Here is a 60,293-nt window from a genome sequence, read left to right as displayed (position 1 = left end):
TAAAAGCAAATGTTTCACTATATCAACATGTCATGCAAAAATTCATTCATGACTTTTTAATATTTGTTAACGCGTATTAACAAAAAATACCTGAACTTGGTCTTTTTGAAATTCATCCCAAATTTTTCATTCCAGTGTGTGTTCTACTTTCAGTATTTATATGGGACTTGAAATATAACTACTAAGTCCCAGGTATAAATAGAAACCTTTTTTTTTAGTTGACTTGAAAAATCCATGTAATATTACTATATTCGTCCCTTTTGTTGCTATTTTTATATACTGTTTGTATATTTGTTACATTTATAATAATAAAACACAGACTTTGTTCATTTTGACTACTGTTTTGTTTATTCCAAATAAAATACATGTAATATTCTAATCTCTAGCAAGCCTACCAAAGTTCATGATGAACAATGTCTTTCGTCCGCCCATTCATCCTGTTTTCAATCTAAATCTTTCTAACACATTTCTATTGTTTTGTTTTTATCAATTGAAAATTTATGGAAAATGCCTATTGTAGACCTATCCACAACATTTTTCCTGAACTGTCAGACATCTATATCAATCAAATGAGTTTTAACTTACAAAGGAATTATATTTAAAAAAAAATTAAACCCGTTCCAGCTTTTAAACTTTTATGAAATGCATTTAGATATCGAGGAAAAGTTATTCTGTGCTATTTATGTGATTCTTTCACTATCTAATATAGATTCAATGTACGTGAATATATGGAAATTCTATTCATGAAATGTTCTCTTTTTTCTATAAGTTTGTTATTGTATGTTTGTGTGTAAACCGTACTGTTACCAATGATTATGTACAGCTTTCACACAGTGATAAAAATATATATATTATAATGCGTATATTGAGGTCATTAGGCTGAATTATAAATTTTGGAAATGGCGAACATAAAAGATAAATCGGTTATTCTTTATTATTTTCCTGGATCTTATTATTCCCTAAAGGTAAGAACATGCAATTTGTTTCTTAAATATTCAATATAAGCAATGCTCTCATGGTAACTGGCATATTCAAACTTTTGACATTGAGATGTCTCGTTTATACTCAGGACTACACTAGTGTAACTGGAACTGTGATAACCAAACAGTACAGCCTATTACTAGTATCCGGCGGCACAGATGCACTGGTCATATGGGTAGAATGAGTTACGTTCCCTGTTGTCACAATTTTAAACCCCGGGAAAAAGTAACCAATGATCGAGCATCTGAATATGATATTTCTGCCGCTTTCCTTTTCTCTGCCGTCACAATATGAAAACCCCAGCAAAAATGAGCCAATCAACGGGCATGATCTTGAGTGCGGGTAACTGATACCTGCACTCCAGTAACCGCACTGAGCATGTATATGTATACGACTTAACTCTGACACTTTTTCAACAGAAAGGTCCCGAAACTATGATACAATAATTATAATTGTTGGTATTTACCAATTAAGAAGATTGATTAACATTTAGGAAATTACTATGTTCTTGAATGAATAACATAACTAAGCACCCTAAATACTTTGGTGTTACAGTGAAAAATTATATTTCTGCATGTGTGATAGAACATGTCATATCCTGTAAATCTAGTATTAAGTTGTACAAATTCAAGAAATCGTAGCCTTCACACATTATGATTTGCTTGTACATTATAAGTTTTAATTGGTGTTATACTTCAAAATCCTCCTTACTAACCGCATGTAACAAGTTCGCATAGTATAACAAATTATACATGTAGTACATTTTTAAATCGTGTTACGCTAGATATTGTTACAAGGTGTGCTGGTCTTAATTTATAGTGCTTTGCTCTCACCAATTAGGGAGAAGGATGATATCTATGAATTTTTTTTTAATTTAACCTAGATTTTTTAATTCTTCAATGAGCTAAGTGCATGAAATACATGTACGAGTATATTGCACCTTTAATTTTCTAGTCAAGCAGTCCCAGGTAATATGAAGGTACGGAAGCTTCTTGGTGCCACTATTAAAATTCTATAAAAAGAAGATAAGTCCTATGTAGGAGTAAAGGGAAATAACTACTAAACTGTAGTTTATTGCGCTTCTAGATGCCAAGAAGCACAGGCCAGAAGAACGGACGATGACTATCACAATATTTCGGCGCGAGATATAACGAATGTTTTTACGTTTAAATTGCAACCGTCCGCTGATATAGATTTCAAGCCGAATGTTGTTCTTAACACACATGTTATTTTTAAATATAGGTTCTACATGCACTTTATGAAAAGAACATATCGTTCAAGAAGATGCTCATCGTAATTGTAACTGGCGAGCAAAATGAAGACTGGTATTTGAAAAAGAATAATATGGGGGAAGTTCCGTGCCTCGAAATAGATGGAAAATGTACAGCCGAGTCAGAAGATATCATAAACGTCATAGATCAAACATTCCATACGGGTATGTATAGCTGTATTCATAAATTAATCACCAGTTTCGTGTATTAAAATCTAATGATAAATGTAAGAATCTGGAAAAAGGATGCATGTACATATGATACTGTATAAAACTACATTTTTATTTCAGGGCGTACTATTCTATGTCACAACACCACGAATGTGCGAAAAATTCACGCATTGTATAAAAAGATATACATCCAAGAAAATTCATATTAAATAAACCATTAATATCTCAAAATGTTCTCGCAATTTCACATCAGACAATGTTGCTTTGAATGTCAGTTGTTTGTTCTAGAACTGGTACATCATAGTAATTTGTACGCCGTGCTTAAATAATTATTTTGAGTCGATTATTTAAATTGCCATTTTAGAAGTGAGGAATGAAGTAAAATGATGTACATATTCTTTTTTTTTATTTTACAGGTCCAAAACTTGTACTTTGAACTTTTATTTTCAAATTCTAGGCCTCTGAGAGGCATCAGAACACAACATATTAAACATGAACAAATGACGTAATACAAATTTGCTATATAACATGAACAAATGACATGATTCAAATTTGCTATGACTAGATAAACAGAAAATTATCATATCAGACTAAATTTGAGAAATATCAGACAAAATTTGAGCAATATCAGACACTGAGCCATTTCTAACACATAGGAAAATTTGCTATATAACATGAACAAATGACCTGATACAAATTTGCTATGACTAGATAAACAGAAAATTATCATATCAGACTAAATTTGAGCAATATCAGACAAAATTTGAGCAATATCAGACACTGAGCCATTTCTAACACATAGGTGATAAAAATACATGTTAGCCTTAAGAAACATAATATTATACTACACAATACTATTTACTATCAAAATGTATACATATATTACACAACCTCGTTTATCATTTGAAAACATGCATTACTTTCCTGCAATAAACAGCAAGTTTAACAAGCTCGTTTTTGTCTGTACTATTCATTAGCAATGAATATTTCAAAGTATTAGGATTACTAGTATATCTTACTGAAATATATTTACGACGCTCCTGCTTAAAAAAGTCACACACAAACAGGTAATGAAATTCATCCCTAAAGAGTTTGTATTACATAAATGACATGTTCTTTCATCTCTCGGGATACCAAAGAATCTCCCCTTTTCTATAGGTAATCTATGGTTCGTACATCTGAACTTTAAAATAGCATTAGACAAATGGTAAGGCAAAGTATCTAGATAATTTTCAAAAACAAAGGAATCTTTGTACATTCTGTAATTAAGGCTTTTACTGGACTCAGCCACAAAACTATGCCATTGTTGTAAATATTGATCTCTCAATCTAGTTTTTAACAATGTTCTTGAACAATTGCTGTGAAGAAGGTATATTATACATCCAGTAATTTGACATGCCCAGAGAGTCCAATAAATTGTGTACATAATTGATCCAAGGTAGTTTTACATTGTTATCATCACTATACAACTTATAAGAAACATTATACAATATATGACATATTTTCTCAGGTTTAGCATTTAAAATTCTATTCCAGTAACATAAAATATGAGCCTTAACATGAATAGACAAAGGTAGCACCCTAGTTCACCATATAGCATACAATTAGGAGTGCTTTGTTTTAACGAAGAATAAGTTTATAGAATTTTTAACTGAAATTGATCTATCAAGTCTAAAATTTTCAATTCCCCACACTTCACTTCCATATAACAAAATGGGTGCTACCATTGTATCAAACAAATGTATTTGCATACTAATAGGCAGGTTCAGCCTTCTAGACTTTACTATTACAGAGAACATTGCTTTTCTAGCTTGTTGTAACAAATATTCTTTTGTTTTAGTAAATTTACCATTATACGAAAACTTTACGCCAAGATATGAAAAAGAGTCGACTACTTCTAACATATTACCTTCAAAAATGAAATTAGGAGCATTACGAATACCACGTACATTTTTACAAAATACAACAATTTTAGTTTTTGCAGGATTAACTTGGAGACTCCACATATTACAGTAACTACTCATTGCATCAAGTGCCTTTTTGCAATTCATCTGCAGTTTCAGCAAAAATTACAGTGTCATCAGCATAAAGTAGTATGTACAATTTAAAATAAACCTCAACATCGAAGTTACTCAGAGTATCATTTACTACTGAAGATAATGAAACTAGACCATTATAATGTTGTGACAAAAAACTGGCTTAAATCATTCAAAAACAAAGAAAATAGGACAGGCGAAAGATTTTCACCTTGCCTAACACCTGTATGGCTTGTGAAAAAAATCTGACATTTTACTAAAGGAGTTCACCTGAACACAAGATTTAGCTTTTTTATACATATCATATATTATTTTTATACATTTACCATCAACATTATTACTTAACAATTTTTGCCAGAGTGCAGTTCTATTAATGCTATCAAAGGCTTTCCTGTAGTCAATAAATGAACAATACAGTTTTTTACCTTTAGACAAATACAGATCAATTAACATTTTTAAGGAAAAGATGTGATCTGTTGTACTATAATTCTTTCTGAATCCAGCTTGCTCTTCACACAATATATTATTATTCTCTAAAAAATTATTGAGTCTAGTATTAAGAACATTCGTAAAAAGTTTACCAAAACAGCTCAAAATTGTAATACCACGATAATTGTCTGGATCAGAAACATCACCTTTATTCTTATATATTGGCAAAATAATACCCTTACTCCATACTTCAGGAAATATTCCCGAGTCTAAAAATGATGTTAAACAAATAGCAAAAAATTTCATACATATTATCTGGTGCATATTTCAAATACTCGTTTAACACATCATCAAATGAAGATGAAGCTTTGTTGTTTTTAAGTAAACGAATGGTTCTTCTAATTTCCTCTACTGTAAAAGGTTTGTCTAAATCTATATTATTCGCAGATACATTTGAAACATTGAAATCATCTGGTGCGTCATTCGCTATATTTTCATTCAACTTACTAAAATGTTCATGGAACACTTCAGTGGCAATATTATTAACAATTTCTTTTTTATTGTTACTGTATTTGTTTAACATGCTCCAATACGCCTTTGGGTCTTTGTTTTTCAGCCCTTTAATTTTGTCAACAATTGCCCTCTGAAAATTCCTTAACTTTTTATTAAGTTTTTTCTTAAATTTTCTGCTAGTATTAACTAATATTTCTCTATTTCTTTTGGAAGGGTTTTTACGAAAAATATTTTTACACTTGTGATAATCAGACCGTGCATCTATACACTCACTATCAAACCAAGTATTTGATGGCTTTCTAGGTTTACTAATAACATGCCTTTTCTTAAACAAATTACAATCTTTAGCAGCATCTGTTAAAATAGATGTTACCTTCTCAGTTAACTGATTAACAGAGTCATCTGTATACTGTTGATTACCAAAAACATCCTTAAGTACATCTAACAAGTTAGAAACAACATCCGGGTCAAATTTATCTCTATAATCAGTATTTGCCTCGGTTATCCATATAGGTTTACAGTAGAACTCATCGCTATTACTGTTAATATCAATACCTGCATCATCAGTAATATCATTATTTGGTTGGATACCCAAATTAAGACAAAACTCTATAGCACAATGTACATCAGATAATATTGGATCAAATTGTAATATGTCAAACCTAGTGATACAAGAAAACAATTTCCCTGACAACAGTAAGTAATCAATTAAACTGCCATCGCCTTTAATACAAGTATGTTTACCAATATACGCATCAGCTCCACACCTTCAATTGGCGATAAAAATATTCAGCGCCTTACATAGGTGAGTAAGTCTATAACCAAAATTATTGCATTTTCTATCCATGGAAAAACGTTCTATAGGAAAACCTAGATCGCTTAAATTATTTAACACCATTTGTTGCACAGTAATATCATCAAAATTATCATCCGAGATATATTTATCATAGACAGTGGAATCGGTAAGAACTCCCGATCTCGCATTGAGGTCACCAACTATACAAAACTGACAATTAGCATATTTAACACTTAAATCAAGAATGGTATTTTCTAAACTATCAAACAAGTCAATAGATGATCCATACCTAGATCCTTCAGGTGGTATATAGGTATTGATAAATATTATATTAGATACATTGCATTTCAGGAATAAAAAATTTTCTGTGCTACAATCTAACAGAGTAAAATTATTTGCTACATTTTTCTTAATAAAAATTCCAACACCACCGGACCTATTTCTACATTTCTCTCTGGCTATTTGTAGAAAGTCAAAATCCTTGAAAACAATTTGATCATATGCATCAAGCTTAGTTTCACTTAAAAACAATACATCATATCTTGATACAAAAGAAACAAAATCTGGGTTTTTCAGCTTTGAGATTAACCCACAAACATTAATAGAGCAAAATTTTAAACTGTTACTATGATCATTAGTACAATAAAAGTGATCATGGTTTATAACATGATTTACATCTGACGATGTTAAACTATCAACTGAAAAAACTTTAGAACTGTTAACAAGATTAACATTTAAACTATTATTGTCAATTTCACTGATGACAGAGTCATTGTTAATGTTCTGTGCCTCTCCGTGATCCTATTCAAAGGCCTGCAGACCTAACCTCGCGTAGTCTACCTCCATATCAAGCTTGAATAGATCTTCTGGTGAAGAAATTGTATAGTGATTATTGTTAAAAGTACAATGGATATTTCCATCCCTAGTATGCACCTTGGAGACCGCTTTGTTCTCTTTGATGTAGTTTAAGAGTTTCATAAGCAAGGGAGACATATCCTCAGTAATAAACACCCCAGAATACGTGGCGCTGAGAGAAACACGACTCTTCAATGAAAACAGCAACCGAATAGGAACCCTGGAGACAAATCTAACCAGAAATTGAGATTTGGAGCTGTTAGCAGCATGACACGTGCTAATATCGGATACATCAAATGGTGAGATATCGCTATCCAGGTTTTCCTCTAGAACACTAAGTAATGATTCGTCAATGGACCCGTCCGTTTTGAGATGCTTTTTGTACCTGATGTTGATACGGCGGTCGGAAATGAAGTTAGGGCTTTCCGGCAGTTACTTCATGACATTCATATTGACGTCATCACCTATGGCGTATTTGCGAATCGAGAGTTCCTTCTCGACAGCAGCTTCGTGGATAAGTAACCCGCAAAAGTAACCGCTAGGGAAGAAATAAGTAGGTATTCTTTCAGTCTGTGAGGTTTGAATCTTATAATGTTAGACATAGACATTATGTAAGTATGTATTTCATGTTAGTGTTCATCCGTGCTGTTCTACAGAAATTAGAAACTTCGAACGGAGAATGTTTCTAATTTCTGTACAACAGCTACGGATGAATACTAGCTAACATACTTTGTGCCAAGCTGGCTTCATGAATATTCACTTTGTACGTCACTACCTGTCTATTTTACGAACGCGGTTCAATGTCAAAGTACTATGAAAAATAGTTCTAAGGCGACTATGACCGGGAGTTGATATAGTATTGAGTACTATCGACTGAAGGTTGCAGGTTCAAATCTTAATGTAATGAAATATTATTTTTAGCTCGACTTTTTTGGGGAAAAAAAATAAATAAATAAAAACACATACGGTTGCTTAATAAAAAAAAAGCCGCGTTATAAAGGTGGAAGCAAGAACAAATCCGACTGTATTCGTATTGTTACAGTCATGCCGGACGTTTCCGTTGCCGTCCGCAAACTTAACGTTGAGCATTACTTTTTAAGTTCTTGGTGTATTGTCTTCATTCTTGGCCACAACAACCATTGGGACAAGACCTTCAAGTATACTAGACATACCTTGACCTTCATTCATAAATGACCTTGACCTTAAATGTCAAATGTCTAAATTTTTATGTTTTCCTGATTTTTGTTTTTAGCGACTATTTATGGGTTTTTTTTAATGGATTGTTTTCAAACTTGAACATAATAATCTTTTAGGATATAGATCTAAATCTAAATCTGTTAACAGGACAAACCTTGACCTTCACTCTTAAATGACCTTGACATTGAAGGTCAGATTATTGAAATTTTCATTTCTTTGCTGTAATTGGCTATAACTGATTATTAATGAATGGATTGACTTCATATTATAACAGACAACATTGAAGATAAGGTCTTCATGTATATTTGGCTCAATTTGACCTTGATTTTTTATGACCTTGATGGTTAAATTATTAAATTTTCGCTGATTTTTATTTGTTTGGGTCGTCAGATTTGATGCTGTTAATCGCAAATGCCGAAAGTAGTCCACTTTTTTGAAGCGGTTACTTCCCTTTCTATGTACACTAACGCCTAAAATTTCAGAGGAGATCACTACGTAAAGATGGTCAAATGACAGGTGCATTAATTTTAAAGCAAATAAGTTCCCGAATGGTCGAAGATTTCTAATATTGTTTCATTCTTTATAGATATACATGCTTATAGTAAGCTCCATAATTATTTACATGTGCATTAAACAACAGTTAGCGTCGTTACAACCCCTAATTTAGAATAATATGGTTTTTCTTCAGGCCGTAAACATATAATTTTACCGTGGCCGAGGGGTTTGCGCGCTCTAGGCAGCAAGAGATCCGGAGTTCAAATCCCAGTTAAGGCAACTCATTTTTTCAAATTGTTTAAGTCAAATACACATTGAATTCAATATCAGTGTTTCAATTAGTCTTATAGCCAATTTACTACAATTAAAACGCTGGAAAGCATTGGTGGCACAATACAAAAACAAATTGGTTTATAATCTCACAACCATCACCTTTCTGACATTCTGAGACCCAAACAAATTCAGCGCCTTCTGTGCTTTGATTTCTATAATTGACTGTTACTTGGTATGTAATAAAATTAATGGATTATCTTCATCTCTGACCAAAAAAACATAATTTTGTTATTTATGAACGGATTTTATTTATACTTGGACAAAACAAGACTTGCTACCAGACAAACAAATTGAACAATTTAGACGTGACCTTGACCTAAAATTGACCTTGACTGTCAATGTAAAATTGATGAAATGCTCTTGTTTTTTTCTGTAACTGGCTATAACTTTGTAATTTATAAATGAGTTAACTTCCTATTTAGACACGATATGTTTAGGTCATGACCTTCATTTATATCAAACTCAAATTGACCTTGACTAATGTAGGCTTTGAAGGTCAAATTATTTAATTTTCACTGATTATCGTTATAATTTGTTGTAACTTGGTAATTATTCAATGGATTATTTTAATACTTGGACAAAACAACCTTTTGGACAAAACCTTCTTAAAGGTTGAACTGACCTTGACCTTAAGCTTTAAATGACATTTAACATCAAGGTCGAAATATTGAATGTTTGTTAAGTTGTCATAATTTTGTTATTTTTATACGGATTTGATCCATACGTGGACAAAACAACATATGTGACGAAACAGACACGTGGAATAATTTAGTTATGATATTGGCCTTTAAATGATTGAATTTGAATGATTATATTTTCTTACCTTTTCATTTATTAGCTCGACTTTTTTTAACAAAAATAGAGGTATTGTTACAGTCCTGTCGGCGTTGACGTCCGCAAACATGTACCTTGATCATAACTTTTTTAAGTTCTTGGTGTATTGTCTTTATATTTTCCAAAACAACCCTTACGACAAAACCTTTTAGTACACTAGATTAACCTTGACTTCATCTGCAACTTTGTTATTTGTAAATGGATTATCTTAAATCATGACATTCTAAAAGATTGAACTGACCTTGACCTCGAGCTTTAAATGATCCTTACGGTCAAGGTAAAAGTATTGAGTTTTTGTTAAGTTGTCACAATTTTTTTTATTTATAATATATAATCCAATCACGATTTAAATAGAAATTTCTTAAAATGTAAACAGGTACAGTTTGGGCATTCAGAGAAAGCGTTGCGAAACTGACGACATTATTAGAAATGTAAAGAATATATAATGAAATAAAAATGTGTTATATGTTGATCCATATATTTTAGCCACATATTCAAATTTTGAATATTTCATAATCATAGTGTGTTTAAAATAGTTTGATTTTTATATGCCCGAAAGAATGTCGGGCATATTATGTTATACCCCCTGGCGTCCGTCACTATTACCTTAAAACTGAAAACAGTTTCCGGAGCATTACTTAAGTTCCATGTGGCCCACAGTGTTCAAACTTCATAGGATGAATGTCTATATTGGGTAAAATACCCCTATTGATTTTGGGGCCACAAGGTCAAAGGTCAAGGTCACTATTACTTTAAAACTGAAAACAGTTTCCGGAGCCTAACTTATTTCTATTTTGCCCACAATATTCAAACTTTATAGGAGGATTGCTATTGGATGGAGGTAATACTTTATTTAAGCTATGTAATGTCTTAAAAATGCTTCATCCTTAATAAAAAAAAAAACACTTTCGGGCATATAATGCTCCGCCTAACGGTGCTCTTGTTTAAAATATAAGATAAAATAAAATAGAAAGGTTATTTGCACATGCCCGACTATCTTCTGTGCCAAACGTGCCGATGTGAAGTTGGTAGCGTATGCACATGTCATAGTGTGAAGTCACGTGCTTCTCTAATAATTTTTGCAGGCAAAAGATTTTCAGGAGAGGTAACTCATTTGATTAAGTTCAGTGAAAAATGTCCGCCGGAAATGAAAGAAACGATCAATGCAAAGATCGTCAAGGTTTCGAGGAAGCTTGCAAAAGTGTTAGATAGGGAAGAAGTCGCCAAACATCTGAATGACCTTGAGGTTATTTTTGACAGAATTGAAGAAAGATTGAACAAGACAAAACGAGGTAGGTTGTATTTCAAGCGTTTTATTTTATAATATAAAAGTGTCTGTTCATCTAGGATCTATTAATGTGTTAACGCTATCATGTATACACTGACACTTCATTCAGTTTTAGATTATTTCTAGTTATATAGGCTACAGAGTATAACAAATTAAACAATAGAGTGATAAATTGCAAACACATTTATAGCTAAATTATTAAAATGATTATACAGTATTAAGCTCTTCCTTTCTTTTTTATTCATTGCATAATTGAAATGATTAGTGATTGATATAACTTCATTTGTTATTATACCCCCGCACAACGAAGTTGTAAGGGGGTATACTGGAATCAGCTTGTCCGTCCGGCCGTCCAGACGTCCGGCCGTCCGAACGTCTCCCCGTCCGTCCGTCGGTTTTTCCTTGTCCGCCCAATAACTTGAGATTCCTTTGGCCCACAGTCTTCATATTTGGCATGGAGATTAGTCATGATTAGTAGATGACCCCTATTGATTTTGAGGTCACTGGGTCAATGGTCAAGGTCACAGGGGCCTTGACTTAAAAAACCTTGTCCGCCCAATAACTTGAGATTCCTTTGGCCAACAGTCTTCATATTTGGCATGGAGGTTAGTCATGATTAGTAGATGACCCCTATTGATTTTAGGGTCACTGGGTCAAAGGTCAAGGTCACAGGGGCCTTGACTTTAAAAAGCTTGTCCGCCCAATAACTTGAGCCTCCTATTTTGATGCTCTTTCTATTACATAACTTGCTCATGAAGAAAAGTTACTAAACCATTTATGAAAAGTAAAAATTAGCTGAGTTTTAAATTAATTACATATAATACAGAGTCACATATTAACAGTTGACATTGTATTATATTTTAAAGACATCATTTGACCTTGTGCTTTGAAGATATAACTCAACTTTGTTTTATATTTTGTAAACATCTTTCTTTTCAGAGCATGGTGATAGTGAGAGACTTGAAACTTGGTTATTTGGAACAGAATTTACAGCTGCCGACATAACTGCAATAGGCCTGATGATACGACTTTGTTTTATCGGTATTTCACCACGTTATTTCTCCGCCGAGAAACGTCCAATTGTACAAGCGTTCTACTTGCAAGCATTACAACGTCCGGCCGTGCAGACGATATTAGAAGTCATGGATACTTCAGCTGCTGTTATAATGAAGTCTATTTTGACATTCAAAGCATTAAAGTTCCTGAAACTAGCAGCGACTGTAGGAGTTGTTGCTCTCGGATATGTTGGATTTAAACAGTTCATGAAAAACTCAAAAACATCATAGATATATCTTGTTTGAAAAAAAACAACAACAAGACATTCGTGCACCAAAATAAAATACCAGACAATTTTGATCAAAATAAAATATAACAGTAGCCAGACAGGGTAAATTTCCTAATATCACCAAATTTCCAATCACTATGTAATATATACATTCATTTTATTCTTTCAAAACAGTGAGAAAGGTGATATTGTTTATTGTTACTTGTTTTAAACCCGCATATAAGAACGATACAATTACGATTTTTGACATGATTTTTTGAATATTTTTCGGAGGTTTGTGTATCATTTGATGTAGGTCTGAATCAATAACATGATCAATTCCAGATCATTCACTATTTTCCAGAAAAAAATATTTTTATTGCGTTTATGACCCAAAAATGAAAAGCGATGTTCAAAACGCTTTTCGCGCACATACAGTAGCTTTTAAAATCGCACAAAAATTTTAATTCCCAGTACAATGTATATTATATATTTCTTTATCCTTTAAAGATTTTTCCATCTAAAGCTACTATCTACGGTGGCATAAAGGTGACATTTGTGCGTTTTAGTCGTAGCCACGAGATAATTAATTCGTATGCACGAGATACTATGTCGTGACCACGAGTTACTAAGTCGTGTCCACCAGATAATTAACCAATCAGATTACACTTTCTTTACATACATGAATTTTTTAATCTTAGTGAATTCCTATTTAAAGTTTTACACGCGACATTAATCTTCGAAAATACTCAAAAAACTTGAAACTTGATAGATCATAATTATTAGAAAGTCACCTCCCAGGGCCCTCAAATCAAACATTAATTTTGATTAAATTATTACCCTTTGTGGGGACAATTCTTTCATAGAATTGGTCAGTATGTACGTACAGCGGCCTTGTCTATACGATAAGTTGAGAAGGAATAAGTCCTGGTTTATTTTATTTGGTAGGGACATTGTCCATGACCAGTAGATATAATAGCCTAAAAGGATGTTTGAGGTCAAGGTAACCATGACACTTCATGTAAAATCCTTGTCTAATAATTTAGAAGGAATAAACCTAGAAAGATCATTGCACCTTATCAGTAGATGACACCTAATAATTTTGAGGTCATCGGGTCAAAAATCAGGGTCACAATGACGCTAAATGTAAAATCATTGTCCAATTACTTGTATTTATGGCACTTTGACAGGCAGGTTAAGAAGGGGCATCTTTGTCCTATAGTACATTTCTAGTTAACAAGGAATATTCATATACATAGTGTAATCTGATTGGTTGATTATCCCATGTGCACGACTGAGATAGATAGATAGGATAGGATAGGATAGGATAGGATAGGATAGGATAGGATAGGATAGGATAGGATAGGATAGGATAGGATAGGATAGGATAGGATAGGATAGGATAGGATAGGATAGGATAGGATAGGATAGGATAGGATAGGATAGGATAGGATAGGATAGGATAGGATAGGATAGGATAGGATAGGATAGGATAGGATAGGATAGGATAGGATAGGATAGGATAGGATAGGATAGGATAGGATAGGATAGGATAGGATAGGATAGGATAGGATAGGATAGGATAGGATAGGATAGGATAGGATAGGATAGGATAGGATAGGATAGGATAGGATAGGATAGGATAGGATAGGATAGGATAGGAGATAGATAGATAGATAGATAGATAGATAGATAGATAAACAAACACAATATAGATTAAAACAATTACAAATAAATAAATAAATAAATGAATAAATACTATATTATGTAAACCATGACATGTTCCCAAAACCAAGGATAACACAAAAAAGAGCAAGCTCTTATTTCCATTGTGGTCCTTAGCATTTGGTGGCATGACATAGAGAGGTATTTCATAAAAGAAAAAAATATCACAAATTATAAGATAAATCACATTAATGAAGGATATCATTTAAAATCATCACAATTTAAGATGTAAGGTATTGTAAATAAAAAGTCATTATCACATTAAGAAATAAGTATGTGCATAGTAAGAAAGGATTACATTAAAAAAATATCACAGTTGTTATGAGTACAGGGTGATCCAAAATATCTGATACCATTTCAGTGTCTTGTATGTTTTACATACATCACACGATTTTAAATATCAACACACATATTTAAACTAGAGATTTTAAAGTTTTATTTAACATTAAAGTCATTATGTTTAATAAAAAAATAAAAATGAATTTTACCAAACAAAATTTACATCAAATGTTCAATATGACGTCCATTTTGTGCTACTACGACGTCAAGTCTCTTTTTAAAATTTTCAATAGCGTTAACACACATTGCAGGTGTAATTTTTCTTATTTCTCTGCGAATGGCTGACTTTAGCTGCTCAAGGGTGTCTGGCTTTGGATTATAAACATTGTCTTTTAAGTGTCCCCATAGAAAGAAATCTAACGGACTTAGATCAGGTGAGTGTGGAGGCCATACTTTGTCTGATTTAAATGAGATAAATTTTCTGCCAAATGTTTCTTTCAACCATTCCAACACGTGTCCCGCAGTGTGTGGTGCCGCTCCATCTTGCTGAAACCATATTGTATTAATGTTAACACCTTTCCTTCGTAGGGCTGGAAGAAATTTTGTCTTCAAGAGAGAAATATATCGCTCACTATTTATTGTTTTGGTTTCACCTTTCGATTCAAAAAAGAATGGTCCAATCACACCAGTCGAACTCAACGCTGCCCATACCGTCACCTTGTCATCATGAAGTGGCTTTTCTAAGTAGAATCTTGGTTTCTCTTTACTCCAAACTCGACAGTTCTGCTTGTTTACAGCTGCATTTAAATAAAAATGTGATTCGTCTGAAAACCATATTTTATCAATTGTGGTTACATTATCAATCATCCAACGAGCAAACTCTAATCTGCTGTTAATGTCTGTTTCTTTCAAATGTTGCATAATGGATAACGAATAGGGAAACAAATTCAAATCAAAACGCAATGCCCTATGTACACTTCCATAACTAGACTTATTGGTAATGTCTCCAAGAACTTTTCTTACAGATTTTTGTGGTGTCTCCTGAATCACTTGCTGGATTTCTGCCACGTTCTCTAAACTGCGGCTTGATCTTGGTCGTCCACTGTTGTTATGTCGGCTATCCTCAACTGACCCAGTCTGCTTAAATCTATTTACAAGCCTATGCACCTGAAGCTTTGTGAGTTTATCATCATCAGGATATTTTTTCTGCATCATGCGAATAACTGTAACTGGAGACTTAGTCTCAAAATAAAGTTTAACTATTTCTGCAGCTTTCTGTTTTGACGTCGCCATCTTGAAAACAACTATTATTTGATGACGTCATCTATGACGTCATGACGTCAACGTTTTCCCGTAAATTAATTATGACAGAAACGTATGACAATTCTCTTTACAATGGTATATAGCACTTAATAATTGCATCAGGAATGACTTATTTATTCAACTTCAAAACAGTATCAGATATTTTGGATCACCCTGTATGTAAGGAAAGAACATGCCATAGATTACACTATTAAAAAAATAAAGTTTTTAAAGTCTTAATAAAAAATTTAAAACAAATATCAAAAAATGAAACAGTAAACCTGAGCCGAAAAATAATTCAATAAAAAAATGAAAACATAAAATTTTCTTGAAAGACACTTAGATGCTATTTAAAAAGTGACTTTTGATGGCTACCTTAAAACGATGAAATTTGTTAATTTCAGTTATGCAAGTTGGAAGACTGTTCCATAGTTTAGCACCAATAAAACTGAAAGACTTTGACCCGAAACCTTTAACCTTAGGAAGACAATACACTCCTTTAAACTCAGTCTGGTGCAATAAGAATGCATAGATTCCTGAGAAACAAAATAATCACTTAAGTACTCTGGGGCCATTTGGTTTTTAACCTTAAAAACGTGACATAACATGATTTGTTCAACTCTATTACAAACTGGTAACCAATTAAAGGATTTAAAATGGGAAGGGCCAATATGAACTCTGGAATCAAGGTTTAGAACAAATCTCATCATTTTATTTTGTGTTGTCTGTAATTTATTTTTCAAGACCTGAGTTAAACCATTATACCAGACACATCAGGCATAGTCAAAGTGGCACTGAATTAATGAATTGACTAGCAGTTTTTTGGTATGCTGTGTAAGGAAATCTTTCTTACGGTAAAGGAACTTTAACCTGGCGTTGGCCTTCTGAATTACTGAGTCTGCCTTGTAACCAAAGGACAGGTACTGATCAATAGTTACCCCAAGATACTTAATTATCTCGTTCTTATGAGTTAGAAACTCGTGGCCACGACATAGTATCTTGTGCGCAGGGCTTAATTATCTCGTGGCAACGACTAAGTAACTCATGGTCACGACATAGTATCTCGTGAGCACCACTTAATTACCTCGTGGCCACGACTTATTAACTCGTGGCCACGACATAGTATCTCGAGCGCAAGACTTAATTATCTCGTAGCCACGACTTAATTATCTGGTGGTCACGACTTAGTAACTCGTGGCAACGACATAGTATCCCGTGCGCACGAAATAAATAAAAACACACACATGTCACCTCTGTGCCACCGAAACTATCCACTACATTGCAGTTCGGGCGTTTTTGAAATGAAAAAATCAAATGATAAAATTTCACCACAGCCTTGTACATTAAATTTTATATGGAATTAGATGGTAAATACATGTCTTGTCCGACGGATAAACATCTATGCAATGTTTACCATGCTGTATTTGTAAAGCGTTGCAACGTTTTATTTTGTAAATTAAATATTTACTGAAATTATAAACACGTACATTTGTTAACTGTTTGCAGTAGATCGTTTGGTTGCAGGTAGAACAGTTGTGAGCTTGGTAAGTTTTTTTATCCTGTAAACGATTGCTGCACAATATATCAGAAAATTATGTCTATCACGATGTATTTTACAAAACGCGCAAATCCAATAGTTTTCAGTGATATTTTTTTTTGCATTTTAGCAATTACACGATGTAAACAATGATCAAACAGCAGCAGCTCTACTTATGGGCCCTCTCATCACGAGAAATACTGGAGACTGCAAGTTGGACACAACCTGGTCATTTTTGTGCCAGGACAAAACCACCAACTCGGTCCCCTCTCTCTCTCTCCCCCCCCCCCCCCCCGCTTTTCGCGCTCTTTCACAGGGTTTTTGGGAATGGGAGCATGAAAATTAATGACTGTTGTATCAGAACTTTCATTATTTGCGTCGAATTGTACTTTTTAATATCTTTTTTTTTTAATATTGTACACTGCAAGTCATGTGATTAAACATTAAACATTAATTTTTGATATAAAATGTTGATACTATGTAACATGCATATTTAGCGGTACACTGGCCTATACTACATAATTACAGTGTAAAAGAAATAGACTGACTTTGCATGGATTTATGTTACACATCAAACAAATATCTGCTTAACGCTTTACTTCATATACATGTAGACGTGTTTTGACGGCTTTTCGACCTCACCCTCCTTTTGAGGAAAAAATACCATACTAAGGCCCAAAACACTGTCGTTGCTAAAAAAGTGATCACTTTTTCGGCACCGCCCCTATCAAAAAGGTAGATCAGGGGGTTGCCAGAAGGGGGATCGATGTGCCCCCTTCTGTTTTGTGTGTTTTAAAGGGGAGCGGTAGTCACCCTCATCGCCAAGAAAAGTTTGGACTTGTGAGAGGCTAAAATGACCCCAGGTCAATCGTAAGGTAATGTGTAACCAACGCTGAAAAGCCTTTGACACTATCTCAATCCATTGAGAATCTGCAGCGCTTTAATTTGAAATCAATTTTGATGGGAAAAAATCTACGCTAAATAGTGATTTCTGGCAATTTTGAGATGACCCCTCGTTGCCATGGTAACAGGAAATTTAACTACAAAGGCAAAGGTCCAGTCAACATTTGTGCCAATGAAGCATTTTTCATAGTTTCATAGCAGTTTGAACTTGTAAGTTACAAGGGGCGGATATAAAACATGGTTTCCTGGGGGGCTGACATATGGGTGGACGATTTTGACAAAAATAATGCAACTCATGTGGCAAAAAAGGTACTTAATGTGTTTTATAGCTCATCTTATGAGTGGCAATGTACTTTGCTTATACATGTGTTTATATACTAATGTTTTTGTAAATATTTAGATGATATGAGATTAAGAAAAACATTTGTACTTGGGGTGGGCCTGGGAGGGGTGTCCCCTCCCATAGACTGAAAGTTTTTTGAAATATGAGGTTGAAAATGGTGTTATTTCCTTGACTTTCTAGTGCTGTTAATGGTACCTTTTGGGTGGTTTAACATCACAAGGTATTTTGTATAGGCTAGTGTTTGCAGATCTTTCAGCAAAAATAGCATTCCCTGGTGTTTAGTAGTGAGCGAGCATTTACAAAATAACAGCACACCAAAATATGTGCGAACGTTGATAAAAATTATTTCAAACACTCGATCAATTTACTCATCTGAATAAAAGACAATTTTCCTAAATAAATTGTTATTAAAATACTGCATTTTTATTGTACAAAAAATAATAATTTCAAACACTAATATTCAATAAGAATTATTTCCATCAATGAATCCATTTTAGATTATGACTATTTAAAGAGGTCAGTTCGAATTTAAATTTATTAAAAATATATAACTGCCATAAAAATTTATTTAAAGCAAATGATCAGTTTTTTCATCTTAATAAAAATCTTAGTAAAACTAGTTATTTAAACGTGATTCCTTTAATATCATCTTTTTTTTTTTTAACTCGCCACCTTTTTAATTTACAAATCATAATTTTCAATTTCTTAATTATACGGCTAAATAATCCCAAAGAAAATGGAAAAATAAAGATAGTTAAATATGGTGTACTATGTAACACATCTATTTGCCACTGTTTGTGACTATTAATTTCATTAGTCCTTTGGTAAGTAATAAACCAATCAATTATGCACTGAAGTCATTCAAGCATGTTGATAGATAAAGATCTCTGCCAAGCCCCCAGGCAGGAGATTAACAATTGGATGACAGCAATAAATGTTTTGATAAGGGAGTACATAGCTTAAGGTCTTCAGCGTACCCGTTTATATACTATGACATGACGTTAATTAATGCCGCATCAGATAAAAAACAAAAATGTTAAAGAGCGGCTTATAAAGTTTTGGAAGCCAGAACTAGGGAGTACACTGCAGTCAATAAAGTATGAAACTGACAAAAATATATTCCAGCCCAGCTGGTAAACGTATCTTTGGGCTGAGCTGGGGGGCTGCAGCCCTGAAGCCCGGGCCTGAATCCGCCACTGAGTGAGTCTCACTAACAAGGGGCTTTTAAATGAAAACGGCCATTTTTCACAATATGCACATGAGGGAAAGGGTTAATATAGTGTTTGCAATTTGCTCATATTTCATGTATGTATTAAACAAACACATCTTTATAAACGGTTTCCATACTTGACTGTTTGTAGGCCTATTGTACGTAACTGGTGTACCCCATCCCCTTTGGTTGTGAAATCCGCCCCTGAAATACCTTATCAAGTTACGCACTGATTAACATCTGCATAATATTTCCGAAAAGCTAAATATAGAACTAGGCTAATGAGGAAACATTTTATCATCAGATATGTAAGATATTTAATCCAATGTCTACACGTAATTCAAACTGTTTAATAGATATTGTTTTTCAAAAAATGTGCATGTTGTTTGTAAATGAATGTGTACAAAAGATAACATGTGCACACATTAGGTTGCTGTATAGATCTAATATGATAACACGGCAGGAAAGTTGACCAAGTTCGATAATGAATCCGTACAGTATGTATTCAATATAATTATTTATAAGATTTTTACAAGTATCAGAGTAATTATCTTTAAATGTTTTATTTGATGGCTTGCGGTTTTTTTTAATTGTTGGGTTTAAATTTCCGCGTACAGGTGATATATATGCCGTCAAGCTATCTTTCCTTACCTGTAATTTGCGATTTTCAAAACAAGGAAGATTGGGTTTTCAGAAAATTGAAATGCAGCTGACAACACAAGCGGAAACTAAATCAAATTATCGGAAATGATGTAAGTGAATATTAACAATTTCAGTTAATTAAAAACTTCACAGTACCAGAATTTCCAGAAAGTCACGGATATCACCATCAATTCACATAGGAGGCATATAAATATCATAGGAACTCTGGAACAGGACCGCATATTGCGGCGAATAAATCCGAATCCGTACCGGCTTTACATATTGTTTGTCCGACCTTTGAATATCTTTTCATATGATGCGAGCGGGTGGTCTTTAATTATCTTATCTCAATTTAATATAATCTGCTAATTTAAAAATCAGTCAAATTTACGGTATATTGAAAAAAGAAAAGGAGTGACATCCGCCATTTGCCGCAACGTTCGGCGTAAGTTATCCCCCTTGATATGTTTGATTTTTGTTTTAATTTTTTTAGTAATGAATACCAGATGAGTGCCTAAAATATTTATCTATGGATCATGTTTTAATATTCCTTTTTTCAGTTAGGCACAATCAGTTGGACCATATTACTAAAGTGTCTGTTTTCTCCATGTTAACAAATCAAAACACGAATACGCCCGTTATAATGCCGCCTATACATGTCAACACGTGTAAACAATAAACCGTTAACGTTATATCCGGACGATACCTGATAGTTGACAAAAATAACGGGAACAAAATTCTGAAAAAATAGTAATCAATTGTAGCCAAAGGGGAAAAACTCATGCCGAAAACGTTGCGGCAAATGGCGGATGTCACTCCTTGTCTTTTTTATAATACCGTAAAATTTGACCAGTTTTAAAAGAGACAGATTGGGTTCAATTGATAATATATTTTTTGAGTCCATACACTCGTATAATACTAAAAGATATAAAGATGTAGCAGAAACGATTTTAAAAACCGTTACACGATCGGAAATATGCGCCGCAATCTGCGGTCCTGTTTTCGAGTTCCTATGATAAATATTGGTATGTACTTTTTTTCGATAAGTGTAAACAAGTTTTTTGAATGAAATCAATGATTTGATTAATGATGTCAGATAACTGTTTCATTATTTGTGATGTTTAGATGCATTGTTATTTGATAACAACATTTAAAATGTGTATGGACATCACAGGTGTAGCCAGGTCAGTAACCGCCCTAGCTATAACCCCCCAAAATATGTATATGAATAATAATAATTATTATTAAAGGGACTCCAGTGAGGTTTTTCGACATAATGTGACTGAAAATATTTTTTTCCAGGTAAATGGACCATTTGAAGTAGGTTTAGACCACTAATCTTTGTGCAAAATTTCAGATTATTTGGATACGTACCTCAGGTTTTATCGGAATAATTAGATCTATTCATATTGTAAAAAAATGACACAAAATGAAAGACATTTAAACGCTTTTCACTCAAAACGTGCTAAGAAAAGCATAAAAATACGATTTTCAATTTATTTCAAAGTATAGCCTATTTCTTTAACCATATCTTTGCATATATTTCTGTTTAAAATGCCCCAGCTCATGTTAAGAAATTAAAATATTATGTTTTTAGGCTTTTAAACCTCAGTGAAGCCCCTTTAATATATCACAGATCAATAAAAAATCCAACTTGCTGGATATCCTAATAACACAATGTATATATTTTGTCTGTGGTGGGGGTACTTTCCATAGTAACCATTGACTTCAATAGCAACCATTGACTTTCCATAGCAACCATAAATTCCCATATCAACCAGTGACTTAAATTATGTTTTATATATAATCTAATTTTTTCTGCATTTCATTTATAGTTTATTATATTATATTTTCTTTGTCATTAAGAGCATTTATAATCAGGTGAGCCCTATTAGGGCCATCATTGCCCTCTTGTTTTTGCTTTGGTTGGGTTTTACATGGCAACAACACAGTTTTAATGTCATGTAGTGAATTTCAAACTTTACCGGTTGAGGAAGACCTTGGGTGCCCTGTGCATTATATCTGGCAAGAACGAGCACTTAAATAAAACCACAGACTTCTATAAGTTAGCTCGATAGCTTCCTCACTTGAAAGAATCCTAAGTCCCTGTTGGGATTTTGAACCCATGCATGCACAGCAGTGTGGTGCAAGTGCTCGGAAGTCAACGACCTTAACCACGCCATCAGATAGGGAAAACAGGTAATAATGGTATATTTAAGCTTTTAGTGTGAAACCTTATCAAACATGGCCCCTGATTAGAGCTATGATGTGTGGCATTCAAAGCTTAGTGGACCTGATTTGTAAAATTTAAAAAAAGGCTCTTTTGTAAAAAAAGACATTCATTGATAATTGTGTGGTGAATTGACATACATGTACATATGCTTTAATGATTAAGTATGACCTTTCCTTAAAGCAAGTCTTAAAATACTTTGTACTTTTTTAAGTGAATGAACAGTTCTTTCATTATTAGCTGTAGTTTAATCCATTATATATATGAAATGTTAGAATTATACATATTGTATATACTTTTGTATACTCAGTGCTTGTGCTACATGTATTTGAGAATGTCTTTCTATTTTATTAGAGTGTAATTTTTTTACTTCTAAGGATATCAAGTTGTAAAGGTATAGACTAAGTATTGTAACATGCTTTCTTTCATTTTCATATTGAACACATGTAGCTGTGCAAAGGTGCTTTGTATGTATATTGATTTTCTCTACCAGTCTTACTGTCCACATGCATGTAAATAATTTTGAAGTTTAAATACTTATTCATTGTAGACAAATAAAAAGAAATAAGATCTAAATGTGTATGTGCCATGATACATTTGCCAAGGACAATGTCATAGTTCTAGAGTAGAGACAATGTGCCTGTGTCTGTGCTACTAGTATATGGTGACTAACAATGGCTGAGGGAGTAAGTACATTACATTTCTAGAATTCTAATTTATCTATTGTTTGTGCTATATTAAATACTGAGCTGTTAATATACATGTAGATACCAAAAATGCAGTTCATTGTTCTCCTCAAATTTTTCACACTTGAATCTTTTACTTAAATACAATAGAGTGGCTATATCATTGTGACTTAAATTAATATATTACAATAATCATCACAAATTTGTTTATACAAGAAATTAAATCTGTTTAAAATGAATATTTAAGGGCATAGGCTGGAAAGATGAAAATGGGAGGGACCAGGATTTTCCTAAATTGACCAGTACAAGGCAGAATGTTGAAGGTAATCAGTGCTATCTATTCCTGGCTTGATATTTTAAAAGGGACACTTAGGCAAATGAATGACAAAAATATTAAATTGATAGTGACTCACCCAAATCATGCTCAAATGACATTTTATAGAAGTCCTAGCATGAATTTCTGTATAAATACTATATATTTTTGACTTGAAGCGTTACTAATAATATCTTTGTAAGTTGAACAAAATTAAGATGCCGACTGAGTCACCGACTAGATTTTAAACAAGTCATGTAACTATAGAAGACTCTGGAAATTACAATAACAGATAGTGTGGATATTGTTAGATTGAAATAAGTTTTGTCAGATTGAAATAAGTCATTCATTTGACACATACTTTAACGCTTTCATAGTTCTCTTTTACAAGTTTTGTGAAGTCCAAATGCTCTAACCTGACCCATACAGGTCAAGTTGGGAAACCACCGTTTTATTTTTGCTAAGAAGAAGCATTTTGTTTGAGTGACTGCTTAGTGTATTCATTTCCGGGACATTTATAGAATATTGAAAGAAAAGTTCAAATCGAAGAAATGAAAAGTTTGCCACTCACTGTGTCTCCCTTTAAAGGTATTGCTACAGTCAGGTTCTTGTTGCCGATGTCGTTGCCTTTGCCATAATCATCCAGAAACTTTAAATTTGGCTAAATTTTTAATTTCTTAATGGATTGTCTTTTTTCTTGAAGACCTTCAAGTAGACCTTGACTCATAAAATTAATGTCTTTGACCTCTAAGTTCAAATGATTGATTTTTGCTCAATTTTTGCTATAATTGGCCTTAACTTTATTTATGGAATGAATTGTCTTTAAACTTGGACACATCAATCCTTTGGAGTAGCTTTAATTGATTATGACCTTCACCTTGACCTAAATTCACCTTGAAGGTCAAATTAATGAATCTTGCTTGATTTTGTCTATAGTTGGCTGTAACTTTATTATTTATGAATGGATTTTTTAGTACTTCAGCACAACTACTTTAAGGACAATGCCTTAAAAGAGTTAAAACTCAATTTGACATTGACCTATAAATAACCTTGACTTTTAAGGTCAAATTGTTATATGAAATTTCACTGTTTTTTCCTGCTTTAATTAGCAGTAACTTTGATATTAATGTATGTATTGTCTTCATACTTGTAAGATTTAACTGAACTTGACCTTGATTTGACCTTGACAATCAGGTCAGGTAAGTGAATTTTACTACAATTGGCCATGACATTATTATGCCCCCCTTCGAATAAGAGGGGGTATACTGTTTTTGTAATGTCGGTCTGTCTGTTGGTCGGTAGACCACATGGTTTCCGCTGATTATCTTGAAACCATTTATCACAAAGTCTTCATATAATTTCACATAGTGATTGGCCATAACGAGTAGATGACCCCTATTGATTTTGGGGTCACTAGGTCAAAGGTTAAGGTCACAGGGGCCTTAAATGTGAAAATGGTTTCCGCTGATTGTCTTGAAAAGTTTTCATTACAAAGTCTTCATATTTTACATAGTGATTGGTCATAGCAAGTAGATGACCCCTATTGATTTTGGGGTCACTAGGTCAAAGGTCAATGTCACAGGGGCCTTAAATGTGAAAATGGTTTCCACTGATTGTCTTGAAAAGTATTCATCACAAAGTTGTCATATTTCACATAGTGATTGGTCATAACTAGTAGATGACCCCTATTGATTTTGGGTTCACTTGGTCAAAGGTCAAGGTCACAGGGGCCTTAAATGTGAAAATGGTTTCCGCTGATTGTCTTGAAAAGTTTTCATTACAAAGTCTTCATATTTTACATAGTGATTGGTCATAACTAATAGATGACACCTTTTGATTTTGGGGTCAAAGGTCAATGTCACAGGGGCTTTAAATGTCAAAATGGTTTCCACTGATTATCTTGAAAAGTATTCTTTACAAAGTCCTCATATTTCATATATTGATTGTTCATAAGTGGTAGATGACCCCTTTGATCTGGGGTCATTAGGTTAAAAGTCAAGGTCACAGGGTCCTTGAATGGTAATATGATTTCCGCTTATTATCTTGGTTACCATTTATCGCAAAGTCTTCATATTTCACATATTGATTGGTCATAACTAGTAGATGACCCCTATTGATTTTGGGGTCACAAGGTCAAAGGTCAAGGTCATAGGGGCCTCAAATGTCAGAAATTGTGTCTGCTCATTGTCTTGGTCACAATTCATCCCAAAGTCTTCATATTTCAGATATTGATTGGTCAAAACTAATAGATGATCAAAGGTCAAAGGTCAAGGTCAGAGGGTCTTTGAATGGTAGACCCTTAGCCTTTATTGCCAATGATAGTGCATTTATGTTGAATTATTCATATATGATATTGACCTTAATTGACAGTAAAGGTCAAATTATTGAAATTTGCTATAATTGTTAAAACTTTCGTTATTTCTTAAAATTCTCACATTTGATTCATACTTGGACAAAAGAACACATTTAAAAAAAACGATATGTTGAATTTTTCTGATATGACCTTTACATTTAATTGACCATGACCATCAATGTCAGATTATTGAAACTTGCTTAAATTGTCTTACCTTTGTTATTTATTTTTGGATTTAATTCATTCTTGGACAAAATAGACAAAACTGACTAATGATTTATTCAGATGTGACATTGACCTTTGAATGACCTTGACCATCAAGGTCAAATATGAAATTTGAATTTTATTTTATATTTGTAACAAAAAATTATTTTTCATAGTAACACTCTTTTACTATTCTTCCTTTGGCGTGTTTAACTATAGAAATAAGAAAAAGACTAGCATGGCCCCAGCATGGCAGTGGCTCTTAATTGTTCAGTATGTGTATTTGTCAACAATCTATATATTATTGTATGAGATATATCTGATCATTATGTCATATGTATGACTTTAAACTTTATATGGAACTTTCTTTTATTAATAAGGCTGATGAGAAAGGAGGTTTTGATTGGGTGGGGAAGGTCCTAGGCTGCAAATGTCCATATAGAGATTGACAGTTAGTCATCACTGTCATGGATTTTGTTATTTTCTTAAAGCATGTAGCACTCAAAGATGAGCTATTAAAGTCAGGCAGTACAGTGTTCCCTTTGTATTTCAGACCCTTATGCCCGGTCACTAGCCAAAAAGTTATGATTGAAGTTTTCGGAATTTAGAGTGATTAGAACCAGCTAGATTTTCTCGTACAATTTACCTGTTGTCACAAATTATAAGATAGTTTAATAGTCTCAAGTCTTATTATCATGCACACCTTTCTTCTATTTCCCAATTATGGAAGTAAATTTTAAATGATAAAAAGTATCCCAGATTTATTCACAAATAGTCCAGATATTAAGTATGTTTTTTTTAACTAACACTCACTTAATGCCAACACTCACAGTGCCTGGTACCAAGTGTTCAGGACCATTGAAGCTAGGAGAGAAAAACTTAAGCCACTTCTAATTTTGTGAACTTACAAATTCGTAACCAATATTAAAAAACATAGCAGTTGTTTATAATTATTATTATTGTAAAAATGTTGTCATTTAATACCCCCATGATAAAAATTTATTCCAGCAAAAAAGAAAGGAAAGTTGTCAAAGAAAGAGATAGAATCAAACAATGCAAAGTTGAAGAAAATTGTGGTGAGTATACTGAAGAATAATCCAAAAGGAGTGAAGCTGAGTAAAATTTGGAACTTGGTAAAAACAGAAACAAAAAAGAATTTTTCAGCAGCAGATTGTGGCGTATCTAAACTAAGTAAGGTACTTGAAAATTGGTCAGATACTATAACTGTTACATGGTCACAAAAAGATCCAAATATCACCCTGCAACATGGAGCAAGCACTGACAATATTTCTTCAAGAAGTAGCTCTGAAGTATTGTTTAATGATAATAACTTTCCATCATTATCTAGAGATTCACAGTCCCCAAAAGATAAAGCTAAAGTAGAAACAAGTACACAATCAAAAGCTCCTTTTGTTGGTAAATCAGTGGAAGGTCACAGTGATAAAAGAGATGCTAGTGGAATGATTGGGAAGTCAACAAAAACACAGGGAAACACTGATGAAATTTTATATGAAAGGACAGATTTCCCTAATTATTATACAACTGACATACCAAACAGGGTCATTAAAACTGCTAAGAGAAAGTCACAGAAAAAGAGTGAAACAGAGGGTACTTCAGAAGAGAACTTACAAGCATCAAGCAAGCCAGACAGAGTTATTAAAACTGCAAAAAGAAAATCAAATAAAGCAGTTGAACTTGATTTATCTAAAAATGAAGATAAATCATCATTTTCTTATTCAGCATCAAACGCAGTAAAGCAAGCATCAGAGAAAGTTGCTGATGGCAAAGGAAAAGACAATCCAGTACCAAAATCTTCACAACAGGAGGGTCTTTTTGGTTTTCAGTGGGCACCAGTCACTCAGTTCAACTTGCCACATAACCCTTCATTAGCACTTGAAACTGAAGATCCTGCTATTATTACTGGCCACTATGGACTACCAACTCAGAACATAGCTCAGGGTACAGCTCAAAGTAGACTTAGAAACCTGAATGAAAATCATGGTAATAATTACACCAATCTTCTTGCTGGATATCAATCACAAGATGATCAGATACCAGTTAGAAATGTGACTCAACAGCCAGTAATAAATGGTGAATCTAGACAACACATGGATCAACATGATAATTCCAAACCTGTGAAAGTAAAACCAATAGATAAGGATGAATTTGAGACAAAGAAGATTGATGTACGCCCAGTTTACGTTGCCAAAGGTAAAAAGCCATCTAAAGAACAAATAAATAATGTTGCCAAAGAGTGTATAGAAATTCTATCCGATGCTGATTTATTTGTTACTCAGGAACGAGTCGAAAAGTTGGTATGCCAAAGGTTTAGTTGCCGTAAAGTACAGGATCTTGGTTTAAGATATATGGATCAGGTTGACTGTGTAAATGAGTTAAACAGGTTAATTTGCAAGATCAATGTGTATGTTAATGCATTTGTTAAGACCCGAGCAATCTGTACACTTCATGAACTCAAAAATGAACTGAAAGAGTATGCTACGGATGATGGAGATTTTAGCTCATTGAAAACGGGACCATTGCAGCGGTACCCTGTTGTATTCCAACAATTCCGGTTCCCACCTGACCAGTCTGAGATTCCAGAGATAACAACAATGGACATACTGGATCACTTTAGAACATATCTTGATATAAAAGGTCTCTGGCGTACAAAGATGGAGTTGGAACCATTCATGGATTATTTGGTGGAAAAGTATGATGCTGAAAATGCCTATATGTTAGGTGTAAGGATTAGATCCCTTCCACTGGCTCTAACTGTAAGTCTATTTGTTTTATGATTCAACCTTTACTCATTTTATGACTAAGTAACCTTTTGATTGTTAGGTGCCATTATGATCAGATTTGGTTACTTATATTTGCTATTTTAATACAAAATTTCTTTAAGACATTAATAGACTGTTTCATTTTCATTTCAAGTAAACATACATTTGGCTACTTGACAATTCATTGATTGATTAACAGGAGATTATTTTATGATATTTTTACTGTTACTGGAAAGACACATAAGATGAATAAGCATGATTTTAAATATGATTTTTTATTCTGTATAATATTTGTAAATTTGCAGCTAATACAGTGAATATTGCCATTAGTAAGAAAAACAGATTACAGTAATGTTCCTACTGAGTCTATTTATTGGTATGTTCTCACCGCCGATCAGATCAACTCAATCGTCCCAATCACATTAATTCCCCGATAAAGCCTGACCAAGCTGGATTAAATGCACATTCATGACTCCTACACGACCTCAAGTTGACCATACACGATGTTTTACGACTTCTTCTTGACGACAAACCGACCAACATCCTGACTTCTTCTTGATCAACCAGACCTATACACAAGTCATATACAATCTCAACTAGACTAACTTCACCAGAAATTATTATGTTTATGTCTTCAACATGCATGGATGATACAAATGTTCACCACTATAAGTCGGGTGGTATTGTATACATAAAGGTCTGTATGTCAGGGTCACATTTAGAAGTCAGGGGGAAAAGGTGTGTCCAAAGTAAAAATTTTACATCCATTGAGAGATTTTAATATGACAAATGTTCACCATGATGAGACATCTGTGAGTGGCATATTTTGTGACAATGGCACTCTTAATTTTTTTCTATATTTTTACTTTAGACTTTGAAAAAAGCCCAAAGAGATTCTGCTGCAAGTCGTAGGGACATCAAGGATCATTTTGAAGATGAACTGAGAAATGAAATTGGAGAAGCATTTAGGTAAAATTTTCAAGTGGCTTTGTTACAAATATAGAAAAAGATGTTAAAAAATCTTAAGTGACATAGTAATAACACACTAACAATGTTCACATTTATTGTATAAGTAAATTAGCAACAATTGTTTGTTTAACTAAAAAAATGTTATTTCAAACCTTATATTCAGGTATAGGAACATAGGCAGTTTAAAATAACAAGTTTACAGTAAGGGGAGTGGGGACAAAGAGATTTTACATGCGCTTTTGGTACAGATTGGAATATTTAGTTTGAGGGTAACTGTTTATGGCAGTAACAAGACCTTCTGTGTTTCTGCTAAACAGTTACCCGAGAGCAAGATATTCCTGTCTGTGACAATTCATGTTTATTATGTTTCGAAAACAAATTATGAAAACTTCACATTATTTGTTAATCACTAAATTTCTTATAGTTAATTGTGAATGAATGTTCATTTATAACAGTGACATTGTGAATGAATGTTCATTTATAACAGTGACATTGTGTATGAATGTTCATTTATAACAGTGACATTGTGTATGAATGTTCATTTATAACAGTGACATTGTGTATGAATGTTCATTTATAACAGTGACATTGTGAATGAATGTTCATTTATAACAGTGACATTGTGTATGAATGTTCATTTATAACAGTGACATTGTGTATGAATGTTCATTTATAACAGTGACATTGTGAATGAATGTTCATTTATAACAGTGACATTGTGTATGAATGTTCATTTATAAAGGTGAAATAATGGCATTCTAAGAATGGGGGGCGACGTCATATTAAGCCCACAACTTGTCTTACATGGGCATGTAAGACCAATTTATCTAGCACTGGTGTAAACAGTAGATTATGAATCCTGTCTGATATGCAAGAAAATAAGTGTGAAATGCAGGATGCTTACCTCAGTCCTGTTACCAATTCATCAAATGGAAAATTGAAAACAAAGTATTGTCAGTGGTATTGCTTTGTCAGCTGACAACTTGAAAAAAATTAAAGAAACAAGTACAACAAAATTAGATTTATTAAAATAAAACAAATTCCAAAATCATAAAATTTGCTAATTCCATAAGTACCCAGATATACGGTAATTTGAAACATTTCCCATCAACTTATTCATGTGATTAGTACTGCATTGAATTAATGATTGATTTTTTTTCTAGAAAATTCCGTACAAGTATTATGCAAACTGGTGAAAGTGAAGGAATGGAAGTACGGAAGCATTATTTGAAAATGAAACCAGAACTGGCAATAATGGAAGTGTTTGAAAAGTTTAATATATTGCTGATGGTTATACAGGCAGGGGATGTTGTTTTAAAGAAAGCAGCAAAATTTAAAAAAGCCATTGAGGTGAAAATAAATTCTTTATCAATTTCATAATTTCATGTTTTCATTGAAGGACTTTTTGTTGATATTAGAAAACAAATGTGAATTTGACCCCCACTTTCTAAGTTAAGACACACACAACTTCAACCACTAGGTCACTGCCCCTCTTAATTTTAATAGGGAATAAGCTAAAGTAGGATGCTGGGAAGTATTCTAATTGTATTTTAGTTAGATGTCAGTTTCATGCTAGTTTATTATCATGGTTGAACCAGATGTGGTCTTACACTGTGGTAACTGGTGACAATAGAATAATAAACTGATTAAAGTCTGGAAAAACTGACAATTCTCTAGTTGGTTACACACTAACAATGTTCACATTTATTGTATAAGTTTCAGTAAACTACAGAAGTATCTGTTGTATGGGTATAAGAATCATATTAATAGTACATACATGTAAATTGAAAGAATGACATGGAAAAGAGTTAAACATCACCTAAAATATCATTATACAAAGTGAAATAACAGGGAATATTTGTATACTACATGTATTTATAAATAACTATAATTATTATTTATGTAGAAAATATACATGCCTAGTTTCAGAAACAACCTAGTTTATGAAACAGCTCAGTTGTATTATTGAAGTGTTTAAATTTTTTATATTTTTCCAGTTAAGTGTTTAAGGAATTTATCTGATATTTACAGGATTTCTTAACAGTTATGAGAGATAATGAGCTTGGTAGAAACATTCTTCATCTTGCACTCTGTATGTCAAACACATCTGTTGAGGAGACAGTGAAAGACATGTTTACACCTGTCAGAAATGATGATACAGAGGACAACAGTAATAGTACACATCAACAGCAGCAACAACCACCTAGAAAAGGTTTAAACAATATTTTACTGTATATATAGTTTAGTGTGCTCTGATTTTTTTAGTTTGAACACTAGATGAATAGGGATAAGGATTTCCTGCTTATAAGAAGGTCTGTGTATATTATGTCAGCATCTGGGTCACTCCTTAGTAACGCTTTTCTGTACCATCCCAGTTTTTAGCTCGACTTTTCTATGAAAAGGGGAGCTATCCTACTCGCCCCGGCGTCGGCGTCACACCTTGGTTAAGTTTTTCGTACCACCCCACTTTATTTCAGAAGTATTACAAGTATGGCTTTGAAACTTACCATACTTGTTCACCATCATAACCTCCATCTACAGACAAGAGTACATAACTCTGTCAAGGTTTTTGACAGAATTATGGCCCTTTTTTGACTTAGAAAGTGTATTGAGCTTGGTTAAGTTTTTTGTACCACCTCACTTTATTTCAAAACCATTGGAGGTATTGCTTTGAAACTGACCATACTTGTTTACCATCACGACCTTCATCAACAGACAAGAGGACATAACTCTGTCAAGGTTTTTGACAGAATTATGCCCCTTTTTGACTTAGAAAATACATTGAATATGGGTAAAATCCACTTATTGCCTTAACCCTTTGAGATATTGCTTTGAAACTTTTAATGCTATTTCACATCATTACCCCCATCTGTACGCAAGAGAAGGTAACTCTGTCAAGGATTTGTTTTAAAAATTAAGGCCTTTTATCGACTTAGAATCTTGGTTAAGTTTTTAGTACCAGTCCACTTTTTGACTGAACTGTTTGAGATATTAATTTGAAAGTTGGAATACTTGTTTACAATCATGATTCCCAAACATGTCCAGGAGAAGGTAATTCTGTCAAAGATTTTATTTGAATTATGGCCCTTAACTGTCAATGTTTTGTATTATAGGCAAGCACTAAAAAACTTTTTCTTTCTTACCAGCCCTCTTTTGACTTAAACATTTCAAACTTTGCTGCAGTGTTCAAGGGTATCACACAATTCAGTAAAATAATTCTTCACTAAATATCTTAATGCTCATGGCCATTGTTCACTTTAAAAATACAGAGATTCTTGTATTGCCTTTTACTGCAAAAACTTTTTTTATTGGCAAGCAATAAAAAAGTCGAGCGCGCTGTCTTACGGACAGCTCTTGTTCTCTGTACCCCTTGGAGGTATTGTTTGACCGAAAAGGTGTGACTTTCACTATATTTCTGCCAAAGGTACCAGAGATCAGGTTCGAGAGTCCAAGCAATAGATGTTCGAGTGATCTGAGGTAGAACAATATATATTATATAGGAACTTTGCCGGGACTGGGCGATGAGTTCGAGCAAAGGGAGGTATTCTAGCGATTCCGAGTTCAAACGAACGAAGTTTTACTGTACATGTATTTCTTAAAACAAATGTTCAAATACAAGGTGTAACATGAATCCAGTCACTAGGTGAAAGGTCAAGGTCAGAAGAAATTGATGGTCTAGAGCAAAACTTCTACATGCATTCGGGTATTTGAGTATAACTTGGCACATGTGTTCACCATTGTTACAGATCCTTGCTCCTTTGAACTAGGTCAGTTGGTCAAAGGTTAGGTCAAACTAAAAGGTCAGATGCAAAATTTGTCAGCAGCATGTATGTGCCATGTGCAAAATTAAGGATCCTGTCCAATTTCATAACTAGTGTATGTTTTGACAATGGCATTGTTGTAAATGTTTTGATAGTATTAGCCAGACAAAGGCTCTATATTTTTAGGTATTAAATTTTAATATTTGGATATTGAAATCTCTTTACACTTTAAATGAACTTTTCCATATTCCACGCAGGGCAAGTACATTATACAAATTTAGAAAGTTGATAGTTATTCTAAGTTTTAGTTCATGTATGTTATAGATGAGTTGGCAGAAAAGTTAAGAACGTATATCGAGAGATGTTTAAATGCCGGAGCACTTACTCTCATACATCTGGACAGGATTGAAGAGAAACTTCTAGAAGATTTCAGTTTTCCAGAATTCACCAAGATGGGTTATGGGAGATTCCTTGAATTTCTGTTGTCAGAGGCAAAACAGGTTAAATGTTACATTTTTTGTTTTCTTTTCTAATACCTTCTGTACAGTTCAGCAGCTGGTCGGGAAAAATTTGAACATGCAATGTCTTAATGCTTACAATAACATGTAGGGTTTTTAAGATTGTTAATTTATTTACTGAAATAAAATAATTGTTTAGAATTGATATGACAGACAGAGGTATTTTACTGAGATACAATGTACTTGTTGTTGTTTAGATGTTGGAGGAAGGAGGAGGTTTAAGTCTCGGTTCAAGTTCTGGAGGAAGTACCGATAATGACACATCATTTAAACCAAATCAGACTGACATCATTGAATTTATTAAACAGTTTAAACAACATGCAGATTGTAAGGTAAGTCTGTTAGCTTTAAGCTTGGTCTTGCTCAATTCAACTAGAAATTAATATTTTATTTAATTAAAGTTTTTACTTGGATCTGCTGTATATCAAAATTGAGTTATTTCTTGTACATGTACATATATTTAGATAACATTTTAAGGTTAAAGTATACAAGGTTATAGTGAATTATAATTGTCAATCAGAAATACAGAAAGTAAATCAAATATCGTTAAGAGTTTCATCTGAATGTAGAAGATTAGATTATATACTGTATGTTTTGGTTCTAATGTACAATATTGCTATTTTCTTGAATATACAGTCTAGTTTATACAAAACAGAGATACTATAGTAAAGAACAAGTTGCTACACACAGAAAGTATTTAGTTACATATTTATACAGTTGAGTATCAGCATTTTAAAGTTCAATACTATTATATTGTTATAATTTATGATCTTGCAGTATTAATTTGTATTAAAAGGAAGGTACCTGAGAAAAAAATCATACACGAGTCTCTAAAATCATTATCAAACATTCATTTAACCAGCATTTATCTCTACAAATCAACAAATAGATTAATAAGTTAGATATGCTGCTTTTGTCATTGAATTGTACCTTGTGATACAATCATCATACAACATTCCACCTCTGCTTCAATCAACATGGTAATGCTGTAATGTATAATGGTTGACACACATGAAAACAAGCGTATACATGATATAGAGTTAACACATTTGATGCTGATATTGTGTAGGAGGAATGACTGACTGGGGGTGCTGATATTGTGTAGGATGAATGACTGACTGGGGATGCTGATATTGTGTAGGATGAATGACTGACTGGGGATGCTGATATTGTGTAGGATGAATGACTGACTGGGGATGCTGATATTGTGTAGGAGGAATGACTGACTGGGGGTGCTGATATTGTGTAGGAGGAATGACTGACTGGGGGTGCTGATATTGTGTAGGAGGAATGACTGACTGGGGGTGCTGATATTGTGTAGGAGGAATGACTGACTGGGGGTGCTGATATTGTGAAGGAGGAATGACTGACTGGGGGTGCTGATATTGTGTAGGAGGAATGACTGACTGGGGGTGCTGATATTGTGTAGGAGGAATGACTGACTGGGGGTGCTGATATTGTGTAGGAGGAATGACTGACTGGGGGGTGCTGATATTGTGTAGGAGGAATGACTGACTGGGGGTGCTGATATTGTGTAGGAGGAATGACTGACTGGGGGTGCTGATATTGTGTAGGAGGAATGACTGACTGGGGGTGCTGATATTGTGTAGGAGGAATGACTGACTGGGGGTGCTGATATTGTGAAGGAGGAATGACTGACTGGGGGATTCTTTTTGAATTTGGTATAATGAAACTAAAACTGCTATAAACATTGTAGAAATTCCAGTAAGGGTCATAAAAAGATGATCAGACAGGCCAGTGGTGGTTTTATTCTGATTAAATCCTAGTAATATCTCAAGGGAGAGTTAAAGTAAGATTGTTGTAGAAAGGATTTTGTTATAAACAGAGTCACTAAAGTTAGTAATAATATCATTATGTTACAGTAACTGAAATTATATGAAAAGTATAAAGCATTGAAATAATTACCAAAGTATGATAATTGTGTTATTTTTCATCACTTATTTCAGCCAGAACAGATTGAGGAGGCATTATGTAGACAGTATAATGTTAGTGATGTGAGACATCTTGGACACGGGAATATATCACGGTTGTTAGGTCATGCTGGTAAAGCTAGTAGACATGTTTATGCAGATTTCACTGTATTCTATGAATCAGCATTTCTCCATTCAGTCAGGTAAGAGTGATAGTTGATAAAGTTAAATTTTAGATTTTTGTCTTAACTTGTTGAAAGCTAGTAACAATATTGATTTGCCTTGGACAAGAACCAGATCAGCCTGTACATCTCTGATGTCTGGTCAGATTTTATACTGTTTACTTCATAATGTTAGCAATTAATTGATAGCTAAAACCCTCAAATATGTATTAAACACTCAGTTCTATAGAGACAAGTACCATTTTATAAATTTTACATTGTAAAGATTCTTGATTCAAAATTAGGCGTAACACATAAATAAAGAAGTATAACAAGTAAAACATAAATTTAGCTTCCTGTTTCTGTACAATTTCATGATTTCATCCATATATGTTTGTAAGTATAATTTATGGCTTTTCATTTATTTTAATTCTTTTAACTGGTACTTTCATTACTGTTCTCTCCTGAGCAAGTGCTCATCATGAGCTGTTGTGGCCGTCTGTCAGTCATCGTTTGAGGTCATGCTAGTCATTTATAGTTCTTCTTCATTTTGAATTGAAATCAAATGATTGTTTTCTTCATTTTGAAAACAATATCAACAAAGCACTAATTTTATGTCAATTGAAATTTGTGATAAAGAAAACAACATTTTGTTCCCTATTATAAAACATAAACTGAAGATAGTGAAACAACTGAATCAGAACAAAACTTACAGTCTGTCATTGTGATCAAGAGATTAAACTAGTGTTTGTTTTTCCAGAATGTCAAACACCTCGAACTCAAAAGTTGGGATTCTTGGTCACCAATCAAAAGATGCAGCCAAGTTTTGTCTGCACAGTTGCCCGCTGTTAGAGAACCTGGCAGACTGGAGTCAGTGGAGTCTGGTGTTTGAACCTGAGCATGGTAAACTGAAAGACTTTATACAGAGATATGGTGGTGTTACAACAAAACCATATGAAGGTAAGGGCACATAGGATGGTCCCCTATGGTACTGTTGTTCTTACAGTATTACAAGCAAATTGTATAAATAAAAACATCTTACATTAACTATCACATAAAACTGTGTTTAATTGTTGTATTTTGACTTTAAAATACACATGGCATTCAAAGAATTAGTCAATAATTTCATTTAGAAACATCTATGTCAGTCAGACATGTTTTGGTTACTACTCAAAGGAAGAGCACTATGATACCATGGTAACTCTTGAAAATGATTAATATGGTTGCCATTTTAGTACATAATTTAAAAAAACTTGTAATATTTATCTTGAAATTAAATTTTTACTATAAACTGTTTAAAAACTGACATCATATGATGGTTCTTATACTCTATCAAATTTATAAACTGTCTGTTGCATAATTCAACTTGTTTACACTGAGGTCATCTAAAAATAAATTCCTATGAAAGGTTTTCAGGCATTTACTTTAAACTTAGCACATGTCTTTTGGCTCATAAAGTTAGCTTACTGACTTGAAGATGCAACTATAACTCCAACTACAGATTAAACTAATATCATTTTATCTACTTATATATTTTTGGCAAAATTTGTTAAATTTTGATCTATAATTTTCTTTTACAATGAAAAGGGTTGTTAAAAGATCAAAGTTGATATATTTATTTCTTACTTTCAGATGGTAGACTTGTCACACTGGACTTTCTTGCTCTTGAGATCAAGCCAGGTGAATTAATAAAGATTGTTTCAACAACATCTCCTGATGCTGTTGCTGCAGCATTGATGACTCATGATGTAGTGTCCACTGCTGGTCATTTGGTCTCCATGGTGATTGACTACAAGAGTACAGAGAGTATGCCACTAGCTTTACTAGCAGGACATGTGAAAACTGTACTACTACAGATGCATGCGGGAGAACCATCAAGTGGCATAAATGAAAGTGAGATTTTTTTAAAGAAATTATGAAGATCAAAACCATGTTGAAAAAGTATAAAAAGTAAATTGGTTGATGTGTGATTACAATCATTGTTTACCCATTTAGCATACTAGTAGAGTTACTTGATATTGTGATTATTGGCTGGTGGTCACAGTATAATATTTGATGCATAATACAATAGAAATGCACTAATGATGTGTCCTTTTGGCTAAATGAGAGGTTTACTAATGATGTGTGCTATTGGCTAAATGAGAATTTTACTAATGATGTGTCCTATTGGTATTATGAGAGGTTCACTTATGATGTGCTCTATTGATATAATGAGAGTTTCACTTATGGTGTTCCCTATTGCTATAATGAGAGGTTCACTAATGGTGTTCCCTATTGGCTAAATGAGAGGTTCACTTATGGTATGCTATATTGGTATAATGAGAGGTTCACTAATGGTGTTCCCAATTGGCTAAATGAGAGGTTCACTTATGGTATGCTCTATTGGTATAATGAGAGGTTCACTAATGGTGTTCCCAATTGGCTAAATGAGAGGTTCACTTATGGTGTGCTCTATTGGTATAATGAAAGGTTCACTTATGGTGTTCCCTATTGCTATAATGAAAGGTTCACTAATGGTGTTCCCTATTGGTATAATGAGAGGTTCACTAATAGTGTTCCCTATTGGATAAATGAGAGGTTCGCTTATGGTATGCTCTATTGGTATAATGAGAGGTTCACTAATGGTGTTCCCTATTGGTATAATGAGAGGTTTTCTAATGGTGTCCCAATGGACTAAATGAGAGGTTCACTTATGATGTGCTCTATTGGTATAATGAGAGGTTCACTTATGGTGTTCCTTATTGGTATAATGAGAAGTTTACTAATGGTGTCCCAATTGACTAAATGAGAGGTTCACTTATGGTGTGCTTTATTGGTATAATGAGAGGTTCACTTATGGTGTTCCCTATTGGTATAATGAAAGGTTCACTAATGGTGTCCCAATTGACTAAATGAGAGGTTCAGTTATGGTGTTCCCTATTTGTATAATGAGAGGTTCACCTATGGTGTGCTCTATTGGTATAATGAAAGGTTCACTAATGGTGTTCCCTATTGGTATAATGAGAGGTTTACTAATGGTGTCCCAATTGACTAAATGAGCGGTTCACTTATGGTGTGCTCTATTGGTATAATGAGAGGTTCACTAATGGTGTTCCCTATTGGTATAATGAAAGGTTCACTAATGGTGTTCCCTATTGGTATAATGAGAGGTTCACTTATGGTGTGCTTTATTGGTATAATGAGAAGTTCACTTATGGTGTTCCCTATTGGTATAATGAGAGGTTCACTTATGGTGTGCTCTATTGGTATAATGAGAGGTTCACTAATGGTGTTCCCTATTGGTTTAATGAGAGGTTCACTAATGGTGTTCCCTATTGGCTGAATGAGAGGTTCACTTATGGTGTTTCCTATTGATATAATGAGAGGTTCACTTATGGTTAGCTCTATCGGTATACTATTAGCAGAGTTTCACTTATGGTATGCTTTATTGGTATAATGAGAGGTTCACCAATGGTATGTCATATTGGTATAATGAAAGGTTCACTTATTGTGTGCTTTATTGGTATAATGAGAGGTTTACTAATGGTGTCCCAATTGACTAAATGAGCGGTTCACTTATGGTGTTCCCTATTGGTATAATGAGAGGTTTACTAATGGTGTCCCAATTGACTAAATGAGCGGTTCACTTATGGTGTGCTCTATTGGTATAATGAGAGGTTCACTAATGGTGTTCCCTATTGGTATAATGAAAGGTTCACTAATGGTGTTCCCTATTGGTATAATGAGAGGTTCACTTATGGTGTGCTTTATTGGTATAATGAGAGGTTTACTAATGGTGTCCCAATTGACTAAATGAGCGGTTCACTTATGGTGTTCCCTATTGGTATAATGAGAGGTTCACTTATGGTGTTCCCTATTGGTATAATGAGAGGTTCACTTATGGTGTTTCCTATTGGTATTATGAGAGGTTCACTTATGGTATGCTTTATTGGTATAATGAGAGGTTCACTTATGGTGTTCCCTATTGGTATAATGAGAGGTTCACTTATGGTGTGCTCTATTGGTATAATGAGAGGTTCACTAATGGTGTTCCCTATTGGTTTAATGAGAGGTTCACTAATGGTGTTCCCTATTGGCTGAATGAGAGGTTCACTTATGGTGTTTCCTATTGATATAATGAGAGGTTCACTTATGGTTAGCTCTATCGGTATACTATTAGCAGAGTTTCACTTATGGTATGCTTTATTGGTATAATGAGAGGTTCACCAATGGTATGTCATATTGGTATAATGAAAGGTTCACTTATTGTGTGCTTTATTGGTATAATGAGAGGTTCACCAATGGTATGTTTTATTGGTATTATGAGAGGTTCACTTATGGTATGCTTTATTGGTATAATGAAAGGTTCACCAATGGTGTTCCCTATTGGTATAATGAGAGGTTCACTTATGGTGTGCAGCAATTGCTTAATTAAGGGTTCACTTTATTTGTATAAAGTTATTCGACTTAGTAGAATTATATATATATTTTTTTTTCAAATTATATTTTTTATTATTTACAGATGGCCAAGTTTACATGCATTCAGCAGCCATGTTTGTTCTCAAATGTCTTCTGCGTATTCCTACAAATTTCTGTGTTGCCTTTGCAAACCAGCTTTTTCTTGACCCACTGGGACAGGTTATGGGTTCAAGTAAATCAAAACAATTACTAATACAACTTTGTTCCTCAAATGATGAATTGAACAAAATAATGAAATTAGGATGTTTACTTGGTATACAAGAATGGACTGATGTGATTACACATAAATGTCAACCACCTGTTAGTGATGTACAGATATCAGCAGAAGAGGCTAAAGACTTTATTGAAAATGACAATGATATTCAGGTACTTGAAATCAGTGTTTTTTAGGTCAATTATTCAATAAGAAAAAGTAAAGCTATACTAGTCACCAGAGCGTTGGCGTAATCACTTAATATGTTCAAGTTTTGTAACACCTCAAATATTTTCAATGTTCAGTGACATATAGCTTTGAAACTTTGCACACTTGTTCAACATCATGACCCAGTGAAACTTTGTAGGAAGATAAATCCCATTGGGTAGAAGTGCAGTGCAAAAGAACCATACCTCTTTTAAGCCCTATTTTTTAATTATCACCCCTTTAGAAAAATCTTGTCTGGTACATAGCTCTAAAACTATAGGAGATATCAATATTAAACTTTGTAGATAGATAGATCTTAATGAGTAGAAGTGCAGTGTGTAAGAACCGTAACTCTGCTTTGCCTAATTTTGGAGTTATTGCCCTTTGTTTATTTTTACACTTTGAACTTTGGATTATAACTCTAAAATAATAAGAGATATCAGCATGAAACTTTGTAAGAAGATAAATCTCAGTGGGTAGAAGTGCAGTGCAAAAGAACCATACCTCTTTTAAGCCCCATTTTTTAATTATCACCCCTTTTAGAAAACTTGCCTGGGACATAGCTCTTAAACTATAGGAGATATCAACATTAAACTCTGTAGATAGATAGATCTTAATGAGTAGAAGTGCAGTGTGTAAGAACCGTAACTCTGCTTTGCCTAATTTTGGAGTTATTGCCCTTTGTTCATTTTTACACTTTGAACTTTGTCTGGAACATAACTCTAAAATTTTAAGAACCATAACTCTTTTAAGCCCTATTTTTGAATTATCTCCCCTTAAAGAAAAATCTTGTCAAGGACATAGCTCCAAAAACCTAAAAACATAAGATTTGATTCCTTACATAGAGCTGTTTGGTCACTTAAAACAGAAAGATATGCACAATTTATTGATATAGACCTACACGTACATTAAATGGAAATTTAATTTTGGAAAGTTATTTCCAGTCTTGTCATGTCAAAAAACCTCAGTGGAGTCCCTTAAACCATTGAGAAGGGTCCCTTTACCTATCTAAAAAAGGGGACAAAAGTACTGAAAATAATGTAGTTTTATAATAATAGAATGTCATGAGACAAACAATTACTAAATGAATTTTTCTATCCTGATCTGTTTTTCTGCAAGTAAATGATGTGTATTATTATCATTCTTTTAATAGCCATAAAATGTCAGTAAAATGGGGTTAAAAAAAAAGAATAAAACACAGTATTTTAAGATCACTATTGTAAGCCAGATTTTTTACACAATATTGAATAAAAATACATGTACTTACACAAGTAAGCTTTAATAGATTATTTAATGGATGTATAATGAATATATCACATGGAACACTGTAAGATTGAGTTTTAAGGTGAGAGAGGTTTGTTCAATGTTTTTAAGGAAGATGAAGAGTTAATGGATGAATTTGAAGCTGAAGATGTTGATGATATCTTAACTGGTGGAATAGTTGAGGAAGGTAAAATAGATAAAATTGAAGAAGAGCATTCAGCCAAGAAGGAAGAGAATGACAATGAAGGGAAAGCTGATCATAAGACCAAGGGTAATTTAACTGTATAAAACTTATTTTGCACTACCTTTGGGATTATATATTAGGGGCTCGGAAAACAAATGACTGGTGTATTATCATTTATTAGTGTTTACAAAAATGTTAATGCACAATAAAAGGAACTTAGAAAGGGATAGGGAAATGTTAATTATTCTAATATCCAACATTTCTTTTTGCATAATTGTTAATTTTCTCACAACTTAACATTATTGTATCATTTAAATACTTCACATTATTGCATCATTTAAATTGGTGCCTCAATTTTTGTATATTGATTTTGAAATCCCTTAAAATTGGAATGGATTGTTCCAAATTAAAGCTGGAGAAATCTATTACACTAATTCAGCAGGTTGAAGGGTTATGATGGCCTTGTATGAGTCAGTTTTTTCAGTATATTTACATTATTCTCTGTACAAGATAAACAGTGGATTATAAATAAACTTCAGATGGAGTATATTTGGTGGTAAAGTTTTACAAGGAAAATTTATCTATGGCCTGACAGCTCAGTCAAATATCCCTAATTTTTTGATGATCCAAAAATAAGATAATTTAATTGATCAAAGTTTTCTGTTTATTTCAAATGGTTGCTTTCTACTGAAATGCTCTGTCTTGTTTAGAATAAGTTCACATAGTACATGTTTTAAAATTACGTTGTTATGCTCCATAACCGGGTTGTCCGTATGTCCATACTTACGTACGTCCTGAATTGTGTCCGGCCCATAACTTTGTTATTTGAAGTCGGATTTTACAACCATTTCACAGAAATGATCACCATATTGAGATAACATGTGGCGAGCAACATTTCGTTATTATTCCCCTCCGATAGATCGGGGGATATTGTTTTGGCGTTGTCCGTCCGTCTTTCCATCCGTCCGCACTCACAGGACAGTAATTATGTGGCAAGAGAGACAATAGGTAACTGTTCTTTCTCTTTGATGTCATTCATTCCGTAATGCTTTTATGTGGCTATTTTCTTTTGTGTCGCTAAAAAGAACAATAGAGAACAATGGAGTAGCCACATTATTACTCTCCTGGTATACCAGACGTCCTTCTATCCGTCTGTCCGAATTTCGTTTCCGGACCAGTTCTCAGCAACTACTGGCTGGAATTCAACGAAACTTTATGGGAATCATCAATATCAAGAGGAGATGCGCATATTGTCAGCTTGTTCCGGTCAGACCCTTTAACTCTTTAGAGTTATGGCCCTTTATTAGTTATGCAGTATGCATATTGAGTAAAAATCGTTTCCATGCTACTTCTCAGAAACTACTGGCTGGAATTCAACGAAACTTTATGGGAACCTCCAATACCAAGAGGAGATGTGCATATAGTCCCCTTGTTCCGGTCAGACACTTTAACTCAGAGTTTTGGCCCTTGATTAGTTATGTAGTATGCATATAGAGCAATATTGCTATTTCTTTGCAACTGCTGTATTGATTTCAACAAAACTTTATGGCAACCATGGATACACAAAGGCAATTCACATCTCATTGGCATGGTCAGATATTACTATCTTACACAGAGTTATGGCTCTGTTATTGCCCTGAATATTTATCAAGTACAAAGAATATTACTGTTTATGCCATGATAAATATATAAATAAAGCCTTATGACTTCATTTCACAGAAATGATCACCATATTGAGATGACTTGTCGTGAGCAACATTTGGGTCGCTATCTTAAAGGTCAAGGTCACAGAATGACCTTGCAGCAAAATCGTGTCCGGCCCATAACTTTGTTATTTGAAGTCGGATTTTACAACTATCTCACAGAAATGATCACCATATTGAGACAATGTGTCGCGGGCAAATTTGGGTCGCTACCACAGCATGTCCTTGAAGCAAAATCGTGTCTGGCCCATAACTTTGTTGTTTGAAGTCGAATTTCACAACTTTTTCACAGAAATGATCACCATATTGAGATGATGTGTCGCGCAACATTTGGGTCGCTACCTTGAATGTCAAGATCAGCATGACCTTGAAGCAAAATCTTGTCCGGCCCATAACTTTGTTATTTGAAGTCGGATTTTTAAACTATTTCACAGAAATGATCACCATATTGAGAAGATGTGTCGGCGCAATATTTATTTGGGTCACTACCTTGAATGTCAAGGTCACTGCATGACCTTGAAGCAAAATCGTGTCCGGCCCTTAACTTCGTTATTTGAAGTCGGATTTTACAACTATTTCAAAGAAATGATCAACATATTGAGACGACATATCGCGGGCAAGTTGGTAGATAGATCTCATTGAGTAGAAGTGCAGTGCAAAGAACAGTAACTTTGCCTTGCTTAAATTTGGAATTACCACACTTTTAACTTTGTCTTGGACATAATTCTCAAACTACAAAAGATATACTTTTCTGTGTCCAAAACCTAGTGGGGGGAGCATCACCTGGTTCAACCGGCTCTTGTTATTTTTGTTGAATGGAGCTGAAATATTGATGTAAATACATGTACTTGAACATAACCAAGTATCTGTGGTACAAAATACATGTATATGATACGGCTTACAAACTTTCAGCATTAGAAACTGAAGATAATGGTGATATTCAAGATTTAGAGACGGTTATAACAGAGAAGCCTGTAGAGTTGACATGTGAAGATATAGTTAATCAAATACGTAGAGATGAGTTTGGTGTTGGTGTTCATCTAAATGAAGATGGTGAGAGGCTCATGAAGGTACTGTTTATAGAAATAAAATAAATATCTATATCTTTTTTTATATTTCTCTATAATTTATGGGGTATGACCACACTTTGCTGTTTTTAAAAGGTGTTAAAAAATACACTGCAAACTGAAGCTATCTCACCTCTAGTGCAAAACAGCAGTGCAGCATTATATAGAAGAATATATCCTTTACTCAAATTTGAACTTTTGATGTTTTTATGTACAGTAGAAAAAGTTTTTTGTTGTATTTGAAGTTATCTCCCTGTAGCCAACATGAATACATAAGAGCCGCGTCAAAACAAAACCAATATAATGTGTTTGCTACCAGCATGGATCCAGACCAGCCTATGCATCCACACAGTCTGATCAGCATCAATCTATGCTGTTCACTTACAGACCCTATAACAAGTAAAGAAACTGATAGCGATTGTAATACGATTTGTAAGCGAACAGCATGGATTCTGATCAGACTGCGCGGATGCGCAGGCTGGTCTGGATCAATGCTGGTCGCAAACGCACTATGTTGGTTTTATCATGGCGCGGCTCATATATGATTAACATTTGTTGGGTATATTATACCAAACAAACTGTTTACTTTTTCCATGTAAGGTTCAACAAGAGAGACTGGGTAGAAGTTTAGATCGTTTGTCTAAAGATTTATACAGTAAAGATACACACTTTGTCCTTGAATTGGTACAAAATGCAGACGACAATAGTTACCCTGACAACCTGCTTGACAACTGTAAAGATGGCTGCCCTTCTGTGAAATTTGTTATAGAGCAGGATGGGATATATGTGCTAAATAATGAACTTGGATTTAGGGAAAAGGATATTAGAGCTTTATGTGATGTCGGGAGAAGTACAAAAGGAAAGCACAAGTTCGGATACATAGGTACAGAAAATAAATTTATTTCTGTTTAAGGAAACTATTAAAAAAACTGACTGGAATTATGTCTTCAAATTTGATATACATGTGCATTCTAAATGCAGAAATGTTATTGACTGATATAGAATGCTGCTTAAAGTTAACAATCATTAAAGTTCTTTTGCTCAGGTTGGAGATTCCAGTTTGATTAAATATGTCCTTTTCAGTTATGTTTAAATGAAATTTTTATAAATTGTTACATGTTTTATGCAGGCCAGAAGGGAATTGGTTTCAAGTCTGTTTTCCGAATAACAGATGCACCGGAAGTACACTCTAATGGTTACCATATCCGGTTTGATGTCAACAGTGGGCCTATGGGCTATATTTTACCATACTGGGTACCAGAGGAGGAGAGGATAAGTCAAGATGGGTAATTTACACTTTTCTCTAAATTTCTGATTTACATTATGAACAACTTCAATATCTACTTATTTTAGGTGTTTCTATAATTGCAATGTATTATAAGCTATATTTAGACCCAGGGCTTCATATTATCTTGGAAGAAAATGAATACCTGAATAACTTTAAATTGAAATGGCATGCCCCCAAATGGGTAAATTTAATCTTTAAAAATCAAACTTAAAAAGAAAAATATATTTGTAGTTTCAATATTCAAAATCAAGTTGAAACTTTGAATGTTTTATACAGAATATGACAGACTTCTATTTTCATTACTTGTTACTGTTTTATTTATATAAAAACAGGTCCTGTAAGTGACAGTCTTTAGCCCTCAGGTGTTAAAATATGCTGCATGTATAATTTCTCACCCAATCATTCATTTGCTCACTCTCTCACTTGCTCACTGATTAAAATATTTTACTCCTTTCCCACCCACTATATTTTCAAGAAAGCTATAAATGTAACTAAAAATTACCTGGAGTTGATGTTATTATTAACTTGTATTGATGTTATAAATGAAGACTTGACAGGGACCCTAGAAAGCTAAAACCAACGAGCCTTTAGGTTACACTTACAGACTTCAACCAGTAGACTACAATATGTTGAGATGTTGTACTAGACTACAATATGTTGAGATGTTGTACTAGACTACAATATGTTGAGATGTTGTACTAGACTACAATATGTTGAGATGTTGTACTAGACTACAATATGTTGAGATGTTGTACTAGACTACAATATGTTGAGATGTTGTACTAGACTACAATATGTTGAGATGTTGTACTAGACTACAAATATGGTGAGATGTTGTACTAGACTACAATATGTTGAGATGTTGTACCAGACTACAATATGTTGAGATGTTGTACTAGACTACAATAAGTTGAGATGTTGTACCAGACTACAATATGTTGAGATGTTGTACTAGACTACAATATGTTGAGATGTTGTACCAGACTACAATAAGTTGAGATGTTGTACTAGACTACAATATGTTGAGATGTTGTACCAGACTACAATATGTTGAGATGTTGTACTAGACTACAATATGTTGAGATGTTGTACCAGACTACAATATGTTGAGATGTTGTACCAGACTACAATATGTTGAAATGTTGTACCAGACTACAATACGGTGAGATGTTGTACTAGACTACAATATGGTGAGATGTTGCACTAGACTACAATATGGTGAGATGTTGTACTAGACTACAATATGTTGAGATGTTGTACTAGACTACAATATGTTGAGATGTTGTACTAGACTACAATATGTTGAGATGTTGTACTAGACTACAATATGTTGAGATGTTGTACTAGACTACAATATGTTGAGATGTTGTACTAGACTACAATATGTTGAGATGTTGTACTAGACTACAATAAGTTGAGATGTTGTACTAGACTACAATAAGTTGAGATGTTGGTACTAGACTACAATATGTTGAGATGTTGTACTAGACTACAATAAGTTGAGATGTTGTACTAGACTACAATATGTTGAGATGTTGTACTAGACTACAATATGTTGAGATGTTGTACTAGACTACAATATGTTGAGATGTTGTACTAGACTACAATATGTTGAGATGTTGTACTAGATTACAATAAGTTGAGATGTTGTACTAGACTACATATGGTGAGAATGTTGTACTAGACTACAATAATATGTTGAGATGTTGTACTAGACTACAATAAGTTGAGATGTTGTACTAGACTACAATATGTTGAGATGTTAGTTAGACTAGACTACAATATGTTGAGATGTTTGTACTAGAACTACAATATGTTGAGATGTTGTACTAGATTACAATATGTTGAGATGTTGTACTAGACTACAAATATGGTGAAGATGTTTGTTACTAGACTACAATATGTTGAGATGTTGTACTAGACTACAATAATGTGAGATGTTGTACTAGACTACAAATATGTTGAGATGTTGTACTAGATTACAATAAGTTGAGATGTTGTACTAGACTACAATATGGTGAGATGTTGTACTAGACTACAATATGGTGAGATGTTTTACAACTAGACTACAATATGGTGAGATGTTGCACTAGACTACAATATAGGTGAGATGTTGTACTAGACTACAATATGTTGAGATGTTGTACTAGATTACAATATGTTGAGATGTTGTACTAGACTACAATATGTTGAGATGTTTGTACTAGACTACAATATGTTGAGATGTTGTACATTTACTAGGCTACAATATGTTGAGATGTTGTACTAGACTACAATAAGTTGAGATGTTGTACTAGACTACAATATGTTGAGATGTTGTACTAGACTACAATATGTTGAGATGTTGTACTAGACTACAATATGGTGAGATGTTGTACTAGACTACAATATGGTGAGATGTTGCACTAGACTACAATATGGTGAGATGTTTTACTAGGACTACAATTATGGTGAGATGTTGTACTAGACTACAATATGGTGAGATGTTTGCACTAGACTACCAATATGCGTGAGATGTTGTACTAGACTACAATATGGTGAGATGTTGTACTAGACTACAATATGGTGAGATGTTGCACTAGACTACAATATGGTGAGATGTTGTACTAGACTACAATATGGTGAGATGTGTGTACTAGACTACAATATGGTGAGATGTTGTACTAGACTACAATATGGTGAGATGTTGCACTAGACTACAATATGGTGAGATGTGTTGTACTAGACTACAATATGTTGAGATGTTGTACCAGACTACAATATGTTGAGATGTTGTACTAGACTACAATTAAGTTGAGATGTTGTACTAGACTACAATATGTTGAGATGTTGTACTAGACTACAATATGTTGAGATGTTGTACTAGACTACAATATGTTGAGATGTTGTACTAGACTACAATAAGTTGAGAATGTTGTACTAGACTACAATAAGTTGAGATGTTGTACTAGACTACAATATGTTGAGATGTTGTACTAGATTACAATATTGTTTGAGATGTTGTACTAGACTTACAATATGTTGAGATGTTGTACTAGACTACAATATGTTGAGATGTTGTACATTTACTAGGCTTACAATATGTTGAGATGTTGTACTAGGACTACAATAAGTTGAGATGTTGTACTAGACTACAATATGTTGAGATGTTGTACTAGACTACAATATTTGAGATGTTGTACTAGATTACAATATGTTGAGATGTTTGTACTAGACTTCAATATGTTGAGATGTTGTACTAGACTACAATATGGTTGAGATGTTGTACTAGACTACAATATGTTGAGATGTTGTACTAGATTTACAATATGTTGAGATGTTTATGTACTAGACTACAATATGTTGAGATGTTTGTACTAGACTACAATAAGTTGAGATGTTGTACTAGACTACAATAAGTTGAGATGTTGTACTAGACTACAATAAGTTGAGATGTTGTAAACTAGACTACAATAAGTTGAGATGTTGTACTAGACTACAATAAGTTGAGATGTTGTACTAGACTACAAAAGTTGAGATGTTGTACCAGACTACAATATGTTGAGATGTTGTACTAGACTACAATAAGTTGAGATGTTGTACTAGACTACAATAAGTTGAGATGTTGTACTAGACTACAATATGTTGAGATGTTGTACTAGATTACAATATGTTGAGATGTTGTACTAGACTACAATAAGTTGAGATGTTGTACTAGACTACAATAAGTTGAGATGTTGTACTAGACTACAATATGTTGAGATGTTGTACTAGATTACAATATGTTGAGATGTTGTACTAGACTACAATATGTTGAGATGTTGTACTAGACTACAATATGTTGAGATGTTGTACATTTACTAGGCTACAATAAGTTGAGATGTTGTACTAGACTACAATAAGTTGAGATGTTGTACTAGACTACAATAAGTTGAGATGTTGTACTAGACTACAATATGTTGAGATGTTGTACTAGACTACAATATGGTGAGATGTTGCACTAGACTACAATATGTTGAGATGTTGCACTAGACTACAATATGTTGAGATGTTGTACTAGATTACAATATGTTGAGATGTTGTACTAGACTACAATATGTTGAGATGTTGTACTAGATTACAATATGTTGAGATGTTGTACTAGACTACAATATGTTGAGATGTTGTACTAGTCTACAATATGTTGAGATGTTGTACTAGACTACAATATGGTGAGATGTTGTACTAGACTACAATATGTTGAGATGTTGTACTAGACTACAATATGTTGAGATGTTGTACTAGACTTCAATATGTTGAGATGTTGTACTAGACTACAATATGTTGAGATGTTGTACTAGATTACAATATGTTTGAGATGTTGTACTAGACTTCAATATGTTGAGATGTTGTACTAGACTTCAATATGTTGAGATATGTTGTACTAGACTTCAATATGTTGAGATGTTGTACTAGACTTCAATATGTTGAGATGTTGTACTAGACTTCAATATGTTGAGATGTTGTACTAGACTACAATAAGTTGAGATGTTGTACTAGACTACAATATGTTGAGATGTTGTACTAGACTACAATATGTTGAGATGTTGTACTAGACTTCAATATGTTGAGATGTTGTACTAGACTACAATATGTTGAGATGTTGTACTAGACTACAATATGTTGAGATGTTGTACTAGACTACAATATGTTGAGATGTTGTACTAGACTACAATATGTTGAGATGTTGTACTAGACTACAATATGTTGAGATGTTGTACTAGACTACAATAAGTTGAGATGTTGTACTAGACTACAATAAGTTGAGATGTTGTACTAGACTACAATATGTTGAGATGTTGTACTTTCAGATGGATGACTCATATCATACTGAAGCTGAAACAAGACATGAGACTACACACTCGAACATTAGCTGCAAGATTTAATGACCTTCACCCTTCCTTGTTACTATTTTTACACAGGCTTCGTCAAATAACAATACAAAATAAGGTAATAATTGTTAATATCTATTTCAGAGTTTTATGAATTTGTTGACATTAATTTCTAAATCAGCTTTATTTGCTAATTGATTTATTCAACTAATTAGATTAATATATACAATTTGCTATAACGTTGTGAACAAGTTTAAAAAGTTAAATAATGATACATACTATGAGTGTATAACTAACCCTTACTATGCTGAGTTTTGTTACTGACTTGCCCTGTTTTGAACTCAGAACTGTCCATTTGAATTTTAAGAAATTATATAACAAAATATAGATTAATATTACCATCATGTGTATAGAGCCCAGTCAGACTGCATTACCAGTAGTCATTCAAGTAAACAATTACACTGAATAATTTGTTGTTGAAAGCAAAATATAATTATCATTCAATTACTAGCATGAATAATTATTATGAGGTTAATATCTTGAAGTTAAAGATATTTTGATGAAACAAATATTGGAAAATTGAAAACTATTTTAAATGTTTTATCAAAGCTGGTAGGTAATGCATTATGAAGCACAAAACATTAATTTTCCTTGCATTTTTTTCTTGTTAATAAAGCATTTACTATCTTGTAGGTGGAAAATACTGTAGAAACTATTCAGCGTCGTGACATAGGTGACAATGTGGTAGAGATACAACATTCAGGAGGGTGTGATAGATGGATGGTCATTAAGAAAATCCTAGATGCCAGCAATATCTCTCTACAAACAAAATCTGGTGCCGAGGTGGAATCTACAGAAATAGCATTAGCCTTCCCCTTGAAAAATCAGTGCAGGAAAAATACTGTCCATGTATGTGTCATGACATTTTTTATCACATTCTTATTATTTCTTCTTTAGTTATGCAGGTATAAAGCTTACATGAATCTTAGATTTGGATACGGTATTACTTACATCAATAAGGGTATAGGTAGACTTGGCAAAATGGTACAAGTGCCTTCTGTTCTTAGGAAAAGTCGGGTAAAGTCTTCATTTCTGAGAGTATCTTCTACAAATATATGTCTCTTATTATCACCCACATCATTTATTTTTTTAAATATATGCAGAATTATCCCCCTTGAGCATAGAATTTTATTTAGTTTTTGTATAACTTCTCTATTTATTTAGGTATTTATCTCAAACTTCAAACTTGTTTGGCAGCATGGCCAAGTGGTTAACATGTCCTAGTCATAATCTATGATGATCTCTAGTTGTGTTGGTTTAAACTGTATCAGGGGCAAGCTGTTGTTTCCTTGAGCAGCAAACTTAACAGTCATTGCTAAGTATTGGTTGATTCTAGGAACAAATTCAAGAGTGTGTCTATAAGCTTATAGGTTCCTACACAATCATAGTAAAATAAATACTGTATAAACTTAACTTCAAATAAATGTTTGTTATCAACATCTACATCTTATGTGATTCGATGTATAAGTCAAGCACCTGTATTTTAAGATTTATTTCCATTTTGAAAACTTTTACTAATTTATTTGAAAAATGTTATTGTTTTTAAAGTTTTCTTCTTTGTTACTATAATGGTATCTAAATTTAGTGGAAAACTGGAAATGTTTGATTAGAAAAGAATGGTATAGGGGGGAAGATTTTGTATAACGTTAAGAGGTATTGAACTGCTTTGTGAAAAATTCTATGAAGTTCTCATATGTAATAATATTTAGATATACATTATTTGTATTTTGTATAACATCATTTATCAGATTTTGATTTAAGTCGATGAAAATTTCTATTTTTCATATTTAAATATTTTATTTTTAGATGATGCCCCCGAAGCAACCAGTATTTGCTTTCCTTCCATTGAGAAGTTATGGTTTCCGTTTTATTATTCAAGGTAAAGATAACTTTATACATTTTATTTTGCAACATCCGGGATATTTTTTAATATGAATGTAAATCATCCGGAATGTCTTTAAATGATACTGTTATCTTACTGGCACCATAGGACACAAAATATTGCATCTGCTGCCATTTTGTAATGATAGTTGCAATAATATTATTATACCCCAACAAACGAATTTTAGGAGTCGGCTTGTTGGTCGGTGGTCATATGTTCGGTCTGTCCACTTCATGTATTCTGTATGATACCTAGAGTTTGGAATGAGTTATTGTAATCAAACTTGGTATATAACAAGCTTATGAAAAGAGCTAGCTTGGGATTGTTGTTGGACCCCTTTCGTTAAAGGTCAAGGTCACTGTTATTAACAATAGAAAAATGGTTTCTGGAAGACAGGCAATTAGTTGTTATAATTACACTGATGAATCATCATAAATTATAAAAAGAGTTAATAATATTCAGACCACTTATTTTTCAAAAAGTTAATGTTGCTGGTGGGGGTATAAATCACCGTAAGTGATAGCTTTATTTTGTTGTTAAGAGCATAACTATTGGTACAACCTCTGAAGAACAACCTCCTTTCGGAGAAAATATATTTGGTTTTTGTTGCGAGGTTTTGCTCTAGAGAGGTGATATTCATTATACAGTCTTACTTTGGGAAAATTTTTAGCTACTGCAATAAAGAGGTAACTGTTTAGATGGTCATTGTGCCGAGGTTACAATATACCATCAAGTTGTTATGATGTAATATGTTATATTGGTAACTTTTATCAAGTCAAGACATGTTGAGATACAGTATGTTAAATGTTTTTACAGGTGACTTTTAGTATATTAAATATTTTTACAGGTGACTTTGATGTACCATCAAGTCGAGAAGATGTTGACAGAGACAGTTCATGGAACCAGTGGCTACGTAATGAAATCCCTAATGTATTCCTGGAAACTCTTGATGTCTTCAAGGTATTACCATTTTTATGATTGCTGAATTATGATGATAAAAACAAATGGATAAATACCATCCCTAGTTGTGCACATCGCATGGCATGTTTGGCTTAGCTGCACAAAATGGCCGCCAGAGCTCAAATTAGAAAATCTTTTCCTGACTGCTGGTGGGATTCCAATGAAACTTTACAGGAGTGATCAGTATCATCCCTAGTTGTGCATATCGCCAGCACGTTCCACTTCGGTGCACAAAATGGCCGCCGGCGCTATAAATAAAAAAATCATGTCTGGCTTTAACAGGTCAAACTGCTTGTGGGATTTCAACCAAAATTCACAGGAGTTATTAGTACCATACCTAGTTTTGGGAGTGACAAAAACCTCTTCTAGATATTACTTTACATGCTTTACAGATTTTTAAATTTTAGAAAGGGCAGACATGAGTTTTATAATATCTAAATGATGGTGTTACATTCTTATCACCTGAAGAAAGTAGCACTGAATCTGAAATTAAATGTCCTTAAAACAGAAATACAAAATAATAAATTATTATTACTGTAGTAATTTCAAAAAAAATGACCGAACAAAAGATGGTTCTTGAAATTGACCAATGAGTAACATTTTGGACCCCGATCACATTTTGATATAATTTAATAGAAATTATTCTTAGGTGACTGTCTACCAACATTGTATAATGAGTGTCCTTTAATAAATCCTTGTACTATCTCCACCATAAACATAACTTATGTTTATAAAAGTAAGTTTTACTTTAATAAAAAAGAGAGCCAGAGATAGATTGATCTTTTTAACTAAAATATGTCATTTATTCTGGTGAAAGAAACAGGTCGGCCTTTCAGTTATTGCTTTTTTCTTTGTTGTTAAGTATCAACACTGTCAATGTTAAATGTTGATTCTGTCAATGTCAGATGATCACAGGTTTTTATCAGACGTTTGATTGTGCCTGAATGGAGGAGAACCAGAGGTGAACCACTGACATTGACCTTGAAGTCTGATCATTTCCTCAAATGAGAGAAACAAAGTTCCGTTCTGAAGGTTGAACCTTAAGATATAAGAAGGAAGTTATTTAAAGTTAATGACACTATTACCAGAGATGATTTAACCTATAGAAGTTCAATTTTATGTTTTAGACACATTCTGAGTTCAGCAGTATGGAAGCAGTATGTACATTCCTGCAGTTTGTACCTATGGAAGATGAAGTTCTTGAATTCTTTAAACCTGTAGCTTCTGATATACTGAAGAAACTTAAAGCTAAACCTTGTATTCCTACACTGGCAGAAAAACAAGGTATGCTCACCACAAAAAAAAATGTGTAATTCTGAGGTATAAACAAAATGTTTTCTTTGTCTGCAGTTTATGTTACAAGATTATATTACACGAGCACTGTCATGCACCTAAGTTAATGGTTCTTGATGAAGTGTACATGTTACACATATATTTACCATCTTCTTCACTAAATACTGTGTACTTAATTTTCTACAAAATTTACTTAAATCAGCTGGTTAGTGAAGAAATGCTGTAAGTCATTCATTAAAATATAAGTTTTCAGTCTGTAATCTATTACTTTATTAATGATAAATATTGCTAGTAAAGTATCTACATGCATGTTGTTTTTATGTATTGAATGTTTATATAATGTTTCTACATGTATGGAAATACTTTTTATGTACATTGAAATATGAATGTGTATTTAAAGTATCTACATGTATGTTGTTTTTATGTATAGTGGATGTTTATTTAATATATCTTACATTTTTCAAGGACCAGTAAGCTGGAAGATACCATCACAGACAGTAAAAGTTCGGGACCCGCTGGTACGCAGTGTAATCACATCGGACCTTCTGGAGAAACACCTTAATCTGTTTTACCTACATCCAGACATTGCCACAGTGTTGAACCCAGCATTGACGTCCTGTCTTGGTATTGAAAACTTAACATCTGACCATTTATTCCAGCTTGGTAAAGCTTTGATTGTGAACATGGGCACACACTGCAGTAAGTATTACAACATTTTATATTGTCTTAACATGTTTCTTAAGCAATTTATTTTGTTTTACTGCCATTAATATATTGTTATGAGTTGATTACATTTCATTGGTGATAATGGTCATTGTTCGTTGTTTTGATAATATCATGTAAAATATTATGTGAGAAAGAATCAATTCATATAGTAGACTTTCTCATTCAATACATGCCAGATATGTGATAAAACTTACCAAAGGCTCACTTTATAATTTTGCTCCTGTTAGTTACTATAAAGCTTTATAACATGTAAGATATTTTATATCTCATTAATAATGTTAATATTATGTAATGTGTTAATTCATGTTATTGATGTGTTATTATATGTCATGTGTTATTATATTTATATCATAGATGTGTTATAATATGTTATTGATGTGTTATTTTGTCAAGTGTTATTATATCATTGATGTGTTACAATATGTTATTGATGTGTTATTATGTCATGTGTTATTATAATTATATCATAGATGTGTTATAATATGTTATTGATGTGTTATTTTGTCAAGTGTTATTATATCATTGATGTGTTACAATATGTTATTGATGTGTTATTATGTCATGTGTTATTATAATTATATCATTGATGTGTTATAATATGTTATTGATGTGTTATTATGTCATGTGTTATTTAAGAAATAATATATCCCAAACTGTGATTTTATTGCTCAATAACATCATTGTTTGGAGTTCGGATGCAGGGAATTATATCACGAGGGCATAGCCCGAGTGATATAATGATGCGCATCCGAACGACAAACAGTGATGTTATCAAGCTATAAAATCACCTATTTGGATATATTAATTTCGATTCTAACACGACATCAACAAACAAAAGCTGCCGTACATGATAATTAGCTAAATGGCGAATGATTTGTTTCCGTACTTATTGTCAGCGCGTCACATTTTTAGTGGTTACGTCACGTGTATAATGATTACGTCACATGTCTAAATATAGAAAGTCAAACAGTGATTTTATAGCATAATAACACACACTTTCGGTTCTTCTATGTTCAATAGGAAAAAATGCGGGTCGTGTTAGAATATATCATTGATGTGTTAGTGTTAAAATATGTTATTGATGTGTTATTATGTCATGTGTTATTATAATTATATCATTGATGTGTTCTGTCATGATATGTTATCAATTATATATTATTACAGATAAGGATGAAGATGTGATACTAATATCTAAATGGATGGCGTGTTTATATCGTAGCCTTGATGAATTTCATCATGATGATAGTATTCTACCTACACTGAAAGTTCATCCTTTCTTACCACTGTCAGACGGAGAGCTCGTCTCCCTGCAGGAAAAAACAGTTTTTTATCCTATACCCAATTTGAGAACAAAAAAGCAGAAAGGAAAAGGTAGTTATGATATTTTATAAATTCAACCTAAATATGATTACAGCTAAACTAGATTGTCAGCTTTTGTGTAATACTGCACACACAAATTACCTGCATATCTGGTTCTTTATTCATGCTACAGTCCTGTCTTGTAGAGGAAAATGCATTGGTGCTCAATATATTATTGTATACATGTATACTATTCAGGTTATTTATAAGACACAACATTCTCCTTTATTCTCCTGATTTTGTAAAAGTTGATTTTAAGATGCACTTATACTCTTTGTTAGAGGTAAGTATAGTACAGTGGTAAGCTCTGCATTTGTTCTTTTATTTTCATAATCATATAAATGTTTTTGTATAATGATTTTATTTTCAGACCCCATGTATTATCTACAGCAAGATGTGAGCAGTCTACATCCATTGTTATTAGATACTGGTGATGCTGAGGTGAACAGTCAGGTTCACAAACTCTTGTTGAGACTTGGTGTGAAGCAGTTATCTCCCTCTGATGTTATCAACCATCATATTATACCTGTGTTAAAATCTGACAATTGGAAGGTACAAGTAAAATGGTTTCCTGCGGGGAACATTTTTAATGATATAAAGATATTTCATTTAACTATTTTCAACATTGTTTTTGTTGTTGTTTTTTTGTTGTTTTTTTTTTTTCAGGAATATAGTTAACAATAATCGATCAATATAGAAGACTGGTGACCGTTGATGACCGGAGAAGGTCGAAGTATAAACAATTTATTGTAAAATTTGAGATACATAATTATTAAAGAACCGTTGATAATTCTCAAACACATCATTCAAGTGTTCCACCTTAAACGGTAAAATGATTATAGAAAATTAGAAATATCACGTAATAGTTTTTTGTTCTTAATTAGGTGTTATTCTGACTTATTCCCTAGAGGTAAATCCGTAACGTACCGGCAAACGGTATTTAGCCAGGTTTTCGAAAAGGTCAATTAACCAATCATGTACGGTTTACAGATCACATGCTCCTCCATGTACCGAAAACAGGTCACATGCTCCTCCATGCCTCAAAAGTTAAACGCGTACCAATACCCTGCGGTCTCCAGACCGCAGGGAATAATGATTAGTTATACTGTTTGGTTTGTTTGTCCAGTAATAAAGCTAACATTGTGTGGACATATTGTTTGTGCCATGCTTTCCATGTGCTAGTGAGATGTCATTTGACAGTTACATTTTGATAATAAAACTACCAGGGTCATCACTACATTAAGCTGTTTTTACATTCTGCCCTGAGTCATGCATATTAAAAAAACATGCTTACATGGTCACAAGTAATTTGTTATTGCATGTTTTCTTCTCTGTTAATGTACATGTATACCTGTGTGAGCAGTTTTTATGCAAGATTAACTGTTAATTGGCAGGTCATTTAGTCAGTAATATGGATACAATTACAATAGTGGTCACTTTTTATGGTCACCAGATAAACATTAGAGTGTTGAAGTGACTTAAACCTTTACCAATCTGATAGCAACTAGTACATACTTTTTCAACAAGTAATTCCTACATTCTCCTCATAAACATTTCAAACATTAATGGAGGAGGAATTGTAATTAAAGAAAAACACAAAATGATCCAAGGATTTAAACTTGCAGACCAAGTCCATATACCTAATGTACTACCATAACAAAGCTAAGTGGTAGGTCACGATGGTTTTTTGACAATATTTCAGAAACTTTAAACAACTCTGTTCAATTAATGAAGTGATTGCTTTTTAATTTTATATATTACTGGTTTATAAAGTTTATTTACAGGTTATATGTCCCAGTTATAGAAAGATTGTAATCTTCAATGAATCTGAACAAAATATTTTATTTTTCATGGCCATTATATCAGAACAGAACAAAATGTTTTATTTAGACTTGTACATATAACATTACCATGCAAATAGATAAAAATAACAATTATCATGTCACATGGTCATGATAACAAAAATAAAATATGATACTTAATCAGATAATAGAAAATATATCTGTTTATAAAGTGAATGTTAAGATATGATATTAGATAATAAAATATTTTCTAAAACATAAATCTGTCAAAAACTTCTCTTTGACAAATGATAGAATCTTTAAGTGGTCATTAGTTTTTATTTCTGTTGGAAAATTCTATTTCTGTTTTGTATCAAACTAATTATTTCAGTAATTTTATCTTGGAAAAGTGCATAGTATTACTTTAAGCCTTCTTCAAAAACAGTGTCCTGAGAGCTTTTTTATACATGTCAGTGTCATTTCTAAATATAGAAGATCAGGCAACAAATGGTCTGCTTTCCTTATTTAAATATCAAGAGCTTATCGACAATTCTCATTTTCCACCTTAATTCTTTTGATTTGATAATAATATGAAACGATATATAAAAAAATAACATATATAACCTTTAGAAAAGCTGAAGGCCACATATATAAATAATGTATTCTTTAAACAATAACAGATGAAGGCCGCTTATATAAATAATGTATTC

The 60,293-nt window shown here is 33.2% G+C and overlaps 2 protein-coding genes across 2 annotated transcripts; both read left to right on the top strand.

Moving 5' to 3' along the window:
* The first annotated feature begins 808 nt into the window (after positions 1-808).
* LOC132723266 (ganglioside-induced differentiation-associated protein 1-like) lies at positions 809-12,669 on the top strand. Its single transcript, XM_060707944.1, has 6 exons — positions 809-965; positions 2,224-2,416; positions 2,839-2,853; positions 7,437-7,569; positions 10,961-11,202; positions 12,138-12,669. Exons 1-6 carry the CDS (start codon positions 900-902, stop codon positions 12,482-12,484), a joined length of 996 nt encoding a protein of 331 aa, XP_060563927.1. The 5' UTR covers positions 809-899; the 3' UTR covers positions 12,485-12,669.
* Positions 12,670-23,020: 10,351 nt separating this feature from the next.
* Positions 23,021-58,354, top strand: LOC132723267 (uncharacterized; the record flags this gene model as incomplete). The annotated part of the gene is made up of 24 exons (XM_060707945.1): positions 23,021-23,319; positions 23,567-23,642; positions 27,198-28,963; positions 29,841-29,938; positions 31,102-31,288; positions 31,970-32,150; positions 34,024-34,199; positions 34,415-34,549; positions 36,185-36,351; positions 37,070-37,269; positions 37,942-38,202; positions 40,811-41,133; positions 42,542-42,701; positions 45,230-45,387; positions 45,985-46,267; positions 46,514-46,670; positions 51,502-51,640; positions 52,216-52,431; positions 53,389-53,461; positions 54,312-54,424; positions 55,552-55,708; positions 56,183-56,416; positions 57,608-57,814; positions 58,173-58,354. Coding segments are annotated over exons 1-24 (5,661 nt in total), but the record flags the coding sequence as incomplete, so codon positions are not given.
* Positions 58,355-60,293: the final 1,939 nt, after the last annotated feature.

The sequence above is a fragment of the Ruditapes philippinarum genome, unplaced genomic scaffold (genome assembly GCF_026571515.1).
Source record: "Ruditapes philippinarum isolate M1 unplaced genomic scaffold, ASM2657151v2 ctg5423_1_1_1_1, whole genome shotgun sequence".
Taxonomy (NCBI): domain Eukaryota; kingdom Metazoa; phylum Mollusca; class Bivalvia; order Venerida; family Veneridae; genus Ruditapes; species Ruditapes philippinarum.
Note: the sequence above shows the minus strand (reverse complement) of the source record. Positions and strands in the feature narration are given on the sequence as shown.

Coding starts and splice junctions, on each gene's coding strand:
- LOC132723266 (XM_060707944.1), top strand. CDS start 900: ATGGCGAACATAAAAGATAAATCGGTTATTCTTTATTATTTTCCTGGA. Junction 7,570..10,960: donor GACAGCAGCTTCGTGGATAA/GTAACCCGCAAA, acceptor CACATGTCATAG/TGTGAAGTCACGTGCTTCTC. Junction 11,203..12,137: donor ATTGAACAAGACAAAACGAG/GTAGGTTGTATT, acceptor CTTTCTTTTCAG/AGCATGGTGATAGTGAGAGA.